A 72089-nucleotide genomic window follows, 5' to 3' on the forward strand; every position below is an offset into this window, starting at 1 on the left:
TCATTGATCACCTGAGCATAGGTCTTCAAATGAGCTCTATGTTACAATTTGTCGGATTCAAGCCGAGTCTTTCTCCACTTGCACTCCAATCGTCTACCTCGCTGCTTCAGCCCCCATAGTTCTTCCGTATACCAAGGGGCCACTAAGGCTCTACTGCAAGTGTGTGGGGCATCCTGAAGAGCCCCCCGAGCCAGGAGGTTTGTTGGAGCCTCCCGGCGGGGTTCTCCTCAGGAGTCATCGCACCATGAAACTGCGCCATGGCATCTCACGACCACAAAAACGCATTTTTTTGCACTCCGTTAACCTTGTTCAAGGGCAGGTGTTCCTAGGCGGGCGGGCCTGGTGGTTCCAACCATCACTGGAAAGTGAGCTAAGCTCATTGTGGAGTTTTTGTGGAGATCTAACACTATGAGGCAGAACAGAAAAATATTGCATGAAAATAAAGGGACAAGATCTTAGCCTTCCCAGCACTGACACACAGACTGGAAACCAGCACTGCCTCTACCTTGTTTCCCCACTATCCAATTATTAGATTTAATTGTCCATCATCCAATCAACTCTATGCCAGCATAAATATTACACCAATGAATTTCTGATTATCTGACCACTTTGTCTATCCTCTAGTCTATTAGACACATGATGTTCTATTTTACACTAACTAGGTACGTAGAAAAGCAACAGCATAACATATTCATACATACACACCAGCACATTATAATAAAGTATTTTGTCTTGGAAGCAAGGCCATTATTCAGTAATTCCATTGTGTCTAGTTAGTTAGCTTACTGAAAACCCTCTTTACATTGTTCCTGGTTATAGTTAAGTGCCTAACAGAGTGAAAAATAAGGTTCAATTCCATTACAATGTTCTTCTGGGACATTATTTTTATTGTAAGATTCATGATATGACAGCCCCTCTGTGAAGAAACATCCTGTTTTAAAAGGATCTTGGGAATAGTACTAATGATAGCATAGTGGAATTCACAGCTGCTTGTAATGAAATATTGGGCAGTATTTGTGGAATATTGTGGTTATATTTAAATGGCAAATCATATTCACCCTTTTCCCTAGGAAACCAGATGACAACCTTGATCTTTAATGAGGTAGTCAAAGACTATGTGTTTCATAAATATTCAGTTTAGGCCTCTTGAGATCAGTAAATGGATATTGAACTCTTTGCCTTGAGGGCATCAGTTTGAAATAAGTCTAGGTTAGTAGTAATTGAAAGTCATTCCTACCTGATGGATTCTGGGTATTGTTTGCAATCCAAGTTGCCAGTCTCAAAGCAATATGCATACATTTTGATCACAGATTAAAACAGACAAAGAGAAATGGGAGACCTTCTCTGAGACCAAACTCGTTTTCCTCCTAGAGTACTCCAGCTAATTCTGGACCAATTTGGTATTTTATCAAGTCAGAGTGCCAACGTCCATCTCTCTCCTCTGCAGCTTTGAACTGGAAAGAATATGGGCCTCTTATTTGTACTTGTGAGACATATAGATGGAACTTAAACAACATGATCAATGGAACTAGGAAAGCAAATAATTCACTCTATGAAGGACAAATATATTTCCCTTTGAAAGACAGTAGGCTTATTTACACAACCATTTCAGGGTGGATAGAAGGGCAGGGGTGCTCCTACCTCATGACTCCCACATGACCAGAACCTCTGTTTGGGTTTGCAAACCCTGCACTCTGCACTCAGGCTCCAGTAATGGACTTCATTGATATCAGAAGCTGCAAGCCCCACCACACAGTGGGAGGTCCTCCAAATGTGCCCCTGCCTTCCCTTCCAGACAGAAGCCCAGAAAAACCTTGGGGTGGCAGTGTCTGCTCCCTGCCAACTGCTCTGGTCACAGAAATCTATGGTAGCCATGCGGGGTCAGGCGGATCAGCATTCTGTTTAGTGAAAGACTGTGTGTGCTCATACAACTGGAGGGGAGAGGAGTCTTTTCCTCCTACGTCAGTTAACAGCAGGGTAAATAATCTGGGTTACCCAGGTTTGAAAAAGTAATGCTGGAAGGATTCCCGTCACTCCACATGAGCCTGAATAGTGTTACAGAGAAATTACTTATGCTCTATAAGTAATTGAACAAGAAGCCAACTGTAACTGAGAAACAAGAGTTTGATATTTACTAGGTAAACATAGGCTAAGAAAATAATAAACAGACTAACAGTCTCTCATGCAGATGCACACAGAGAGAACTTTGAATTCAGGACAAGTGAGGAGCAGACAAAAAAAACCTGTGACTCCACCCTCATAGATTCAAACATAGACAAGCATGCCCCACACAATAAACTGAGATAATGTCCATGGCAAAATCCCAACAAATATCTGGGCTTACAGCTTCCTATGCTGAAAATGATGGTTGTAAGAACAGCCCTAATATGTTTTAAAAGGTAAAAACAAGGAAGATGCCTGTTTTATTTCAGTAATGCTACTTCTGGGATATTATCTAACATCTATCTATAGTTCATTTTCTGTACTGCTTTTCATTGAAATAATCGCAAAGCAATTTACAATACAATTAAAACAATGCACAATTAAAATACAAAAGTACAGATATTAAATATAAAAATAATATCTCTATTTAAATGTTTTAAAACCTGTATAAAAAGTAATACATAAAACACAAAGCAGCAGCAGCAGCAGTAAAAAAAAAAAAAACTTTCATTTAAAGGACAAGAAAGGACTAAAGCCACTCAAAAGCAGTGCCTCCGATCCCCATACTTGCAAGGCAGTCCAGAAGGATACCATGGTCGATAGTATTGGACACTGCTGAGAGATCCAGCAGAACCAGCAGGGACGCACTCTGCCTGTCAAGCTCCTGGCATAGTCATCCACTAGGGCGACCAAGGAGGTTTCAGTCCCATTTCCAGGATGGAAGCCAGATTGAAAGGGGTCTAGATAATCTGTATCATCCAAGACCCTCTGCAGCTGAGATGCCATCACATACACTATCATCTTGCCCCAAAGGGGGAGGTTAGAGAAACAAGTCTGTAATTGTTCAGGTTGGAGGGATCTAGGGAATGCCTTTTTAACAGTGGTCTCACCACCGCCTCCTTGAGAAACGATGGCATCCTGCCCTCCCTTAATGAAGCATTGATTTATAGCCTCCAACCACCTGCCTGTACCTTCCCTGGCATATTTTATTAGCCATGAAGTGCAAGGGTCAAGAGCACATGACATTGTGCTCTAGACCCTTGGATCTAGTCCATATTCTCATAGATCTTGTCCATATCCTCAGGCTGTACCAACTGAAAATAATCCCACATAATAGGACCAGATGGTATCTGAGGCAAATCTGCTAACTGCCATAACCCTGGAGTCCAAATCGCACAAATGCGAGCAAGTTTATCTTTATAATGTGATACCAAAAAATGATTAACATTCACAGCAAGTGGTTTCACCTGGCTTTTATAGTGGTGCATTTCTGTATTGCTTTCACATTTTGCCTTTCTTGCACAATTATCCTGAACACATTTATTTGTAAGTAAATCCAATTGATTTCAGTGGAACCTTTCTCAAAACCAGGAGTGTTTAGAACTGCAGCCTTCGACAACTCCATTCACCAGTACAGCATTCAGAGGGTTAGCACATGCAGCAACAACAAAAAGTATTTTGGTATTATGAAGATGAACAGATTTATAGTCCTATAAGCCCTTATGGACCAGAACTGACTTCATTAGATGGTCAAAATGCCAGTAATGCAAGATATACAGTATGTGACATTTCAGTTCAAAGCTGAAATATATATGAGACAAGTATAATATCGTTTTACCATTCTTTTATTTCAAATTAAGGTGTTTAATTAACAAGAACAAAAGCACTTTTCTTGGGTTCATGTGTGATGCAGACACAAAACAGCATTGGAAGAGGACACATATTTAATGTAATTCAGTTCAATTTGCCATCTGTTATTATTGTCTCTGACCATTTCTAGAATCCATTTCTGCTAGGGATTCTAGTCTTGTGTTGCTTAGTAATTTAGATTTTTTTTCCCCCTTTGCAGTTGCTATAACATTTTAAATAAATACATTCCTATTATTCCACTTCTAAGACTCTAGCTCCAACAAAACCCAACTACCATTGTAAGATCAAAACGAGTACTCCCCAGAAAATTTTGGCACCAATACTCAATGTAATTTGGTAAGGACAATCACTGCTCTCTTCAGTGGGATTCTCATTAGCACTAATGATTTGAGGATCAGGCTTTTTGGCAGAAGGGACAAAATTAAATACCTATTAAACTAATTGGATTCAAATAAGTTTGAATATAATCCCATACTTATTGTGGGCACATTTGATGTTTAAGATTTCATAACATTGGGGAAAGAGACAGATTACAAACTCAGAACAGTGATGATCTTTGTTATCAGCTCTGTAGATTTGCTATTTTCTTGCACCCTGAAGCTCTCAAAAACAGCACATGATAACTCCTTTGCAGAAACAAAAAAATATGTCCATTAACAGTCCATAATCTCCCACCAAGGGCTGCCCAGATCAAACATGAAGAAGGTTCTACAGTCTTGGCCGACATGACAAAGATGGCATCTCAGACTGATAGCTATTCCACACATTACAGTTTTGCTATATGGAAATATTTCATGCAGCATTTGCCATAATATGTAAAGTAGGTCATATCTTCCCACTTCTCTACCCCTATCTTTGCTGGATTCCCTTTTACTTGCTGGATTCCCCTTTACTTACAAAGGGTAATCCTTGCCGGATTCCCCTTCACAAGTATACCCCTTGAGCCAGCTTGCAAGCCAGCCCGCCTGGCTCGAGGCTGGACCAGACAGGGCCCCAGATCATTCGAGCCCAAGCTACACAGGGCATCTCGAATCTGGTCTAGATTTGAGCCGAACCAGGCAAAATGGTTCAGTGCAGATTCTTAGTTAGAGTTTGGCCCTGGCATGGCACTACATGGGATCCTAGGGATGACAGAGGGGACTCCAAGGAAAAGAAAGGGTTCTCTAGTGGGGAGCACTGATTCCCCAGAACTCCAGCGCTCTTCCAAGGCAGCAACAGCAGTAGGGGTTGAGAAGCTCCAGCTGCTTAGTGTCTGCTGGAACTAGAGGAATTTCATCTGGATTGGGGTCCTGGCTAGGACATGCTTATCCCTCTCCAAGAGAATATCCTATGGGTCAGAATGAGTCCTGACACTTTTTACATGAAAATAAATGCCCAGGTGAGAGAAGCAACACCCTCCCCCAACTTACCTTGCTGTTTTTCTGTTGCTTGAATCATTTTTATTGTTACTGTTATTTTTATTGATTTATTCCTTGTCTTTTTGGAAAAAGTATTCATGGCATTCATATATAATTAATAAAATATATAAGACAAAATGAAGAAAAGTACAATCTAAAGAAAACAATGGATGTACCTTAAACCCCAAACCTAGAACAGCAGATTAAAATTGCCAGCAGCAATAATCCTTTGTAATATGTTTAATCCTTCTTAGAAACACGGTTCTGAACTACCCAGCTGAAATAAAATTGTCTTCATTTCCCTCCTTAAGGCAGCAGTGAAGAGGCTAGGCATCCCTCTCTTGTGAAACTATTTCAGATCTTGGCTGCCAGAGCTGTAGAAGCCCTCTCCCACTCCATCCAATGGCAGGGGGACGGATCTGAGGGCTACCAATGAAGCCGAGTTCCGGGGCAAACTCATAGGAGAGGAGAGCTGGTCTTGTGGTAGCAAGCATGACTTTTTATTTTATTTATTTGTTTTTACATTTTATATCCAGCTTTGCCTCCAAGGAGCCCAGAGCGATGTACTACACACTTAGGTTTCTCTTCACAACAACCCTGTGAAGTAGATTAGGCTGAGAGAGAAGTGACTGGCCCAGCGTCACCCAGCAAGTATCATGGCTGAATGGAAATTTGAACTCAGATCTCCCCGGTCCTAGTCCAGCACTCTAACCACTGCACCATGCTGCTGCTGACTTGTCCCCTTAGCTATGCAGGGTCTGTCCTGGTTGCTTATGAATGGGAGACTTGATGTAAGATATTCCCGTTAGGGATGGAACTGCTCTGGGAAGAGCAGAAGGTTCCAAGTTCCCTCCCTGGCATCTCCAATATAAGGCTGAGAGAGATTCCTGCTTGCAACCTTGGAGAAGCTGCTGCCAGTCTGTGTAGACAATACTGAGCTAGATGGACCAATGGTCTGACCCAGTATATGGCAGCTTCCTATGTTCCTATACAGTATGTGGAGAGTTGATTTTTAAGATACTCTGTTCCCAACAATTTCAAAACAAGTACCTCCAGCCGAGCCCAGTAGCAAATTGGCAACAATGTTTACCACTCAGCCACAGCCTCTTCCCATGATAATCTTCTCATCTATGTTTGCAGTGCATATCTGACTGTGGTTGCCAGTTTCTCAAATATACAACCAGATATATTTGCTGTTCTTCACTCGGTCATGTTTCCATGCACTTCACATTAAAGACTTTGCCAGTGTTAAGCGGCTTGAATGACAGCTGGATCTACAAACCCAACCATGTGCAAACAGCTGTAGACTGAACCGGCTTCCAATACTGTCTGACTTTATCCTGTCTGGATTTATCTTGAGCAACCCATAACTGCAAGTCAAATATGCTCATTGAGTTATATGAATATGTGTATTTGCATAAAAGTGTGGGGGAGGGGGAGCACCATGCAGAAAATAAGTGCAGATCCAGTCTCACAAACCTATATGAAGCTTCTTCTCGCAGTCTCGGGCAAGAGGAGTCTGCCAGAATGAAACCCTCAGGATCCCCCAACAAGCAGCATTCCAGCAGAGCTGGTTCCCTGCCACTTCTTTTTCCCATAGCCCAGCTGCAGGATGTTTGGATGGGCCTGAGCCAAACCCAGCTTCATTGCTGTGATTCTCGAACTGAGCTTGAGGGATCTCATTCCAGCTGGCATCACTTAGTGGACCCCTTGCTGGTCCCATAATGGGGAAGTGGAAAGGAGGTGCTAAGCCTGGAAGCCACTTGGAGTTTGATTGTCATTTCAGCCGTAATGAGCACAGTTTGCCTCACTGTAATGATGATGAGCTATTTTTCATTGTTATGCTTGCTGGTGGCATAAGCATTTGTGATTTGCTGCTACCCAGGTTAAAAGTGCTTTCATTAAAAAGGGGAAATGGCCTAGATGATTAACCTTAGCTGAATAAATAAGGCAGTAGAATAAATAACTCTGGAAGTTTAAAAACAAGGCTGGGGGATTATCAGATCTTTCAGGTGAGCTATTGTAACAGAACCAGAACACTTTGCCTATGAATTTTAAATGCTGATACATTTACACAACAGGATGTGTGTACAAAAAATTGCTGGTGTAAGTTTGCTAAAATGAGTGGAATTGAATTACATACATTTCTCCAAATATTAATTATGTTCTTGTGCAAATATTATTCATTTCCATGAGACTAACTCAAAAGCTTATTTCTTTATCCAGTGTATGTACTATCTCGTGATTTTAAAAAGCTCAGTTAAACAGCTATCCACAATGGAATACAATGATGCAATAACATCTAGTTGTGATGTTGCTTTAAAAGGGAGGAGAGCTGGTCTTGTGGTAGCAAGCATGACTTGTCCCCATAGCTAAGCAGGGTCTGCCCTGGTTGCATCTGAATGGGAGATGTGTGAGCACTGCAAGATATTCCCCTCAGGGGATGAAGCTGCTCTGGGAACAGCAGAAGGTTTCAAGTTCTCTCCCTGGCTTCTCCAAGATTCCTGCCTGCAACCTTGAGAGAGATTCCTGCCTGCAACCTTGGAGAAGCCACTGCCAGTCTGTGAAGACAATACTGAGCTAGATAGACCAATGGTCTGACTCAGTATATGGCAGTTTCCTATGTTCCTATGATGGAATCTAACCCCCAGGGTTAGCTTGACATCATAGAGGTTGGAAGTGGGCATCCTTAAGGAGCACATGAAGAGCCAGTCTGGTTCAACTCTTTATTTTAACTCTGGCAGGGTTGAACAATCAATTCTTAATTGTTATTCTTTAAAGTACTTATACCCCACTCTTTCAGTACACTACTGTTCGGGGCAGCTCACAAAATTAATACAATCCTCCTCTAGTCATACAGCACAAGCTGCCTAAGGTGAAAGGTCAGAATGATACATTTCATCATAGCCACAGCTTCCTTCCCACTTCTTCCCTAGTTCACAGCGACACTCACTGCCCCATGCTATGGATGTAATCCCTTCTTAAGATCCCCTGGAGATTGAAGATGATACCTCTTTGCAAGTCCTCCATGGGAACGACTGACCATGGGATCTTTCTGGGTCTCTGACTACCAGTGTGGCTCCACCCCCATTTCTCAGCTGGTGAGCTATCTGAGCCCCACCAGCCCTGGCTATCTCCTGGTTCCTGAAGCCCTCCCTGCTTTTGGTCTGTTGCTACTGAACCTTTTGGGGAATCCAGTGGCTGTTGCATCCAGAGGCGATCTTTCCCTCCGGACCTTGGGGCACTGGTTTATGGCCTCCTGCTCGGGGGGGGGGAGGCTCCAAATGTCCTGAGGGGCCTCCCCAGAAGTCTGCCACCACCCTGTGCCCACCAACGGCACTGCTCTTTGCCATTTTCTTTATTCTTCTTTAGTTCTTTGCTGAGGGTGGGGTGTGTGAGATGAGCAGGCCTCCCTAGTGGTGGTGTTGGTGGCAGGCACAGCTGCTGGTGGGCTCCAAATATCCACCCGCCAATGCCAGAAGCCCCCATCTGTCCTCATGAAGTGTGCGGGGCAGGGGGGCCAAGGCAGAAGGCAAGCTGCCTGCCTGCCTCCCTCCCTCCCTCCAAGTTAGCACAGCTGCTCCCAGCAGCAAGGCAAAACGGGGAGGCTCCAAGTCCCATGCCCCTCTGCAGTGCCACAGGCCCCCGATCTCTCTTTGCATGACACGCAGGATCTGGGGGTGGGACAGCCGAGCCTGCCTGCCTGCTTGCCAGACTTCCTCCCTCCCAGGAAGTGCGGCTGCTCCCAGCAGAGCCTGTGTGCTGTGTGCAGACTCACCCCTCCATGTGATGAGAGGAGAGACTGAGACTAATAGGAGAGCACAGCAGCAATGGTTGGCTGCCTGGAGGCTGCTGGCTTCATTGATTATTAGAGCCCCTGGTGGCGCAGTGGTAAAACTGCCGCCCTGTAACCAGAAGGATACAAGTTCAATCCTGACCAGGGGCTCAAGGTTGACTCAGCCTTCCATCCTTCCGAGGTCAGTAAAATGAGTGCCCAAAATGTTGGGGGGCAATATGCTAAATCATTGTAAACCGCTTAGAGAGCTTCTAGCTATAGAGCGGTATATAAATGTAAGTGCTATTGCTATTGCTATTATTACTGCTGAGCTGATTGACTGAGCAGGGAGGGACAAGGAAGGTAAAGAAACAACCATTTTTAAAGTAAGCAACATCAGGAGATTGAGAGAACATGTGGAATGGGCGGGTTGCAAAAAGAGGGAGAGGTGATGAGAAAGGGGGCGGGCTGCATTGTTACCTCTGACTCTGACTGAGGGGGGAGGACGGTAAAAACAACAACATTCTTTGAAGTAAGCAACATCAGAGGTACAATTGGAATGAGGGGGATGCAAAGGAGGGAGAGGACGTGATGAGAAAGAGGTGGGGGCGGGCTGCATTGTTACTGCTGACTCATAAGAAGAGAGGTGAAGGTAAAATCAACAACTGGTATTTTAAAAAGTAAGCATTGCAGTAGAGATAACAAGTGCAATGCATGTGAACTGAGAAAACAAACGAAAAAAGAGTGGGCGATGAGAAGGGTAGTTAAAGAGGGGACTGGTGGAAGCACAGTATGAAATGGTGAAAGAAGGAAAGGGAAGGAGGGAAAGTAGGATGAAGAAGGAACTCGCAAGTAAAGAGGGAGCCAGCCAGGCACAACAATAAAGTGGGGGGGGGGGAGGGAGGGAGGACACAGAGGCAGCAGTTCAGTGCAGTGGGGGTGTTCAACATTGGGATCTTGCAGGCTGAGTACTCCATTTGATTTAGCCTTTGATTTATTCAGCTTCTTTAGCCTGCTGAATACATGATTTTTTAAAAATACTTGCATCACAATAAGACTGCAGATCAGTTGATGGGGATTTTTTGAAAGCTGCCTTTTTGCAGTGTTCCCTCTAATGTTTTCATCTGTGTGTATAAATTAGTTTTGTTCTGGGTGGCAGTATCAAGGCAGTGTGCATGCACGTGCATTCAGAGTGAGGCCTTCCTGATTCAACCTGGGCGGGATCTAAAATTAGCTGAGCAGAATTTTAAAAAACTTGTGTGCATGCGCACATGAGAAAGGCTTAGAGGGAACACTGCTCTCCTGCCCTTTAAATGCTTAAAGTAAAGTGTGCCATAGAGTCGGTGTTGACTCCTGGCACCCACTGAGCCCTGTGGTTGTCTTTGGTAGAATACAGGAGGGGTTTACCATTGCCATCTCCTGCACAGTATGAGTTGATACCTTTCAGCATCTTCCTATATCGCTGCTTTCTGATATAGAATCTACAGGGATTCGAACCGGCAACCTTCTGCTTGTTAGTCAAGCATTTCCGTGCTGCGCTACTTATTATTAAATCCTAGGAAGCTGGGGTGACTCCATATATGCCATTCTGTTGTCTGATTTGAAATCAAATTAGTGGATATATATTGTCATATTGTCTAAACATATTGCTAGTAGATGACTTCTCTTTCTGCTTGGCATAAATGGCATAAAATGGGATGAATTTATTGGAGTGGTGTGGATAAAAGCCGGCATAAATGTGAATATGTTGTTTGCACATGTATACATGTATTTTGTCATGACACTTGTATCCTGCCCTTCCTTTAGGTGGCTCAGTGTGTATGATTCTTTCTTCCTAATTTTATTCTTACTACAGTCCTGTCAGGTGGGTTAGGATGAGAGGGAGTACCTAGTTTAAGGTTATTTTTCGAGCTTCCTCGCTGAGTATGCAAGAATTTGAACCCAACTCTCATCCAGCACTCTTACCAGTAAATCACACTGGCTTTAAACTATGTGGGATAATGATTGCATGAGACAAAGGAGACTGAATTTTAGCTATGAAACAAGTAGTGGAGCAGCTAAACATTATTCATGACTCTTCATAGGGGCACCTATGGAACCTTACATACACTTACTCCATAGTAAACCTGTGTTCAGAGGAATGAACTGAAGAGACTTGGTGTTCAAGACTAAATCTGTTCTCCATCAGTTGGTTGAGATATACTTGCAAATATGAAGTGGAGGAGAGGAAAAAATGATAAAATACATTTTTTGTTTCTTTTGTATTTGTGATAACTGTGTGTCTTGTATCTATAGTGACACACAACGTGTGCGCACATGGCCTTGATACTCCTCCCCAGTACAAAACTCATTCTGCCCATGGATGAAAGAAATTGGAAGGAATACTGGTGCTGATAGCTGGCTGACATCTAAAGTACAGGAGCAGCACAGGGTGGAAGAGGGTGAGAATCAGAGCAGAGGGGCTGCTGTTTTACAAGAAGAAACAGACAAAGAGCCCTGCTGCACATTAAAGCAGAAGAAGTGAATATCAGCATAAAGAGTCGTGTACATCTTTACATTCTTGCAAATTCAGTTGCTTAAATATTAGATCCTTTAAAGGCTGCAGGGGTGGGGAGGGGCACCATGCTTAATTTGCAGGGGGTGTGTGGCTTCCAGCTGGGGCTTAAGTTGTGGGCAGGGGGTGGCTTCCAGCTCCAAAATTACCTAGGTGCACCACTGGTTGCATCCCAACCATCACAGGGCTCACACTAATCAATACAAAATAATTAACAAGTTGTTCTTGTACGGACTAATCTGCCAACTTCCCTTTTTCTGTTCCTGCAACTGGACTAAATTTGGTTCAAATTGGTTAGGCAGTTCAGTTGCATCTGGCTGCTAAGAGGCGGCTGGATGGGGGCGGCAAGAGAGGTAGTGAAAGGCTTCTTGCCCGCCCAGTGTTGTGATCCGCCTAGCATGGACGACATGTGCTTTGACTATGGGCTATGCCAGGGAAGGCGAGCAGCTGTGCCCTTAACCACACTGGGTGGGTAAGAAGCCACTTCCTCTCTCACCACCACCTTTCCACTTGTTTGGTGCTGAACCAGTCTGCCCAAACCAAGCTTGATACAGTTCAACCACCGACTGAACCACCACCCATTTTGATCCACAATCCAGCCACCGAACCGGCCTGGTTTGAGGCAAACCGTTTTGGCACCAAACCATTTGTGCACACCCTACCTAGCTGTACACTGCATTTAAAAGGGGTCTGTATTCAGGTTCACTACTAAAAAGAATGCATATACAGCCATTCACATCAAAACTGTGTATGTGTGTACACACACCTGAAAACATGTACAATGTCATGTCTGAATAGGGCTCCAGTGGGCCAGGTGAGTAGGGTTCTAGTGGGCCAGCTAGGTTCATTATCAGCAAGTATGCCTTGCCCCCTTTGCCAGCTAAAGTAACATCAGACAGTACTAGTCCTCAATGTAGGTCCCTGAGTGATAAGTGCATAAGGAAGTTCATATATGCAGGGTCATTCTTTGGGATTCCCTTGACCCAAGCTGCTTAGAGCTTTAAAGATAAACCCCAGCACTATTGAGTTGTGTCTGAGGACTAATTGGAAGCTATGTAGTTCTTTCAGCACAGACATTGGACCGGGTTTCACGATCAGTGAGACCTGGTTTTTCCAAGCGTGCAGGGAGGGAGCCCTGGACAACCAGATCGGCTGCCCACATGATTGCCAGCTCCGTGATGGGCACACACGATTGCCAGCTCCGTGGTGGGCACACAGCCCCTGGAAGCTCCAGTATGCCCTGCGTGACTGCACAGGGCATACTCGGGAGACCCGCAGAGCCGGGAGGTGGCTTTTCACCTCCCCTCCGGAGGTCTACTCATGATCAGATAGCCCGGGTTTGTGGAGCACTCGCTCCGCAAACCCGGGCTAAGGGGAGGGGTACTTGAACGAGTTACCCGCTCTAGAACCACCTGGCTCGCAGCCAGGCCCAGTGGTTCTCCTGGGCTAGCAGAGGCTAGCCCAATTTTTGCTGATCGTGAGAATAGCCCCATTGTATGCTCCCTCCAGCTGACAGCAGCCCAGAGTGAGACCACCACAATCTAAACCAATGGAAAGTTTCAGACATTCTTCAAAGGCAACAACACATAGAGCATATTACGATTATCCAAACTGGAAGTTACAAAAGTAGTATAACAGTAGTCAGTTCTCCAGGACTGGCTGCAGCTGCTATATCAACAAAAAAGATAAAATATGCTCCTGGGCACAAAGTATATTGACATTGCCTTTGAAGAATGTCATCTGGACTTCCAGAGGAGGACTGTAGCTCATCTGCTTTGCATACAGAAGGTCCCAGGTTCAGTTCCTGGCATCATCTTCAGGTAGGACTGGGAAAGACTCCTGCTTGAAACCTTGGAGAAGCTTCTGCCTGTCAGTTTAGACCAGGGGTTCCCAACCTGTGGTACTCCAGATGTTGCTGAACTACAACATCCATCATTGTAGGTATACCTAGGGATATTAAATTGCAATCAGCGAGGGCCAGAGCCTTCTCAGTGGTGGCCCCGACTCTATGGAACGGTCTCCCGGATAATATCAGAGCTCTGCATGATCTGTTGGCCTTTCGTAAGGCATGTAAGACTGAAATGTTCTGCCAGGTGTTTGGTCGCTGAGATAGCTGGTTGTAGAGTGATCTTGTAATCCATGGTTATTATGTCATGTGAAATGAGTATTGTATGGGGTTGTGGTTTATGAGGCTATGTAAGATATATTTTTATGAAATTGTGTTGCTGTGTATGTTATTGTTTGTAAGCTGCCCTGAGTCCTATGGGAGTAGGGCGACATATACATCTAACTAACTAAATAACTAAATAAATAAATAAATTGCCAGCCACAATAAATTGTAGCTGGGAATAATGGGAATTGTAGTCCAACAACATCTGGAGTACCACAGGTTGGGAACCCCGGTTTAGACAATACTGAGATAGCTAGACTAATGGTCTGACTCAATATAAGGCAGCTTCCTATGTTCCTTTGAGTAACAAAGGATGTACAAGCATACCTAAATCGTACACCTGCTCTATCAGAAGAAGAGTTGACCACAGGCAGCTCAAAAGCTACTAGACTATCTGTCATTGACATCTCTGTCTTGTCTGGATGGAACTCATTTGTTCATGTAGTTTAGCACCGGCTCCAGATGTCAGCTCAGGGAAGAGAGCTGGTCTTGTTGGAAAAGTTGAAGCCTTCTCAAGGTGAAGTTCATAAATACCTACAACATATATCTGGACAACCTCTTCTGACAGCTTTAGTTTAGATGGTGACTGAGCAGAGGGGCCAGGACAGTATGGATGTGCAAACAGGTTCAGTGTTTGATGTGTTCGATGTCCAACCTATTCAATGTTGTTTCGAACCTTTGGTTCGAAGGTTCAGGGTCAAACCAAACCATCCCCTGTTTGGTCTGACCCCAAACCAAACACCCTTGACTGTTCAGGAGTTCACAGACCTTTAAAAAAAAATAATTACCTTACTCCCCTTTGGGGGAGTTGTTGGAGGTGGGGGGTCCATGGAGGTTCCCCCTCCCACTGCTGGCTTCCTTTGCAGCCTAAACCAGCCCATTCGGCCGGCTTTTCTGTAATTTTCCGATTTTATTGTGAATAAAGCTTTGGAACTATAACTTCAGCCTCCCTCCACTTTGAAACATTTCCAATACACCTTGCTTAAATTCGATAGTGTGTCAGAACTGCATCCCAATTGAACTAATTTCCCACACACAGCACAAAACCATAGCCGGAGCATATAGCCAAGCGCTCCTGTGCAGTTTTGATAACAATCCCCAAGTACATTTTTCTGAGAACTGTCTGATAGGTGACAGCAGAACTACTACAATGTAGAATCTCCAGTCTCCCAGCCCAGCTGGATGTTCCAGAAGGGTATTTATTTATTTATTAAATTTATACCCTGCTCAAACTTAAGTCTCTGGGCGGCTAATTTGATAGTTGATGATCTTGAAGGCAGCTGAGAAAGCTCTTTCTGTGGACTGAACACTTTGTTTTTTGCACAGTGCACAGATTTCTCTCTTTTGCTTTAAGTATGAAAAGTACCTAACAAGGCTGACATTTAAATAATAGACTGTCATTACTTTGTCTTTAGTAAGAGGTGGAGGGAATCGGGGGAGGTTCATTGCCATGGGGCAGCTTTAACTTTCAAAACAGTCACTCAGGCAGGATTTTGCTTAAGGATTTCCTTATGTTCACCTCTTCACTGAGCAATCCCTCAGGGCTTCAATTTGGAATCACACACATTACCCAGTCTGTTCATACAGAGATTCTGGAGGAACAATCTGGCCTACAATTGGGAATATGGAGGGGTGAAGGGGAAATTTGGCAGACAACAGCTTCACAGGCTGCGTGTACTTCCTTCCCTAGTATGAACTTATCCCCCCCACTTATGAAACCTGAATATTCCCCCTGCATGGGGAAAGTGTCTTCACTCTAAAGCAAATATTTCTGTGGGCTGAATTGTGTTGTTACTGTTATTGTTGTTGTTAGTGGAGAGTAGCCATGGAATAATCTAGCTTCTTGGGTCAGCACTGAGATGGGAGAAGGGATGGAAAGGGATATCTATCTATCTATCTATCTATCTATCTATCTATCTATCTATCTATCTATCTATCTTTATACTGCCCTTCCAAGAGGCTCAAGGCGGTTTACATTAAAACACCATTAAAATCAATTAACAATTAAAACAGAAATTATAAAACAGCATAAAACAATAAGTAACAATTAAAACTTCATAAGACAACAATTAAATAGCCAGGATAATTTAAAAACAAATTTTAAAAAGCTGAGGAAGCTTCGTTGAAGAGATGTGTTTTCAGAAGTTTTTAAAAAATTGCCAGAGATGGGGAGGTTCGTATCTTAGTAGGGAGCGCATTCCACAATCTTGGGGCTGCAAATGAGAAGGCCTGTCTCTGTGTAGCCACCAAATGAATTGGCAGCAACTGGAGACAGACCTTCTCAAGTGACCTCAAAGGGCGGTGGGGCTCATAGCGAAGAAGGCACTCTCTTAAACACCCAGAATCTAAGCCGTTTAGGGCTTTGTAAGTTATAACTAGTACTTTGTATTTTGTCCAGTAACCTATTGGCAGCCAGTGTAACAGAGGAGTAATGTGGTCTCTCCAAGATGACCCAGAGACCAACCTGGCTGCATATTCTGAACTACGCAGAATGTTTCTAGACTACATGCAAAGGCAGCCCCACACAGAGAGCATTACAGAAATCAATTCTGGAGGTTACCAACAAATGTACCACTGTTTTGAGGTCATTGATCTCAAAAAACGGGTGTCGCCGGCATATCAGCCGAAGCTGATAGAAAGCACTCCTGGCTACTGCCTCAACCTGAGAAACCAGGGAGAGGTGTGAATCCAGAAGTACTCCCAGACTGCGAACCTGTTCCTTTTGGGGAAGTGTGACCCCATCTAGAACAGGTAGATCAAAATCGTCTCTAGAGTTCTGACCCTGCACAATAAGTATCTCCGTCTTATCTGGATTCAGCTTCAGTTTATTCTCCCTCATCCAGCCCATTACTGCTTTCAGGCAGGCATTTAGGGAGGATATGCCAGCTCCTGAAGAAGTTGACATGGAGAAGTAGATCTGTGTGTCATCAGCATACTGGTAACACCCAGCTCCAAATCCCCTGATGATTTGTCCCAGCGGTTTCATGTAGATGTTAAAAAGCATTGGAGAAAGTATGGAGCCTTGAGGGACACCATACTTAAGCTCAGATTTTGAAGAGAAACAATCTCCAAACAACACCATCTGAAATCTGTCCAAGAGGTAGGAGTGGAACCACTGTAAAACAGTGCCTCCCACCCCCAACACTTTCAGACCTTCCAGAAGGATACTATGGTCAATAGTATCGAAAGCCGCCATGAGATCCAAAAGGACCAACAGAGTCACACTTCCCCTGTCAATTCCCAATTGGAGATCCCATCAGGCTGACCAAGGCAGTCTCCATCCCATAGCCCACCCGAAAACCAGTTTGAAATGGGTCTAGATAATCTGTTTCTTCTAAGACTGCCTGGAGCTCTGGGACAACACAAAGGGACCACGTAACACTGGTTTTACTAGAACTGCACTGGCTGCCAATATGTTTCCAGATGAAATACAAAGTGCTGGTCATTCATTCATTCATTTATCAATCCTATTTTTATACTGCCTGATATGTACAGCTCTAAGAGGTGAGCATCTCCAGGTGGTATTTATAAAGCCCTTAACTGCTTGGATCCAGGCTATTTAAGAGAGCTCCTCCTTTGTCATGAACCCTGTCGCCAGTTACTATCTGGAGAGGTCCGGTTACAGTTGCCAATGGTTCATTTCGTGGTGATCTGGGACAAGGCTTTCTCTCTGGCTGCTTCTGTGGGGCTTTGGAATATGTTCCCTGCTAATATTGTTTTAAATTTTGTACACCAGCTATAGATGTACATATCAGGTGGAATAAAAATATGATAGATAGATAGATAGATAGATAATTAAAAGAAACATAAAACAGACACCAGCAATAGTCACTGGAGATACTCTGCTGGGGGTGGATAGGGCTGGTTAGTCCCCCCCCCCGCTAAATAATCACCACATTAAAAAGGAGCTTCTTTGCCCAGTTATCAGGGGTTTCCACATGCAACTTAACACATTCCCACCCCACATTTTTCTTTCCTCACTCCCCACTCTGGCTCTAAAGCAGAAGTCACGCTCAGTTGCCTGGTTCAGTGTGGGCTGGTGGCACAGCAACCTCACTACCCTGGACAGACTAAAGAGAATTTGGGTGCATCTACTGTGGGTGCGTGTGTCTCTCTGTGTGTGGAGGCCTTGGACTTCAGCCCAGAAGTCCAGGGGGAAGAGCACCTCTGCTTGCAGCAAAATACAGGCAGTCTTGCACAAGAGTGAAAATACTTTGAGGAGCTCATCAGAAACCCTCTGGAAGGGTCTCTGGAACCCCTCCTTCTACTTCTCTCTTGACTGTCAGTGTTGTGTTTCCAGCCTAAGGAGCACTTCTGGAGTCTGAGTGCACTTCTCAAATTATTTGTGCTCTTGCAGAAAAGCAGAAGACTGCCTGTGCTCCACTGCACCCCTGCAGCTGTCTCTAAAGAACATCCATTGTAACATGAAGCAAGAGAAACATTGCTGAATGAAGCATATAATTAAGTACAAAGTAGGAAGAGGTAGTATACATCTGATTAGGAGATGCTGGGAACAAACAATAGGGCAGCCATCTCTATTATCCCTCATCAAAAAAGGAATTCATTTTGATCTACCTTTTCTAGATGGGGCCACACTTCCCCAAAAGGAACAGTTTTGCAGTCTGGGAGTACTTCTGGATTCACACCTCTCCTTGGTTTCTCAGGTTGAGGTGGTGACCAGGGGTGCTTTCTATCAGCTTCAGCTGATATGTCAGCTGCCTCTGTTTCTCAAGATTAATGACCTCAAAACAGTGGTACATTTGTTGGTAACCTCCAGACTGGACTTCTGTAATGCGCTCTACGTGGGGCTGCCTTTATATGTAGTCCGGAAACTCCAGTTGGTTTAGAATGTGGCAGCCAGGTTGGTCTCCGGGTCATCTCGGAGAGACCACATTACTCCCTAGTTGGTTGAGCTACACTGGCTGCCAGTAGGTTTCCAGGCAGAATACAAAGTGCTAGTTATAGCACTTAAAAAGACCTAAACGGCTTAGGTCCTGGGTATTTAAAAGAACATCTTCTTCATTATGTGCCCCACCGCCCATTGAGGTCACTTGAGGAGGTCCATCTCCAGTTACCTCCGGCTCGTCTGGTGACCACACGGACACAGGCCTTCTGGATTGCTGACCCGAGATTGTGGAATGTGCTCCCTGCTGAGCTACAATCCTCCCCATCTCTGACTATTTTTTAAAAAGTCTGAAGACCCAAATCTTCACCCAAGCTTTTTCAGCTTTTTAAATTTGTAGGTTTTAATTTTATGCTGTTTTTAAATTGTTAAACTGTTTTAACCTTTTATATTTGTTTTAATGGTTTTTTATGTCATTGTTAACCACCCAGAGATGAAAGTTTGGGTGGTATATAAGTTGAATAAATAATAAATAAATAAATAAATAAATAAATTCAGCAGCTCAGTAGTGGGGTGACTCATGGGATGTGAAATGGGCTTTTTGCTTTGGTCTTAGTAGTATGAGGTGATAGTTTGCTGCCTTTTAAAACTAAGTGCTGCTTAGGCTAGAAACACAACACTGACAGTGTTGACATGTACATTGGGTTTCTGCGTGGCCTGGGCTATGACCCTGGGTCATGACCCGGCCACTTAGGGGCACATTGTGCATTCATGGCAGACTCCAAAATGGCCACCATGATGGGGCAAAGGCCTGGAAAGTGCTGAAGAGTGCCCCAAATGGGCAGGTTTTGGTACAAGAAAGGAAGGTGGGGGAAAGGGGAACCTCCATGGCCTTGGAGAAGTCCCCTGGAAGGGTTAAGAACTATTTTTTTTAAATCCAAACTCACAAACTCTCTGAACGGTTGGGGGGGTTCGGTTCGACTCCGAACTGTCAAACCAAACCAGTTTGACATCAAACATGTTCGATGTCGAACCTGTTTGCACATCCCTACCATTGTGTCATGAAATAGTCAAAACATAATGAAATAAAGTTGAGCCACCATGATCATGCCCCTGAACAAAATATCCTTTGTGTTATTTGTTCATATTAATCTTTGGTAACTTGAAAGCACTTTCTGGTTAAGGTGGACTACTACAGTAGCCTGAAAACTGGCAAGAACAATATCAAGTATGAAATTAAGAAGTAAGAAATTAAGAATCAATATTTGTTTTTTGCTCAACTAAAATGTTGAGCAAAAACATGTTGAAGTATAAAGAGTGGATCACTCTTCTAAGGAAGTTATCTCCAGTAACTGATCCAGGCTTCTGACAAAAAGATGGGCACAGAAGAAAGCCATTATTGCCTTCAATTGACCCAAATTTAAATCAGTTCTTTCACAAGCCATGGGGGTTAACAGATGGATGTGCTTGGGGAACTCTTAATAAAGTACACCCATACTGTACATCCTAGATTGGATATCAGCTTCGGTCAGTCTGGTGTCCATATGCATATTATCAGGGTTTTTTCCTATCCCTATGCATATTTACAGCATCCTTTAGAGATGAGTCATAGCAACCACTTGATCTGGATATTTTCATGGATGAATACTGACAGGATTACATTGCTCTTTAGCTCATCCATAATAATATAGTTATAATATAGTTATTTTGAAAGGAAGAGTCATCTGCAAATGGATGTCCCCCAGCACCTATCAGCTTTCCCCCAAGTGGTAGTTTACAAACGATTATGCAGTGCCAGTAGTCATATCCTGCTTCTATCCCTCCTGCCAACTATGCAATGGGCTTGTCCCAGAATGCAAATAAGGCTTTCTCTGCCTTCTGTTGTCAAACCAAAAGGACCGTTTTGCCACTGCCCTCCTTTAGAATCAAGATAAAGAGCATTTCTTAGGAAATAGTTGTGAGAGTGAATGACAAAAGGCAGGCTTAATATGGGGATAGATGGTATGAGAGGGTAAGGACTGTCAATGTGCTAAATTGGGTGTTGTGCACTATTTAAGAGAACTGTTGCAGCACTACAGTGAAATGCAATAGCTTCCCAGAATCCTTTGAACCTCATCCATGTATAACTGCCTTGCAAATAGCAATCTATAGTAACTGCTTAGATGAGAGGCCCTTATTCTGTTTCCATTGAGTGTGGAGGATAATGCTCAGAAATAGGGGATTCTCACACACACACACACACACACACACACACACACACACACACACACCCCTTCTCACTCCACTCCTCTTCGCGTTTACTCCTGTGATTTTCATTTTAGAAGCTGGCTGGGATATTTAATAGACTCTCCGAACATTGATGCTTTCCTGATTCTGTCCTGCTTGCCAGATATTTCACCTTGGTTTTACAAGCACAGTATAACCAAGGAACAGTCATAAGCTACTAAACATCACCCAGCTAAAAGAAGGATAATAAATCTCATCTCGTTTCACAGGGAGAGGAAAAAAATACTAAAGCTAAAGAGAGGGACTTAACACAGAGGACCACTTACCCAGTCAGACCCCCACATCGGAGCATTCTTTCAAAAGCTGAAGGCAATTCCTGCACGATGAGCCAAAATTGGGTCAGTTTCATTAGACAACAGAGAGAGGTAACCGTGGCAACTTTATTATTGTTATTACAGCTTTGGAGATTGAAACTGACTTTCTTGCCCCCAGGTTGCAAAGGTGAGAGAAGAAAATGGAAGATCAAAAAATTGTCATTTCAGGAAGGAACTCATAACGCTCCAAATAAAAAAAAGAAAGAAAAAGAATCGGCACTCGCTGTTGCATTTCAACAGCTCTTAGGGACAAAGTGTTTTCATATAAAACATACATTTAAACATTAAAATAGAAATGCTGCTTGGAACACCAGTGAATGGGACAGTGAAGTGAAACAGAGCAGGCTGTTTAGGAGGAGAAAGCTACTGATACATTTTAGGGAAGCCTGCAAGGGTATCAGAGAATTCAAGTAAGTAAGAGCACTGTGTCAAGATTATGTTACCTTTGGGAGGGCTAAAGTGAGCAACTCAATTTAAGTCCATATGCTACAAAGTGCAAATAAGTTTTTATTGCATTTTGAAAATGATCTGGCAGAGCTCGATCAAGTAGCTATAAATGAACACTATTGACCAGGAATGTTTTCTTTTTTCTGTGTAAGATCCACTATAAATACACCCCAAAGAGGCCTGTGCAAGATGCTCTCTGTGGATTATGACTGATGTCAAAATATCTCAGCATGTTGTGGAGAAATCACATATTTCTCCACAACACGTTGAATTTTTAAAAAATTGTTTTATATTGTTTTGAGCAGTGTGTTTTAAATGGTGTGGGGTTTTGTTTTGGTTTTTGTGTGTGTCTTTTTAAACTTCTTGTACACCACCCAGAGCCTTTGGATGGGATGGTTTAGAAATGTAATAAATAAATAAATAAATAAATAAATAAATAAATAAATAAATAAATAAGTGATTGTAGCCCATTGGCTCCTGTGCGGTTAGGGGCGGGACTTCCATCCTGCAATGGCCGTCAGTGTTTTTCCTTCAGTCCATACTCAATAGGCATTGAGTACGGACATGTGGGCCTGCTTGGCTTACCGAGCAAGATCTGTAGATGGAACTCGGGCACAGCAATGATTCGGGTGGCGGCCTTCACCCAAGCAGCCTGGCCGTTGTGGGGCCAAGAGCAGCAAGCACAAGGTGTTGGCGGCCCATTTCTTCAGGCATCTTGGGAGTGGCATGCAGGGCATGGTGGCAGGGTCCCCCCGTTTTGATTTGGAGCCTGTGGGGGTGGCAGGACCCGGTCCTGGACCAGCAACAGGGCTTGGCCCATTTTGCCTCCTGCTGAGGCTGGCTGGGCACCTCATTGCCTCTAGGTGACCATCTTTTGCCCTCAGTAAAGGAATGTATTTGGAGGGCGAAATTCGTTGACGTGCTCCAGCTGCTTTTTCGTGAGCTGGTAGTTAAAGAGGGAGAACAGAATAAGGATCGGGGGAAATGAAAATAAAACCTATAGAGCATAAGTGGGTGAATTGGCTTTCAGCCTTCACTGTCTATATGGGGGTGGTATTGCAGATACAGCCCACAAAGGGCCCTACACTAGTGAAATATTTTGACATAATCCACAGGGGGTATATGAGCTTTGTGGGTAACATTTGGGAGTGCTACAGCCACTCGTTGATTGTGTTTTGGGCCCATAAGAAGGGACTGGGGGAGTGGGCATCAATCTCATGGATTGGTTTGCCAGTTCTGCTGGAGTTGCTGGAGGATAACCCACCTCCGGACATTCTTTTCCTCTATTTTGGGGAGAATAATCTATTCATACAGTCAGCACTCTCCCTTATTCATGAGACTTGGGCAGATCTTGAATTGGTCCAGCACTGGCTCCCAGGCTTAATTGTTATTTGGTCTGACTTGTTACAATGCAGCAAACTGGGTAAGACTGACAGGGCTAGAAGGGAGATCAACCCATTCTTGACCTGTTTTGTATAGACCTCGGGAGATGGTGGTTTAGCACTTCGGGTGATTTGTAAACAAAACAAATCACCCCCATCCTCAATTGTCCAGATTCAGGTACAAAACAATTCACCCCGATTCAGATCCAAAAATTTTGGAGATTTGAACCTCCATTTTGTGGCCAAAGTATGTTGGGTGGTAATGCCCAATGGGTGGAAGCTACCACCCAAATTTCAAAGAAATTGTGCAAAGGGGTGATTGTTAAAGAATTTTTGAAGTTTATGCAACTATAAGCTTTTTTTCCATAGGGAATAATGGGGATTTCAGCAGCCTTAGTTATAAATCTGGGGGGGGGGCACCAGGGTGTCCCAGAGCAGATTATGAAGGGTGGTAGTTCCCAATGGGTGCAAGGAAGCTACCACCCAGATTTCAAAGGAATTGGGCAAAGGGGTGATTTTTAAAGAATTTTTGAAGTTGGCTTGTCTTTGGGGCAGATTTGGGGCAGAAAAGAGGTTTCAGGGGCATAAGAGTGGGTCAGGTGGTAGTGCCCTGATGGGTGCCTGCTACCACCCAGATTTCAAAGAAATTGGTGAAAGGGGTGATTTTTACAGAATTTCGGAAGTTTGTGCGTCTTTAAGCTTTTCCCCCATAGCACATAATGGGGAATTCAGCAGCCCCATAACTCCACTCGGGGGGCACCAGGGTGGCCCAGAGCGAATAGTGGCATAGTGCACATAGGGTGCCAGCCACCCCCAAACCCACAAGCCCATGGGGCACTGGGTTTTGCTGTTTCTGCAGTCGTCTTCTGAGAGTAGATACTCTGGTAGCAAATGAGAGTGGATTCAATGACAAACATTTTTTTATCTCCAGAATTGTATAGAGGTGATGGCATCCATCTTTCACTTCAGATTTTCTTGTAAGTCCTATGGAAGGGATTGGCTATGGCTTTGTGTGGTTTGGGGGTGGTGTGGGGTGTTATGCAGGGCTAACCCCTACTGTGGCAGATACAGTGCAGTGGGAAGTAATATCTAAGCCTTGGTGAGTACATTCAGATAAGTGTTGGTCTATGGAGCCGCAAATCAGATCCCTAGAGGCTTGCCAGATCAGTTCGCTCTACTCTGTCAGGCGACCCCTCCGGAAAGGCTTGTCAACTTGAGGCAGGGGTATGCCACCAAGCACAGAGACCTGACCTTAAGTCGGCTAAGATGGGCAGCCTCTGCTTTAGAGCTATGGGGCTGCCTGGAGCGAAGGTGTTTTCACCCCTGTGAATTAGGCTAGGCTGCCATGGAGGTGGCATGTCTTTAGGTACCGCACTGTGGGGGTGGAGAGCCAATCCCTGTTTCCATTTCAGTTTTACTGAAGTGAACATTAATAAAATTGTGGCCCTTTTCACCATAATTTTCTGTGTCTTGTGTCTTTTTGGGCTGTGGGTGAAAATCTAAAAAGTGAGACAAAGCTCACCTCAACCGCTAGAAATAGACTTTGCCCCTTCTTTTATTGTGATGCCATCACTGCCTGAGGCCCCCTCCTTATAATATTTCTGACTATGTACTTGCTGCTCCAAATGTGGTCACCAAAAAAATTAGCTCTGCAAGCTGCTGAAAAGCTCTGTTTGCAGTTCCTGTGGGGGGTGGAAATACAATATATTTCTGCTGCTCTGATCCTAAGTATTCTAGATATATTTAGAGGACTGTTACATACTTCAGTAACCTTTAAATTTTTTAAAAAGCTGCACATAGGATTCGTACTCTATTTATTTGAAGTTTATTGCAGCTTCGGAACAGATCCCTCCCCCCCCCCACCCAAAGAGACTTCAGCAAGGCTGTATGAGCAAATTATATTTTGAAACGTGATTCAGAGGTATCTGAACATGAATCAAGACTGAATAGGAAGTGAACTGTGAGCTTTAAGCTAGTATATTGTCTTTGAATAGATAAGTAAATCAGGAACTTCAAAAGCCTGCATCAGAACTTTGTGAGATATGAGCCAGTAACCTCTGAGAAAGTTGGCAAGGTTGTTTAAAATATGAGTTGGTGATCTGTACGCAGTAGAACTGAAGGGTTGTCATAGTTACTGTCCACAGATATTCTGTTGTGGCAACATAAATGGAGATTTGATATAAAGAGACCTTGCCCTTAATGGAAGACCCCTTTTAGTTTACTAGGAAATGATGTGATGCCCAGAAGTCTTTATTCTTTTCATAAAGCTGTTTTTGGGATCACACAGATTCATGTTACAGAAACCTGTGGAATGAATTAAAGACTACTCAAGGCAAAATACTGAGGCTGTGCACATGAGCAGACCAACCCAGGTAGGGCAGCCCAAGCCTGGGTTGGGCTGCTCATGTGCAGTGCCAGGATCAAGGCCGATCCCGGTGCTGCCTCCCCCACAAGCCCAAGAATTTACCCTAGGCTTTAGCCTGTGTTAAGAAGTGTGAGTGTGCCCTTTATCCTAGGTTCAGGGTCATGAGTATGCTTGGACAGCACCTAGAGCACCTAGAGTGCTCAACTCCCAGCGGAATCCCCAAATGCACCGCACTCATCGCACGGTGCATTGTGGGATTCCCGGTGGCCACGGAAATGAGTCCCAGCCTCCAGAGATCTGTGCTGCATGGAACAGCATGGATTTTGTGGGTGTATGATGGTGCACTGAAGAGGAGAGTGGAGATTGTCTGGGAGGAAGGTAGGTCCATGGCAGCCATCCGTCCCCCACCCTATTATGGTGGTGTTCCGAAGCTATAATTGAGAAGATGGGTTCAAAGAACCCAGGGCCCCCAGCTCCTGAGGGGCCCCCAGCTCCACCCCTCCCTATTTTCATCATTATCTCTCTGCCTCTGAGGAGCCACCAGGGAGAGGGGTGAACATGGGCCCCGTCTCCCCCAGCTACGCCCCTGGACCTTAGAATGTATTCTATAGCCTTCCAATGGAGGACAACTCTTGTCCCAATTATCTCAGAGGGCAAGGATGGAGTTATCATTGTTGTTAGTGGCCAACATACTCTCTACACCATGAAGGTGGGAGAAGGGCTCTGCCTGCACAGAGTGGCAGGAGTGTAGCTACTCTGAAGCCTTGTTCTGCATCCCAGCACAAACAGAAAGTGAAGTAACAATGATTTTTGCTTTTCTTCCCTTCCTCCAGAAGACCTTTTTGCCAGCAGGGATAATTTGCTGAGAGCTGCACAATCCTCAGGGACATTGCTGGCAGTGAAAAGGCCATTTGGAAAGAGGGGAGAGATGCAAAAATTGTTTCCCGCTCTTCATGCTGGGCTACAGAGCAAGGCTGGGGAGCAGCCAGCTATACTCCTGCCACTCTGTGCAGGCAGAGCCTTTCTCCCACCCTCACGATGCTGTGCAAGATGTCTGTTGGTTCATATACTGCACGAAGTGTCATGCACATTGCAACAGAACGTGCATGAAGGAATGCAAGTGCCCTTTGCACAAATTGAAAAATTGTACAAATGGAGTGGTGCAATGGATGGTCATTATTTCAAAAGTCCATCTACTGTACAATTCATTTGCACATATTTTGAGTTTGTGCAAAGAGTGCTTATGTGCAACTGTGAACACACTCCATTACAGCATCACAATGACATAGCTTCACCATAGCTTCAGCCACTCCCTGCATCAGCATGGTGTAGTGGTTAGAGTGCTGGACTAGGACCGGGGAGACCCAAGTTCACATCCCCATTCAGCCATGAAACTAGCTGGGTGACTCTGGGCCAGTCACTTCTCTCTCAGCCTAACCGACTTCACAGGGTTGTTGTGAGGAGAAACCTAAGTATGTAGGTTTCTTCTCCGCTCTGGGCTCCTTGGAGGAAGAGTGGGATATAAAATGTAAAAATAAAAATAAAATAAATAAATTTGGCATAAGGGAGGAGCAATGTTCTCCTTTTCTTGGCATCAAGCATCCTGGCCTGTTGTTCAAGGATTATCAAGGTGTAATCCATGTGAGAAGAAGGCAATGTCAGGCTCACCTTTTTAGTTATCAGTAACAAAATGGGGGCGGGGGGAGAGTGCTTTATTTGCTTATCAAAGGCTTGAGACAATGGAGGGTGGGAAAAGGAAATGATTGGCTTGCAGAATCCAAGTAATTAATGCAGCCACAACAGCAACATTGAACCTCGTGAGATGCTAGGGTAAGCCTCATCTTTCCAGTCATGACCCCTCCAATTGTGAATGAGATGCTTGGGCCTGAGCTCAATTAGGTATGGGAGGGCATGGGGAGAAATGATAAAAATGATCCCAGCACATATATAGTTTACAATAAATCTCTCACCCTAACACACAGTGCCTCCATTATGTCCAAATGCAGACTGCAGAGAAGAGGCCATCATTTACGTCTGAATTCAGACAAGTAGGTGTGTTGCTGGTGGTGGGGGGAGCAGAATGTGTGGGGGGGGGCGCGTTCCTGGTTCTGTGTTATGTCTGAATTCAGCCTCAGAGCCCAATGATTTAATTGAGTCAGACCTGTCTCTAGTAGGATGTGCATGAAATGGATTTAGTGTTCTATTACAAACTCAGAATGCAGTGCTAAATCCCCAAAACGTTCCATCAGAATGACCAGTTGAGCTGGTTGTTGCAGAGGAACGACCCCCTTCTGACTTAGAACATCCCAAGCATCATTTTAGACTCCCAAATGGCACTCTTCTGGCCTCTGCAAACTCACAGCACCCATTTGCATGGAGGTGCTGACCATGCAAATAGCTGCCACACATGCGCAGAGGCCATAAGAGCACTATTTTGGAATCCAAAAAGGCACTCAGAATTCTCGGAACATTCTGACTTGAAATGGGCTATTCCATTCTGAGCTCAGAACAGGCCCTTCATTTTGGAGCTCGGAACACTCGAAACAACTCATTTCTATTGGGAATGGGTTGTAAGTGAAGGACTATGTGCTGTCTCTTGCCTCAATGACACAGGAGGACAGACTAGTGAGTCAGAGGGCTAGAGGGTCAAGACATTGGTCATCCCTTCTCTACTGCTCTGACACTATCCCTTTGATATGTAGATTGCTAAGCTTAGGGACTTCCTTCCTTCCAGCCACTTCCTTCCTCTCCCTTCTTCTTCCTGTTCCTTCTACCTTGCAAAATGCAAGCTCCTCTCCCCTGCACCATGTGTGCAGAGATGCAGAATCCATCTGCATCCAGCTAGCTAGCTAGATGAGAGATCCTAACTCCTCACTTTCCTATCTAGAATGGAGTTCTATAATAAATACCACTTATATTGATTTGAAACTATGAACTGGCTCCAAGTTACTTTACTCTCAGCATACACGCATGCCTAACTAAATTCCGCTGTGTTGTGCACTCTGCTATAATGAAAAAGGGTTTCTCTTACCAGAGAGAATTCCCAACAGAGTGTTCCGAGTGCAGAACATTCTGCAGATCCCAGGTTCCTAGCGCCTCTTTCCTGAAAAGAACTGATGTTCTCTTCCTGCTCGTCTTCTCCTTGCATGTCTTTTCCTTGTGCTTGTCTTTTCTCTCTCTCATTCTAATCCTCTTGCTTCAGAATATAATTTTCTTTTGCCTGTTTCCTTCTCTCCCTCAGTCCAGCTCTTACCTCAGAATTCATACTATAGAAACCCCCCAAAAATCATTGTCATTAAATCATTGTCATTGAATCCACTCTCATTTGCTACCAGAGAATCTACTCTCAGAAGAAGACCGCAGAAACAGCAAAACCCAATGCCCTGTGGGTTTGGGGTTGGCTGGCACCATATGTGCACTATGCCACCATTCACTCTGGGCCACCCTGGTGCCCCCCAAGTGGAGTTATGGGGCTGCTGAAATCCCCATTATTCCCTATGGAGGGAAAGCTGAATGTGACTTTGGCCTTCTTGAGTCACTATTGGGAATGGAGGCCTGACATTGGCAGTACCATGCAAATGAAAGGGTCATGGCCTAACTTATATACAATTGGCTTTAAATGATCTCTTTCACCTTTAGTCCCAAAATAGCCAAGGTTATCTTTTTTATAGGACTAGCCTCCTTTTATATACTGTAGAAGTATGAAGCTTTGGGGTGACATAGAAATTTCAGTTAGGTAGAATGGGAAGATAATTAACACCTGCTAAATTGGCAAAGAGGAACCTTTTAATGTGGTGATTCTCTTTATTAATTATTATTATTATTATTGTTTACACAGTCAGACAGGTGTTATTGACTGGTTTGTTTTATACAGACATCGAGTCCTTCCCAAGGACCTGGGATGGCTGGATTTTATTGTCAATGTTGTTGCTGTTATTATAGATATCGTCGCAGAATATAGGCTGTTCTCAGTAAAGTTGCTTTTTGTAATTGGCTGATAGTAATTTCTTTGGCCCCTATGGTGTTGAGGTGCTCTTCAAATTGTTTTGGAATTGCACCTAGGGCACCAATTACCACTGGGATTATTTTGGTCTTTTTCTGCCACAGGCTTTCAATTTCAATTTGTAGATCTTTGTATTTTGTTATCTTCTTCTTCTTCTTCTTCTTCTTCTTCTTCTTCTTCTTCTTCTTCTTCTTCTTCTTCTTCTTATTATTATTATTATTATTATTATTAATTCAATTTCTATACCGCCCTTCCAAAAATGGCTCAGGGTGGTTTACACAGAGAAATAACAAATAAATAAATAAGCAGGCGAAGAGTAACTGGCCCTAATTAGCAGGGGAAGTAACTGGCCCTAATTAGCAGGGGAAGAGTAACTGGCCATATCCACCCCCAGCACAGTACCTCCAGTGAATGTTGCTGGTGTCTATCTCATGTTTCTTTTTAGATTGTGAGCCCTTTGGGGACAGGGAGCCATCTTGTTTATTTATTATTTCTCTGTGTAAACCGCCCTGAGCCATTTTTGGAAGGGCGGTATAGAAATCGAATAAACAAACAAACAAACAAACCTATGAAATTCTCTGCCACAGGATGTGGTGACAGCCACCAGCCTGGGTGGCTTTAAGAGGGGTTTAGACAAATTTATGGAAGACAGGTGTATCAAAATGGCTATTAGGGGCTATAGGCCATTTCCTGCCTTAGAGACAAGATGCCTCTTAATACCAGTTGAAGTGGGAGCAACAGCAGGAGAGAGGGTACACTTTCATCGCGTGTCTGTGGGCTTCTCAGAGGCAACTGGTGTGAAACAGGATGCTGGACTAGATGGGCCTTGGACCTGATCCAGCAAGACTGTTCTTATATTCTTATGTGTGTATCTCCCTTAACATTGAAAGGTTACCCACAAGGAGACCTCTGTCCAATTAAAAAGTAAAAACACTTATATTGCTGTTCTTATTTCATGATTGCACTAGGCAAACTATGCTTATTCTAATCCCTTTTATCTTTTACACCACTCTCAGCATTAATATGCATAAGCTGATGAGGAAACAGAAAGATCTTTCTAATGGCTGCTTTGAAAACAAAGCCTGTTGTTTATCAAAAATGAAAGGCAGTGCTGGAAACGAAATTGAAAGTAGTTTGCACACATATGGCAGGAAAGGACACATAATTGCTCCAGTCCTTGGGGGGGCGGGTGTGGTGGGGATTTCTTCCTTCCTTTGGGAATTATATAGTAAAGCAAGCTATATTGATGGTGTATTGAAAGGAGAAGGGACTATTTTTTCTCCAAAAATCATATGCAGGAGGTAAATCTCCTCTCAAAAGATTGACAACTTCATTGGCCTAGACCACTTGATTCATATTCTGTTCCTATTACAATTAAACAATCTACTGTTTCTAGAGTTTGGATTTAGAGATGGCCAAGCCTCTGTATATGGGGTTATGAAAGGAGATGAAATCCACTTACTTCACCATTTGGACTTTAGCCTATTAAATATTCATTTTTAGAAAGCCAGATCAGAGCAGCTTGGTGTCTACCAGTGTTGGTCTAGTAGTTAGTATGCAGGACAGACCTGAGTTCAAATCCCTGCTTATAATCACAAAGTTATTGGGTGCCCTTGAGACAGTTCCTGACTTACATACATAGACTCAGTGAGTCTAGAAAGCCTGGTGACACTGCTAGCAAATGCACAGAGCCTTTGTGATTCCTAAGAATAGCATCTGTGCTGTGGAATGCTTCTCCCTGTTGAGAGGTTTGCTGGTCATGTGGTCTTGTAGCAAGCATGACTTGTCCCCTTAGCTAAGCAGGTGACACTTACAGTGTGAGCACTGTAAGATACTCCCATCAGGGGATGGAGCCGCTCTGGGAAGAACAGAAGGTTTCAAGTTCAAAATAACGATCAAAATAACGAGGTTAACGGAGCGCTCGCTCCCTTAACCTCATTTATGGGGAGGGGTTGAACCATTGGGCTCACCCATGAGCCAGGTTGTTATCACTATGGAGGGAAACTGGGCTAAGGGAGCCCAGCCTGGTTTCCCTCCATCGTGAGAATAGCCTCCACATCTTCCAGTCAACAACAGTTTCACCCTAACTGACCTGTACTGTCCCAGACTCTCCTTCCCAATCTGCATATGGAATCCCTACTGTCTAATCATCACAGTGCTTTTGCTGCCTGTACTACATTCAGTACAACCCCCACCCTCAGAACAACTTTATACCTTACCACAAACATAAATACAAACAGATATTTTCTAACTGAAATTCTAGAATAAAAGAAACCCCCATTTCATCACACTCCCATTGGGAATGATGGGAGAAGCATCCTACGTTAATGACACAGTCCTTAGGAATCACAGAGACTCTGTGCTTTTGCTAGCAGCATCAGTGGGCTTTCCAAACTCACAGCCCATTAAACCATAGGCAGGACACTGTGCAGAAGGTAAGTTGACATCTCTCAGTCTAATGTACCTCTCAAGGTTGTTCTGAGGATAAATGGGGTGGGGGGAACCATGTGACTGCTATGAGTTCCTGGGAGGAAAGCAAGGTAAAATATGAACAGGTACTGACTGAAATCCAGACTAAGTTACTCATGGTCACTTAATGGGGCTGCTTAATGGGACAAGTTAATAATGACTAACTTGTCTCACCAATTTCAGTTGGACTACTCCTGGGTAATTTAGCCTGGATATCACCTACTGGATGTAGCTCTGGAATAGGGCTCTAATTGTTAAGCCAATGTCAAGACAACCTATTTGTCTAGCTTAAATGTAAGGGCTAGAAATACACACACACACCATTAGTTATTGAGTAGGCTTGATTTTTCTGGTAAATAGATTTGATAATGAGATAAGCCTTTTGTAGCCAGGGCTGATTATTTTCCTCCCTATTTCTTAAACATCTTCAAAGAGGACTTATATTAATACGTATCTATATATTTAATACTCTTAGCCGGCATGCGTGTCCTGGATTTGGCAGTGGAACTCTCACAACACATTGCGAGAGTTCCAGCCTTGGGGGTGAGAGTTGTGAGCAAGACAAAATGGTGGTGGCTGCGGGCCGCCACCCGGCCTGAGAAAATGGCGGTGAGGAGGAGGCAGCCTCGGCTGGCCACTGGGAAGCAAAGGCAATGGTGGTGGGATGGCCTGGCCTGGGCAGGCCGTCCCGGTTAAGGAGGAGGAGGCAGCCTTGGCTGGCCGCTGGGAGGCGGAGGTGGCGGTGAGTGAGGAGGAGGAGGAGGAGGCCTTGGCTGGCCGCTGGGACCTGGAGGCAGCAGGATGGCCTGGCCTGGGAAAGGAGGCAGTGGCAGCCTCAGCTGGAAGTTGGGGGGCAGCGGCGGCAGCAAGGAGGCAGCAGTGGCCTCGGCTGGCTGCGGGAAGGCGGAGGCAGCAGGATGGCCTGGCCTGGCCAGGCCGTTCCATCCTGGGTGAGGAGGAGGTGGCGGCAGCTCAGCCTGGCTGCCGGGAGCAGGAGGCAGGGGCGGGATGGCTAGACATAGGTGAGGGGACAGGAGGAGAGCTGGCGAGAGGGGAAGGGGGCAGGGAAGCAAGTGGGGCAGCCTGTGGCATGAGTGGGGCAGAAGGGAGGGGAGGGGGAAAGAGAGGGGGAGGGGCAGGAGGGAGGGGGCAAGAGAGAGTGGGACAGGATGGGGGGGAACAGCCGGCCCCAAAGAGCACACAGATGCTCTGTGAGGGTCGGCTAGTTTGTATATATTTCATTAATTTGTTTTAACAAAAGGTTTCAAACATTTAAAATTCTTGACAAAGTTTGTTGGTGTTAGCTATCTTTCTGTTCTCCCCTCTTTACTAAAACAATATTCTCATATAAGGAGTTCCATAACTGTGTGGAAACTATGAAAAAGCATCTTAGTGGTTAGTGTCATTCTTAATGAAAAAGTTTCATTTTCTCTCATAATATTTTTATGGCTTAAAATTGATTCCGCCAAACTGTAGTCATTGTTTAATAATTGGAATCTTTATGATGTGCCAGATTGTTTGTTGTTAGGAAATTGACAGAGCTTCATGGAAGCCATTGGAGAATTCCTTTAAATCATCATAAATAATATGAACAGGCACAGTGCCCGTTTACACCATGGAATATCTGGCTCATTATTTCAATTGAATCATGACCTGCTATACAATGGCTTGTTCTCTAGAAAGTGTTATTGACCTTTGCCTTCATTTTATTTAAGGCTCACAGCTGCTAAGTTCCTTTAAAGGAAAGTGAACCAATTTTCTTCATAACCTAGAGTCACAATAAATGTGATTTAAATATATATATATATTTCATTTAGCATGACCAGATTTTATCTATCTGAATGGGCTATGAAAGGAAAGTACTAATTACAAGCACATCTATTTTGTCAGCAATTGAATACTTCAGCTGAACCTTCTTCCACCTACCCTTTGAAACAACAGTTAGATCTGACGGTTCATCAAATCTAATTCCACCCACCCCCCAACACACACACACACACAGGATCTTCTATGTCAAAGTTGGAAAATAAACACCAAATTCAACCCTAACTCAGTATCTTAATCATCTGATCCTAAACACACATACTTTGAATAAAGTTTCATCAAAAGCTGCAAGTTTTGCTTCCAGATAAGCATGTTTAGAAGTAGGGCATAATTCTGAATCATGGCAAGTGTATTGGTATTCAGATTCAAACTTTAGCTTGTAGTGGTAGATTTTACTGTTAAGATTTGGAGTTCTAATGTGAATACAGGAAAACCTCAGTATTTGTGGGGGTTCCATTCTTTTCACTTACTGCAGATACAGAAACCACAAATTGTCCCAGCACCCAAGCAGACACGAGACACAAAGTAATGGTGTAAACAAGGGCCACAATTTTATTTAACTTGTTATTTATTTATTTATTTATTTATTTGGTTTATATACTATTAATTAACTTTTAAAGAGCAGGAATTGGCTCACCACCACATCCAGTGCGGTATCCCTAGGCACACGCCAGCAGGGTGTGCCTGGCCTATGGCATAGGGTGACAAACCTCAGCTCCAAGCAGCCCCATTGCTCTAGAGCAGGGGCTACCCATCCTAGATGGCCTAATGCCAGGCCTCAGCCATAGCAGCAGCACCCCCCCCCCGGTAGCCATTCAGCAATTCCAGGGAGCTTAGCCTGACCGAGTAGATCATCCAGAGCAGATCTCCCTGAGCCGTGCAATCTCTAAAGAGTTGCCCTGTCCAACCTGTAGCAAAACAATTACCTAAAGGTGCTCACCGGCCTCAAATGTTATTCCCAACCACACTGAACCTGCCATATTGTGACCATAAAGGATTAAACCCTAACTATCTAACTGGGGTCAGTACAGTGCAGAGAAGGCAAAAAAGGATGCGCACCACAAGCCAATCTAGCGAGCGCCCCAAAAATTCCTGCCCGGCCCCAATAGGCGACCAGCACAAGCCTAGACTGTGCTTCAGGGAGGGAGGGTGGGTGCCTTCTAGGAGCAAAACTGAGGCCGCTGGCATTGGAGTAAGCCAAACAGCCCAAGCTCTGCCCGCACACGGGCCAGGCAGTCAATCAGGGCCCCCGAAGCCTTGTGCTTCTCACTAGAGGACTGCAGCAAACCAGCCATGCTGCCCAGTTGGGCGGTGAGCAGCAAGATACTGAGTAATTGGGGCATGAGGATCATGGTGATTAGGTTTCAGGAGGCCTGCAAATTGCCTCCAAGATGGGTATAAGTGTAAAATAAAGGATAAAATAAAGTGCCCTACTATGCTCTGCAGGCTTCCAGTGATCCAGCGATGCCCCCAGAATTCTGAAATAGTCCTTGGGAAGGGGCATTTTCCAGCAAATGTTTGCTCGGGTTTTCAAGTAAAGGAGCCACAAATGGCTCCGTTTCACAAAATGGCTGCTGGAAATGACATCCACAGCCATTTTTGGCTGCCTCCAACTCACGGATATGCAGAATTAACCATTTTGTGGGCCAGTTTTTTAATGTGTATGCTGAGGTCAGGGTCAATCATCCAACTGTGCATACGTGAAACCACAGATGGTGGATCTGCGTATAACAAAGTCCACCTGTATTGTTTTTCCAACTTACCAAAAATATACATCAGAAATACTTAACCAAATTTATAAACATTTGAAACAAGATGATTCCAAAATAAGTTCCATAGAGTACCTAGCTTTTCTGAGTTTTATCAAGCATGGAAGGACATACTGTGACAGAGAGCATGACTGTACATGAACATCCCAGTTCACATAATGGCAGTGACTTGGAAAAAGGCTTCTACAGTCATGGGTGCTGAGTTTTTGATTACTGATCGACCATGCAGAGATGCAACTTCAGACCAGTTTTGAGTTTTTCAATGGTCCCACACACTCCTGAGTCACAGTTCCGTTGGGACCATTGCATTTCTAAACTCACCCCCTATATTTAAAATTGGTAGTATTGCAATGCAACAACATCTGAGAACCTGATGGGGCCAGGAGGCTTCAGTTGTGAACTTGGCATCTGGGAAGTGCTCCTAAATCCCCTCCCTTTCTCCATTTTACTGCTGGGAATGCCAGTCATTGGCCTAATTCACGTGTCACATGAAACCGTAAGTGAAGGGCCCCTGGCTTCCATTTCTGGACATCCAAATGTGGGCAACTGCAGTTACGAGAGAAAATGGACTTGTGGTTTCCCTCCCCAGACAGAAATTTGTACCTTCAGTTTGTACTGAGGTCTGCTGCATGAGCCTCTAGTTCTGCAGTGCCAGCAAATGCTGGCACCGAAGTCTGATTGCTTTGTAACCAGAGTTGAGGGAGGAAGTTCCTCTCTTGCTCTGGCTGCTATTGGCTACTGGATCTGTCCTTCAGTAAAGAAGGAAGCCTAGACATCCAGTCCCTCCTCCTCTCTGCAGTCTCACTGACTGCAGAGAGATAGAGCTATCTATGATGTCTGAATTCAGATGGGAGAGTGGGGGGAAGGAGAGTGGAACCACCGGTCCATTGGACTCACAGTTCTGCATTACATGCAAATACCACCATTGTTTGCTTCCCATTCTCATAATGAGAGCAGATCACTGGTATTGTATTCCTATTGATGATAGAGGGAGGGAGTGAAACTTCTCCAGCATCATGAGCGCTGTAAACTTTGGCACCCTACACAGAAATGTGAAGATCAACCCTGCTGCCTCCATTCTGTAGAAAATACTAAGGAAGAAATCTTTTACTTACATTGTTCTGTTAGCAACCATATTCTGTTTATCTTGCCCCTTCAAAGATAGATGGAAAATCGGACATACAGGAGCATAGGTATACCCTTTAGCATTCTTGAAGCCATGATCAGCATTACAGGACTTGGTGATTTGCATCTGAAGGTGTATTGTTGTCATGTTTCTTTTTTCTTCAAGCAACAATTAAAGATATGCCACCTAAAACCACTAAAAGATATGCCACGTATCCCAGCAGCTACCTCAACAGCTCATCCATAGAGATCAATGGAAAAGTTTGTATGTTTGTTTGCTTGTGTATGTATGTATTCAATTGATATACCACCCTTACTAAAGTGGCTCAGGGCAGTTTACATTAAAATAAAAATCACAGAAGAAAACAATTAAAATCAGAAACCATTTAAGCTGGATTAAAGTCTATATATCTAATTCTCTAAGGCACAACCGTGGCTAATCCCATGTGTGGCAGCTCTCGCAAGGGTTTGGAGAGCTGCCGGATAGCTGTGGGTATGGGTGGGAGGAAGAAAATGGCGGCCACAGCAGCAGCTGATTAAAGAAAAGGTGGCCAGCCAGCCACAGCGGGTGTGTGGGGGGAAGAAGCAGCATACTGGTTGGCAGGAAAGCTGGGGGAAGAAGAAGCGGGCTGGCCATCCAGCCCACCAGCCAAAAAGTGATGGGGGGGGGATAAGCGGGCATGGAGGGGAAGAAATTGGCTGGCCAGCCAGAAAGCTGCAGGGATGGGTGTGGAGGAGGAAGAAAAAAGTGGCGGTGGGTGGGTGGGCCGGCCAGAGGCACAGATGCTCTGCGCCTGGCCCAGCTAGTTAAAATTAAAACGAGATATCATTAAATACCATACTAAAAGATGTGTCTTCAAGGCTCTAAGGAAGATAATCCTCTTATATCCACAGGAAGTTTGTTGCACAACCCAGGGGTGGCAACTGAGAAGGCCTGATCCCAGGTCGTCACCAGGTGAACTGGTGGCACTGGAAGATGGACTTCTCCTGATTATCTTAATGAGCAGTGGGGATGTTGTAGGGAAAGGCGCTCTCTCAGAAAACCTGGACCTAAGCCATTCAGGTTGATGGTAGGAAATACATTATGACATGGCTTTGTACTGATGGAGAATGACACTATTGTCTACCCTGACTGGCAGTAGCTCTCCAGTGTACCTTTCCAAGCCCTGTGGCGAATCAGTCAGATAGAGATGCTGAGAATTAAACCTAGAACCTTTTGAATGCAAAGCATGTGCTATGCTCTTGAGCCATGGCTTCTCCTTCAAATTGACAAAACAACATGCAGATGAGTGGATTGTTTGTTTCATACACATTCATAACAGGGTGTTTTATAAGCTTTAACCAGATTGCTGGTGATTAAAGCATAAAGCTTAGGGGACAGATGCTATCTGTGTATATCCACCAATTCATCTTTGTTCATAATAACTGTGAGCCATATTAAATAAAAACTACTCATTCCTCCAATGTGGAAACTGGCACATGGCAGAGGTTCTTCCTCACCCACACACTCCAATCAAATTTTAGCTTTGCATAAGCTTCCGCAATGGAGAAACCAGATGGAGCTTTCATTGAATCTGGCCTGGAGATATTATCTTTATTAGATTTGTTGCAATTGCACTGTTATTATTTCATAAATTCTGTAGGTAACGAAAGGAGCTTGCTTGTCTGCAGTTTCCAATTATTTAAGAATCCGCACACTCCACAGCAATAATCTATCTTCATCAAATGGAGACCCTACGTTGACCTCTTTTTGAAGCTGCATGAACAGAAAGATTTTATTTTTTAAAACATCCGTAGAGAAAAGACTTGTGATTGTGTTGATGTCTGCTGAACATTCAAATCTCTAGGTCACTCCTTGCAAGCCAAATTTCAGCACAATTGATTTTCTTCCAGTCAATATTTTTTCAGGGATGAATCTTAATGCCTATTTTTCTTCAACATATCTTATGAAGAAAGGATACCATTTTCAGGATGATGTATTGCAAAAATATACATCTGGATCACAGTGTAATGAACATCACAGAAGGCGGCACCAAAAACCTATGTGTGTTAAAACAACTGATATACAGGTATACTGGGCAGCAGCAGTATAGGAAGATGCTTAAAGGCATCATCTCATACTTCGTGGGAGGAGGCAATGGTAAACCCCTCATGTATTCTACCAAAAGAAAACCACAGGGCACTGTGGGCACCAGGAATCAAAATCGACTCGACGGCATACCTTACCTTTACTTACATGTAAGGGGCCTCTCTAAACAATAGCCAGCATCAAAAGTTCGGCTACAAGAAATTTCTTCTGTTTCTTCTTTGAAGATGTTTGATATTGTTCACACAGAGATTGTGATGCTGGGTAAACAAAAATCAGAGATATCAGAGGTGAACATGGTCCTGCAGAACATGTAATGAAAACTCAGGATTTTTCACTAATCCCAGATATGAGCCACCAAAACCCAATATGTAATCCAAGATAATTAATCTTAGGTTTGAACTCAGTTTGTCAATGTTGGCTTAATAGTGGGTTTTTGCAGCATCAATGTGGGATCAGTAAAAAGTCCTGAGTTCACACAACACGCTCTGTGGGAGCACACATGCAGTCGGGATCTCCAGTTTTTGCTTACCCAACATCACGATCGTTGTGTGAACAAGCCCTTAAACATGTTTTTATTCTGGCAGACATTTGATTTGTGTGATTGTGCTGTTTTGTTTTACTTCTGGCTTACTTTCTTTGAACTTGTGATTCTTTGTTCTGCAGCAGGAATTTTACTGTGTGGGATTTTTAAAATTATGAAATTATTTTTATTAATATTTACTGTTTTATGTTAGTCACTGAACAGCTATTCAGTGTGGGGAAACAAATACTCTCTCACACACATATATACACATACACACACACACACACACACTAGTAAAAGGGCTTGCAGTCTGCAAGCATATCAACATCTTATCTCTGTGATTCTAGTCTTTTCCTATCTCTATGAAGTTTCAGTCCCCATGTTTGTCAATGGGAACATTTTCCCACATTTTCTGGGACAGTAATGATTTTTTCAGAAGTTTTGGAATTTTTTTGGTAGTCTGGGCAAGGGCTTGAACCTACCTGTGGATATGGCATGTCTCTGTCTTTCATGGTTTGGTATGCAAGTTATATGTGAGTAAGTGAGTGAGTCAGTCAGTCAGTCAATCACTGAAGCTCAAGCAGCTCTATCTTATAGATATGTACAGAATACATACATTCTTGCTCAGAATTAGCTTTATATTTTAGGACATCACTCATCTTTCTATGTGTCACTCATCCAATGATTGATTAAAGTTTTAAAAATACTAGGACTGGAGGTGTCTAAACATTTGTCCATAAAAAATAATGAAAGGAGCACTATACTGAGAGTTGATACAGCATAGAATCTAAGTGGATGTTCATATAAGGTATGACCTGGAGAGGTCCTTATTCAAATTTCACCTCACCCATGAATTTACGATTTGAAGCTTAAGTAAGATGAGGACAATAATACTGACCTAACTTACAATGATCTTGTAAGTATCACTGAGATAATAATCTAGAAAACAATGGAAAGTATTCAAAGTAATCCCACTGAAACGAAAAGGACAAATTAGGCATTGCCTAATTTGCCTAATTTGCCTAATCTTAATTTCAAAGGGACTACTCTGAGTAATTTTCCTCATCATGTCAGTCATAAGAACAGCCCTGCTAGATCAGGCCCAAGGCCCACCCAGTCCAGCAACTTGCTTCACACAGTGGCCCACCAGATGCCTCCAAAAAGCCCACAGGCAAGAGATAAGGGAGATATAAGAGATAAGGCCCTCTCTCTTGCTGTTGCTCCCCTGCAACTGGGTGGCCTATAGACATCAGACTAGTAGCTAGGGATGTGCATAAAACCGGTTCTCCCGGTTCGGTTCGGATCCGAACCGGGTCCGAACCGGACCAGGGTGGTTCGGTTTTGGTTTTGCCGAACCACCCCCCCAGTTCGGTTTGGATCCGAACCGGTTCGGATCCGAACCGAACCGGTTCGGATCTCAAAAAATAGCTGGTTTGAAAGGGGACCTTGTGTTCTACCTGCCACCCAAATTTCAAGTCGATTGGACCTTCCTCTGATTTTTGGCGATTTTTTAAAGTTTTAGTGACTTTGGGGCAGTTCGGGGGCATAGCATGGGATCTGGGCAAAAGGAGTGGGGTGGGGTGGTAGTGCCTAATGGGTGCAGGCTACCACCCCAATTTCAGGGGGATTGGGCAAAGGGCTGATTTTTGGTAAATTTCTGAAAATTTCATGTCTTTGGGGCAGATTGGGGCATATTGGGGCAGAAAGTGGGGGCTGGGGCAGAATAGTGGGGTGTGGTGGTAGTGCCTCATGGGTGGAGGCTACCACCCCAATTTCAGGGGGTTTGGACAAAGGGGTGATTTTTTGAGAATTTTTGAAGTTTGGGTGTCTTTGGGGCAGATTGGGGGCAGAAAGTGGATCTGCCCCAAAGGAGTGGGGTGGGCTGGTAGATAGTGCCTAATGGGTGGAGGCTACCACCCATCCCCAATTTAAGAGTGATTGGGCAGAGGGGTGAATTATGGTGAATAGAAAAGGTGTGAATTCTCATTCTATCATAGCAAATGAGATATTTTTCAATTAAACAACTCTCATGACCCCACTTTCACTTTTTCACACTTTCCTTTACTATGAATAATATGAGGAAGTAATCAATTTAGCACACTTCACCTTATGAAGACAAACCTCATACAAATAAATTCACCATAATTCACCCCTCTGCCCAATCACTCTTAAATTGGGGATGGGTGGTAGCCTCCACCCATTAGGCACTATCTACCAGCCCACCCCACTCCTTTGGGGCAGATCCACTTTCTGCCCCCAATCTGCCCCAAAGACACCCAAACTTCAAAAATTCTCAAAAAATCAGCCCTCTGCCCAATCCCCCTGAAATTGGGGTGGTAGCCTCCACCCATTAGGCACTACCACCCCACCCCACTATTTTGGGGCAGATCCACTTTCTGCCCCCAAACTGCCCCAAAGTCACTAAAACTTCAAAAATTCTCAAAAAATCACCCCTTTGTCCAAACCCCCTGAAATTGGGGTGGTAGCCTCCACCCATTAGGCACTACCATCACACCCCACTATTCTGCCCCAGGCCCCACTTTCTGCCCCAATATGCCCCAATATGCCCCAAAGATATGAAATTTTCAGAAATTTACCAAAAATCAGCCCTTTGCCCAATCCCCCTGAAATTGGGGTGGTAGCCTGCACCCATTAGGCACTACCACCCCACCCCACTCCTTTTGCCCAGATCCCATGCTATGCCCCCAAACTGCCCCAAAGTCACTAAAACTTTAAAAATTCACCAAAAATCAGCCCTTTGCCCAATCCCCCTGAAATTGGGGTGGTAGACTCTAACCATTGGGCACTACCACCCCACCCCAAATTTTGCCCCTGGGCCCCTTTTTACCCCCCCCGAATCGATTCGGATTCAGATTTGGATTAAATCCGAATCCAAACCAAATCAAGGGTGATTCGGGTGACCCAGATTCGGGCACAAAACAGAACAGGGGTGATTCGGTTCAGGTCCGAGCCAAATCACCTGAAATCCCAAATCGCACACCCCTACTAAGCACACACACAGAGAAGAAGCAGGAGGCGGAGTGTGGATTCTATGATAGCATATTAGAGTGGATTGATGGTGTCTCATTGAAAATCTCATTTGCTATCATAGAATCCACACTCAATACCTCAGAAACAAGAGAACCCTGTACCCATGGGGGTGCCCCTACCAGAGATCCCTGTACCCCATGGGTTAGAAACCCATGGGGGTGGTTGGGACCCTATGTGCACTACACCACCACTTGCTCTGGGCCACCCCAGCACCCCCATGTACACTTATAGGGCTGCTGAAAGCTCCATTATAACTTATTATGAGGAAAAACCTTAAAGACGCGTAAACTTCAAAAATCACTTAAAAATCACCTCTTTGCCCAATTCCTTTCAAATAATTCTGATAGCTTCCTTGCCCACCCTAGGAACTACCACCCACCACACTGCACTCTACGACACCCCTTTCCCCCCGACGTGAAGCTATACATTTGCTGCAATCCTAATTATTCTCTATGAGGAATTCAAAAACACTTAACAATTCACCAATAATCAGAGGAGTGTCCAATTGCCTTGAGATTTTTTGGGTGGTAGGCACCCATGCCTGTCTACCACCCACCCTGCTTTTGTGCTCCTAGGTCCTCCACAACAGGGGATATGGACTGGTTCGGGTCCCATTATACTCAATGAGAAAAATAATTAAAAATATTTCAAATATTCATAAAAAATCATAGGGGTGTCTGATTGCTTCAGGGTTTGCATGGTTGTTGGCACCCATGAGTGCTCCACAATAAGAAATAATGGCCTGGTTCGGGTCCCATTATATCCTATGAGAGAAAAATAAAAATATTTTTCAAAAATTCATAAAAAATCGTACGAGTGTCCAATTGCTTTGGGGTTTGGGTGACAGGTACCCCTGGGTGCCAGCTACCATCTGACCAATTTTCAGCTTTCCGAACCGATCCGAACCGGTCCGAACCGGTTCGAAACGAACCACCCCCAGTTCGGTTCGGATTCGAACCGAACCAGGGGTGGTTCGGTTCGATCCGAACCTCCGAACCGGAACCGGTTCGGACCCGAACCGGTTCGGATCCGAACCGGTTCGCACATCCCTACTAGTAGCCATTGATACATCTGTCCTACATGAATAGGTCCCTTTTAAAGCTAACCAAGCTAGTGGACACCACCACATCTTGTGGCAGAGAATTCCATAGATTAATTATGTGCTGTGTGGAAAAGTACTTCATTTTGTTGGTCCTAAATTTCCCAGCCTTCAGTTTCATGGGATGACCCCTGGTTCTAGTGTTGTGAGAGAGGGAGAAAAAATTATCTCTGTCCACTTCTCTATCTCATGCATAATTTTATACACTTCTATCATGTTTCCCTGTAGTTGCCTCTTTTCCAATCTAAAAAGCTTCATATGCTGTAGCCTTGCCTCTTAGGGAAGGTGCTCCAGCCCCCTGATCATCTTGGTTGCCCTCTTCTGCACATTTCCCAGTTCTACAATGTCCTTCTTAAGATATGGTGACCAGAACTTTATGCAGTACTCCAAATGTGGCTGCACCATAGATTTGTATAAGGGCATTATAATATTAGCAATTTTATTTTCAATCCTCTTCTAATCAACAATAGCATGGAATTAACCTTTTTCACAGCTGCCATGCACTGTCAACACTTTCAATGAGCTGTCCACCATAACCCCAAAATCTCTCTCCTAGTTAGTCACTGACAGCTCAGATCCCATCACCATGTATGTGAAGTCGGGGTGGGATTTTTTTGCTCCAATATGCATTACTTTAAACTTGCTTACATTGAACTACAGTTGTCATTTTGTCACCCACTCATCCAATTTGGAGAGATCATTTTGAAGCTCCTCACAGTCTGATTTGGATTTCGCTACCTTAAATAGTTTAGAGTCATCTGCAAATTTGGCCACTTTGCTACTTACCACAACTTCTAGATCATTTATGAACAACTTAAAGAGCATTGGTCCCAGTACAGAGCTTTGGGGGACCCTACTTCTGATTTCCCTCCATTGTGAAGACTGTCAATTTATTCCCACCCTCTGCTTCCTGTCCTTCAACCAGTTATTGATCCACACATGAACCTGTCCCCTTATCCCATGAGTTTACTCAATAACTTTTGGAGGGGATCTTTGTCAAAAGCCTTTTGGAAGTCCAAGCATAGTATGAGGTGCCTCACATGACCCATGTGAAGCAGGAGACGGGGTTTGGAGGGGAGAATGGGCTTAGCCTGCTCTCCCCAAAGATGATCAAACCCCTAGCCCTGGGCAGCCAGATCAGCTGCCTGCCCACCCAACTACTAGCTCCGTCATGGAGCTGGTGGGGGCTGTGAGGATCAAGGGGTCACCTGGCCCCCAGATGTTCCAGGATGCCCCACACAAGCATGCAGGGCATTCTGTGGGGACTGCTGACACCGGGAGGCTGCTTGTAGCCTCCTGGTTGTGAGTCTACTCATGTGTTGCCATGTACGGTGGTGGCATATGATCAAATAAACAAGGTTAACGGAGCACTCGCTATGTTAACCTTGTTTAAGGGGGGGGGGGGTATTAGGCAGGCTAGCCACTTTGGAACTACCGTGCTCACCTGCGAGCCCGGTGGTTCCAACGATCACCAGAAAGTGGGCTAAGCTCCCTTACCCCGCTTTCTATTGATCATGGGAATAGACTGTATGTCAACCAGATAACCTTTATCCACCTACCTGCTGACACTCTTAAAGAACTCCAAAAGGTTATTGAGGCAAGACATGTCCTTGCAGAAGTCATGCTGGTTCTCCTTCAACAAGGTCTTTTCTTCAATATGCTTAACAATTGTATGCTTTCCATCAATTTACCTGCCACATAAGTTAGGCTAACCAGCCTGTAATTTCCTAGATCCCCTTGGCTCCCTTTTTGAAAAGTGGAGTTTCATTAGCTACTTTCCAGTGCTCTGGTACAGAGCCTGATTGTATGGACACTTTACACATTTTTGCTAGGAGATCAGCAGTTTCACATTTTAGTTCCTTCAGAACTCTTGGGTGGATGCCATCTGGCCCTGGCAATTTGTTAATTTTGAGTTTTTCAAGACAGTTTTGAACATCCTTTCTTGTCACCTCAAATTGGCCCAGTTCTTCAGCCTCTGAGCCTGAGAAGCTCCATTCCAAAGTGGTTATATGGTCAGTATCTTCCGCCATGAAGACAGATGCAAAGAACTCATTCAGCTTCTCTGCAATCTCCTTATCCTCCTTAATAATCTCTTTCACACCCACATCATCTAAGGGTCCAACCGCCTCCCTGGCAGGTTTTCTGCTTCTGATATATTTAAAGACATTTTTGTTATTCCCTTGACACTTCTAGCTATATGTTCCTCAGACTCTCTTTTTGCATCCTTTATTGTCTCCTTGAATTTCTTTTGCCAGAGTTTGTGTTCCTTTCAGTTCTCTTCATTTGGGCAGGACTTCCATTTTCTGAAGGAAGACTTCTTCCCTCAATGTAAGCAAGATGCTTTGGATCCTGAAAAGGTCCTATATGAATAATGCAATGTAAGTCAAAAATCTTGACTAGAAGTAATTCTAGTAAATGCACTGAGGTACAGTGTGGCATAATGATTAGCATATTAGACTAGGGCTGGGAAGATGGATTCCAATCCTTACACAGCCATGAAGCTCCCGGGTGACTGTGGGGCAGTCAATCTTTCATAGCGTAGCCCATCTCACCAGGTTGCAAGGATTAAAGGACAGTAACCTCTGAGCTCTATGGAGTAAGGGTGGAATATAAATACAAGTAACATTAATTATGTTAAAAGAATGTGGTTTCTTCATGACTGAGGAATGAATTTCATTGTGAATTGTTGGTGCAAATCTTCCTATAAGTACATATGTCAAAATATGATCACTATAAAAAGAAAGTGGCTGAGGATGTTCTCAAGGAAAAAAATGCAATAAGAACATGTAAAGGAATGCCTCATATAATCTTTGCTGGCTATGACAATTCTTGTCTTACAATGAAGGGCCACCCACATTAATTACAATTTCCTTGTGAGCCTCCAGACAGACACACCCACACTAGTCTGCTTCTTCAGCACATTTTGTCAGAAGTAATGGTTTTGCAAGGCACCAAGCCAGTGTCATTTTATGGGTTCTAGCAGAAATAATCTGGATTGCCACTGGTGTAAATGGGCACCAGATTTAGCTCATTTAATGTACATTGCAGGAGATAATCGAATCTTATTCCAGCATGTTCTCACAGCAAATACTTAAAAGTATTTCAGCAGAGTCCATCTTTTCCTAATAAAACTGGTTCATAGAGTTGGGAAACTAGAGCCAAAGCTGTTACAGCAGCTAATTTGCAGATAAATCTCACTTTTAAGAACAAATGCAGCCCTTCGATGCACACACATGACGCTTTCATTATCTTAATGGGAACCATACTTGTGCATCCAAGGGCTACATTTTTTCCTCAGCAAAATTATGTAAGATAAATACACATTAAGTGCATTCGTGCAGCCTGAATAACTAATTGTGAAAAAGAAAGCTCCACTGAGGCATGTCTTGAACTGCTAGGATACAGACATTTATTATTGATAATAATAGAATAGTAATTAAAAATATTCACTAGCCTAAGGGGGGAACCACACACATATGTGCAACGAATTCCTTCCCGTTGTTAGCACACAATCATTTTTAAATTTCATTTCTTAATCTTCATGTCTGCTTCACTTCTTTGGCCATTGATTTCATAGTTGTTTTATTCATCGACAGGCACACCTAGCAATACAATGAAACATTGTTTAATTCAACAGAAGGTTAACATGAGCCTGTTCACTTTTACATAATTGAAAATGAAAGGCACTACAGCCTTCCCTTCTGCAAAAGATTTTTGGCAAGGAATTGAAATTGATACCAGCTTTGTCACTCATGGTCTGCAACACACAGTTGTGCCCATGTAACCTGGAGTTTAAGCAGCCCTCTGTTGGATGGGGTGTGCATTGAATTACTTTTGGCCCTGCTGTGGGTTGCCATAGAGAAGTGTCTTTGAGGAAAAGAATTCTGAGGGTGAGACTCTGAGAGGAGAAGAAGAAGAGGTTGAGAAGGAGGGAGATTAAGAAGAGTTTGTTTGTTTGTTTTATTCTGTGAAATTGTTTTAATTGTTTTGCTCTCTGGATTGCTTTTAATTGTTTTTATTATGAGAAAGTGTTTTAATCATTTGTTTTTATTTTTTATATTTTTATGTTGTAACTTGGATTGTGCACACCTCCTAGAGATATATAAATATGATAGATAGATAGATAGATGATTTTGTCTGACCAGAAAGATGAGATTTCTTTAAATGTAGCCATGTTTTATCTGATTGTTAGATTTTGTCCAGGTTATGTCAAGGTTTCCTCATGATTTTAATCAACAGGATAGTATCATATTAGCTTGATTAGTTTGGTTTTATTGTTTAGTAAAGCAATGAATATATTATTGTTTTAGGTCTTCATCTGTGTGACTATTATGTGTTTCTTCTGGTTAGAGCAGGAGGAGGAGGAGGAGGAGGAGGAACTAATGGACCAATGGTCTGATTTGGTATAAAATAGCTTCCTATGTTCCAGTTGACTCATTGCCATGCATCTGGCTGTGTGAGGGGAAGCATTGCCTGAATCATCACTCCTGAGGTCGAGGACTTGAGTGAATGGGTTGGCAATTCCCAAAATAACTTTCATTTCCAGTTTTCATTTCCTGGGTTTCACTCTGTACTCAGGTCTTGCATTATCAGTACTGTCAGCATTTACACTAACTGGCCATTATGTCCAAAGGACTAGTCTAATGAATGGCACAAGATCGTAATAATAGCCAGATAGGAGGAGGAGGAGGAGGAGAAACTGTATAGTGCCTCAGGGTAGAGAAGGCAAGAAACAGTCCACTCACAGACCAACCTAGGGAGATGGAAAAAAATTACTACTCAGTCCTAGATGTCAGCAGCTACTGGATTGTTGTCTGTGTGGCTGGACTGGTGCCCAGATACTCCTGACAATGGCTGGTAGGGCTCACATTTTTAAATAATTCAGGTGCACAGTAGCTTCCTTTTTTGTGGGGGTTGGGGTGGGGGTGGGGAACCAGAAACAACAAGCTGCATAAAGGCCCTACACAATTTATACTGAGTGGCAGCAGATTCTCTAGTAGCCAGGTTAGAAGCAAAGATCAGTCCACTAAAAGCAGCCTAGAACTACAGCAGAAACAAGGACTGTCACTACATACAGCATCTCCCAGTGGAAAGCTATGGCATGGACTATGGTGGAGGGCTGACAGAGGATTTGGTGGCAGCACTTTGGTAGTTTGGCTGGTGGTGGTTGGGCTGGTGGTGGTTGGACTCTCCTGCCAAAATCAGGGCAGCTGCACTTACTGGCTACCCACAGGACCAATGTTCAGTCCTTTCCTCTCCCTGCTAAGAAATAGTAGCACAATCCTACCAACTGCCTGAAAAAGTTGGCGTCATCAGGAGAGTGACCAAACATGTTTGGCACATTTGCACATAATGCCAAATTAGAGTTGAATGGGGTAGAGGTTGGAATTTGTGTATGGCTGAATGCATGAAACTGCTGTTTTGCAGCAAAGTGACCTATCTTTGGCAAGAAATTGGAATTGATTCCAGCTTTGTCACTCATGTTCTACAACACACAGCTGTGCCCATGTAACTCAAAGTTTAAGCAGCCCTATTTTGGATGGGGAGTTCATTGAACACCCTTGCCAAACTCCAATATGAACCCTCAGTTGGTAGTGATTTGTGCTGCTCCAACTTGAGGTTTGAAGCTGGAAGTGTTACATCTGAATGCAGATGCTGCCATAACTGAGGTTTTGTGCTGTTTCTGGAACTGAAACAATAGACCGGGCAGTCCAGACCCCTACAGGAATGTGCCCACTCCATGCCTGCTACACTTCTTGATGGCTGCCTCTCCAACCACTTGCCCTCCCCACCCAGTCTCCATGCTACTCAAGCCATTGTCCGGCAACAGGGACAGCACCTCACCCCAACCCAAGCTTATGTGTCTGTCAAAAAGTCACACCGCTTCTAATTGTGTCTCTTGTTTCCCCCTCTAGCAGGGGATGTGATGGCAAGACAGGCACAATGTTTCTTGTTCTCCAAAAATAAATGGATGAAGAAGTATGTTCATAAACTTAAGCAATCGCAGTGGCAGCATTAACGCAGTATCTTGATGAGACCACTGCAAAGATAACATATGGCAGGACAGTGATTCCTGGGTCAGGTTTAAAAGGCTGGCCCACCCAAGAATACTCGAATGGCTTAGCTCTATTTTTTGTACAATAAATTTGGGGAAGAAGGGCACAGCACCTACCCCTTGGGTTGAAGTGTGTAGTCTCTGTCATTACTCATGAGAAAAACCATCCAGCAGGAACAGCATTACCTCCAGTTACAGAAGAGATTCCTCCTATGTGATAAGGATGGATGCTGCTCCGGAGCAGACCACTCTCTCTTGAGAGGAAAAGGCCATGGAGACACCCATTCACAGCTCATGAAAAGAATTGTCCATGGATACACGGGATGGGGCTGAATTGCTTATAATGTGCAATGATAGCCCTTCTCCCAAAGATCACTTTCTCATGAGAGTGAAAGGCCATGGAGACATGCATGTGGGTTGAATGGCAGATGCCACCCAGCCTGGTTGCTCAATAGAATCAAGATATGGGGACAGGTACCCCAGCAACCCCTCTCCTTGTCTTGGTGACTGCCGTGAAGAAGCAGTCCAAGCACACCTTCTGCCAATCCGGTTGTCCATTGGAACACATCCATGGTTGTTTTCACCTGGCATGGCAACCCTGCTCTCCTGGGATCTCTGATAATTGGGGCTCCCCTCTCTCATTATTCTCCACAGCAGCCAATCTGCATACTCTGCAACGCCGGACGGAACCTGGGAAATTTGACTGAGAGTAAAGATCTATCCCTGATCCCGGTGTTCCCCTAGTCTGCCTACCCAGGACCAACCAGACACTTCATGGCAAGTACTCTTTTGGGGGTATGAAAGGATTGCCTGAAGAGGGAGTCATGGTGTACAAGTTCTATTTTTTACCAGAGAGAACAGGGAGCCCACACAAGCAGGACCCATTTATTTGGATGGCCTAACAAATGAGAGCGCAGTCCGACAGAGGACCAAAGGTCTTGGAGCCTCTGGTCCTCCCCAGCAGACTGGCCCTCTCATGAGAGAGCTAATCCCCGGGCAGCAAGCTGACACAGGGGCAGGAGTGTGGTTGGGTGTCTCATTCTTGGTCACGGTGGACAAGACTCCTCAGAATCCTTTGCCCTCCCTTATATACATATTCCCTCCTAGGACGTTGTCACGGTCCCTTCCTGGAGCTACAGAAAAATAGTGTCCCTCAGTATCCCCCCCTCGCATTGCCAGAAATTGTCCTTGTGCATCCCCCACCCCACCCCAATTCCATAAATTGTGCTTGTGTGAGACTGTGTTGGTCTGGGGCTCTTATGAGGGTGGCAGTGCAATTCCTATCAGAAGAAGGACTTGCATGCCATTTAAAGGGATTTAATGCCCTTTCCCTGCCAAGGGCAGATGGTCCATTCATTCCACAAAGGCACAATTGTGCTCAGCATGCCCTTTTGAAGATCATGGCCATTGCCCTCCAGTTGTTCTGATGCCTTGCCCACAATCTGGCAATGCGAGTGCTACGAGCTTGCTGGGATTCAGCCTTGGCAGACCAGGAAGGGGGAGTGGCTACCATACCCTGAAACTGAAGGTTTCTGGGCTGCAGTCAGATGATCGTCTGCAATGTGAATCATGGCTAAAAAAATAACCTCAGGTTCGTCTACCCACGGTTTGCTGTTATGTGTGAATTGAGCTATTGTCTGTTTTCAGGTCTTAAAAAGAAAAGCTCTGCCATCCGTTTGAGAGGAACTACTGAATGAATTATGCAGCTAACTTTTACAAATTGATTTGAGCAGCGCAGCACAGAACATCTAGAGATCACATCCGAGCTCCCTTTTAGAAGTGCTCTGTCCACCTTCCTGATTGGACTTACAGCCTGGGAGAGTGTGCATCTGCAATACAAACCAACACAGCATCCTGCCATTTCTTGGGGAGCAGAGCTGTGGGAAGGAGCAGGATACTTGCATTTTCATGTATTCAAAGGGAAAACCAGAAGATTTCAGTACTGAGCTGGTCCCAGCCCTATGTCAAGCAAAGGGTTCATAAGATGGGTTTGGGGAGATTTCTGCTCAACCCCTTGACTTTTGGGGTCCAAAAGGGTTCAGTCTTCTACCCCCATTTTATTTAACATCAACATGAAACTGTTTGACGGTGGTCATCTGGAGATTTGGGCTGTGATGTCACCAATATGTAGATAACACCTAGCTCCATCTTGCTTTGACATCCATCCCAGGGAGGCAGTGGATGTCAGTGATGGGTGGAATGTCAATTAATAAGCTGAGGCTTAATCAAGACAAGGCAGAAGATTTCCTGTCAGGGACTGAGGGCAGGGTTCAACTATTCTAGTTGGGATAGAACTTTTGTTGAAGGAGTAGGTGCAGAATTTGGAGGATTCTCCTGGATCCAGCATTGCCCTTAGATGCTTAGTTGCTGTTGAGACCAGGGTGCCTTTGCACAGCTTCAACTTTCCTGGAGAAGGCAGGTCTGGCTATGGTTATCCATGTCTTGGTCACATCACAACTCAGTTACTGCAGTGCACACCACATGGTGCTATACTTGAAAAGGATTTGGAAAGCAGTCCAGTTGCTAACTAAACACTAACTAGTCCAGCATCCTGTTTCACACAGTGGCCCACCAGATGCCGCTGGAAGCCACAGGCAGGAGTTGAGGGCATGCCCTCTCTCCTGCTGTTACTCCCCTGCAACTGGTACTCAGAGGCATCCTACCTTTGAGGCTGGAGGTGGCCTACAGCCGTCTGACTAGTAGCCATTGATAGACCTCTCCTCCATAAAGTTATCCAAGCCCTTCTTAAAGCCATCCAAGTTGTTGGCTGTCACCACGTCTTGTGACAGAGAATTCCACAAGTGGATTATGCATTGTATGAAAAAATACTTTCGATTATTGGTCCTAGATTTCCCGGCAATCAATTTCATGGGATGACCCCTGGTTCTAGTGTTATGTGAGAGGAAGAAGAATTTCTCTCTATCCATGTTCTCCACCCCATGCATGATTTTATAGACCTCTGTGATGTCTCCCCGCAGTTGTCTTTTTTCTAAACTAAGAGCTTAGCTTTTTTTTTTTTTTTAATGAAAGCTGGGAATCTGGGGAAAATAATAAGAGGGATCCTAATCTTGAATCAATTCAAATAGAATCAGGAATCTAGCCAATGGACCACAGGGGTGATTTGTTTTGTCTCCAAATCACCCAAATCAACTGGATTCGGGTACAAATCGATTTGTACCCAAATCAATTTGCATTTCCCTAGCGCCTTCTCAGTTGCTGTCCTCAGACCTCTGGAATGCCCTCCCTGAGGAGGTTTGCATGACTTCCTTCCTCTTGGCCTTCTGCAAGCAACTGAAAAACATTCTTCTTTAGATAAGACTTTGACTAGGAAGGTGTTTTCTACTCTCTCTGCAATTACTTTGCAATTGCAAAATTGCTGCTGTGATATGTTGTCATGTTATAATGCTGGACTGTTTACTTTTTAACTCGTGTTTTATTGTATTTGTATTCATGCACATTCTGAAAAATGTGCTTCTGGAAGTAGTTTCTACTCACATGGGGAGAGGCAATTTCTGCTGATTCTCCCTTCCCTCTGCTGATCTTCATGCCCACAGAAATACATCCCTGACAATTGGGGGGCATATTTAAGGGAGACTTAAGGGACAGCAAAAGGAAGGATTGGTGAAAATTGCTGTTCTCCACTTCTGGGGGCAGAAATTACTTGTGCAAAGATGAAATTAATCAGGATGTGAACCATTTTGAAACCAGTTTACAAAAGGTGGTTTTATAAATGGAAAAATAAACAAATACATTTACAAAAGAAGGAAAACATATTTTCTTTAAATGAAGAAAGAGGACAACTGAAAGCTGATATTTGAGGTCACAAACAAAAGCTTCTGCCTAAACATACAGAATTAAAGTTGATCCTAATAGAATAATGCTTGGAGTTATGAAGAACATGTGTAGAGTACATTTGCAAATTCTTCTCTCGCCCCCTTGCCCCCCCTCCGCCCCCATCTTAACATGGGGTAAATGACAATGTGGAATAGAATATGATGGTATGGAAAATGATGGTATGTGAATCAGAAAAGAAACGAGGTGTGATTCAGCCAAATCTAACCACTTTCCCAAATGTCCAGTAACAACACTAAGCACTTTCTTAAGTGTCTCCCATTTAAATCAATGAAGAGTAAATTGCTTAAACATGGCTGGATTATGCCCACTATTATTTAAGACACACATTTGACAGAACTGGAGCAAGAGCTCTGATCTTGAATTATCATTTGATAATGAGAGGGTCATTCCTGATTCCTAACAGCAGGCTTGTACTTGAGATGTTAGTGAAGTTCTCTGAACTCAGACTCAGAGAAGAAAGGGGATTTCCCCTAACTCCCAGGTTTCTACACCAGTCCCATAAGTGCATTCAGTCTAGGGATGTGCACGGAACCAGTCAGGCCAGTTCAGTTCTAATTTGAACTGAATTTGAACCAGCCAGGCCCGGTCTGGTTCTGCTGCCGGACTGGTTCGAACTGGTTTGCAGACTGGTTCAGGACTCTGCTTGTTAAGGGGAATCAGCTACAAGCAAAGGGGTGGGGGCTTCCTTAAGGTTAAAAGAAAGTGATAGGGGAATAGGGGGACCCTACCCCATGCAAGTGGCAGCAGCGGCATAGATGGCAATGGGGATTTTAGTGGGGGCAGCTCCCCTCAACTCCCGCTGGCCTCCCCCAGGACAGCCCAGGCTGGCTGCAGTCCACTTTGGACCTTCTGTGGCCTGGTTTGTGCCTCCGTGCATGTCACACTGAAGTGCAAAAGAGCAAGGACACAGTGACTTTGGGATCCTAAGTTCTCTCACGGCCTCCTCCAATATTATAGTCATTGTTTGCAAAGTTGATCGCCTCTGTAGTTTTCTCTCCCATCTGTGTTCATTTTAAAACACACAGTTCCAAAGCTCTTAGTACAACTTGGACAAAGTCAACCAACTTGTTAAAATCACCATATATATCAAACTCCTAAAAATACAACAGATTTAGCATTATAGGGGGGGAAATGTTTTCAAATATTTTGCCCATTTCCCCTTCAGCCTAATATTCTTTACGTAGGTTTGTTTGTTTTTTAAGTGCCTTGTCATGCAATCTTTCAGGAAGCATGAAGTTTCATATGTAATGAGCAGTTGTTAACAGTGTGAAGAGTTGATTAGAACCTAGTTTTTGGTTTTTTGGTTTTGTTTTTACACTGCAGTTAGAAAGTAAATATAAACCCTTGTCCATTTAGACATTTGGAACATTGTGGGTCAGTACAGATGCATGTGGGTCCCATACATGCATTAACTTTAGAGCCATGTGGCGAATGCACCCACTCTGATCTCACTCAAGGACATGCCAATGCATTCTTGGCACGTCCTTTACTTGTGTGTAAGGGATGATCATGCTAATTATCCCTCTTCATATGCTGTAAAACTCAGTTTAAACAACATTATTACACACTAAGGCTGTTCTGAGTTGGGCTGCTTATCTGGAGCACCAGGATTGAGCCTGATCCCAGCACCCCCCTTACAGGTAGCCCAGCATTTTACCTTGGCCTTTAGTTAGGGTTAAGGGTGCGAGTGCACCCTTAATCCTGTTGCTTGGGTCATGTGTGTGCTCGGGCGAGCACACACAGAGTCAGGCACCTAGAGAGTCCGATTCCCAGGCGATCACACTTGTCACATGATACATTGTAAGGATATAAGCATTATCTCAGCTTCTGGAGTTTTGCAGTACCCAGAGCAGCATGGATGCTATGGCCACATGATCCACATGATCAAGTTATTAGAATCTTCTGTTGCTTATGAGAACATCTATTAATCATTGCAAACCCTTTTAGAAGTAGAATCTTAATGTAAAATGTGATTGAAATTGCCTATTTGTGACAACATGGTCGAACAGATAATATCCAAAGTACATTGTGAGATTATTTGAATACAACAAAATAAATGACAAACTCCAGAGATTGCAGACCACAATGCCACTTTCAACAGAGCAATTTCAGTGGATTTAATGAAACCATTGACAGGTAAACAGATGGCAGCTAATGACAGTAATGATTGCCTCTCTTAATCAAGACCTAGCAAGGAGCAGAGTATGGAAACTGAAGCTGGAGATGTTCTGTGTGGTTACAAAACTGGAGGACTATTCATTCAAGAAATAGCAAGCCAGAAATGCATTTATCTCTGGCAACCAGAGGAATCAATAGAGTTAAGTTCACACTGTTGTAAAAAAAAATAAAAAAATACTAGAATGCTAGAATAAAGTACTAAAATACTAGAATACCAATTGTTGCTGTTGTTAACAAAGACAAATTGGTGTCAACTGGAGACCAGAGATATAACAATAATTATCTGAGAGGTAAAGGAGATGTTTTGTTGCTTTCAAGACCAAATGCTCTATTTGCCCTGGTCCAGCAAGAGCAATTAGAACAGGGAAACAGGTTTCAATGCACAGGAGGCCATTTTGGATGCAAACTATACATGCTAAAGAGAACTGCATGGGAGCAGAAGGGAATCATCCAACAGCACAGACAATCTGGCAGAGGATATCCTTGCACACCACACAGTGGCTTACGTTCTATGCAGTGAGCTGCTGATCCAAGGGAGAGGCACGCTCGCTGCTTCCACAGCACTTTGAACCCTGTTGGCACTGCTTCTGAAAGTGGGGAGGCTCCATTCCTACTAAAAAGAGCACCATTGCACTTCCAATGGCACTCATCATTCCCAGTGGAGAAAATGTGATGATGCACCCCACCTAGGAGACGACGCCTTGAGCCCATTCTCACAATTGAGTGAGAGGGCTACTGGGTGGGGGTGGGGGGTGGGGAAGGCTGCTTAAATGTTTTAGAGGATCCTCGGTCTGCAGACGACCCTTAGTCAGATCCTCGGTCTGACCAAGCAGTGGGCTCTCTATGTGGGTTTGCTGCCATGCCATGGGCAGGAGCTGCTCGCCTCCCAGTGGTACACATTTTCAGCCAAGAGCAAACTTGGCTGCTTTAAGCCACTCTTGGCTGCACATGTGAACAGCCTCATCGGGTCTCCCGGCCTCCGGAAGCAGTGCTGTAGAAGCAGCAAGTTCACTGCTCCCTAGAATCGGTGGCCTATTGCCTAGAACAGGGGTTCTCAACATTGGGTCCTCAGACGTTTTTGGACTTCAACTCCCATAATCCTCAGCCCCAGTGGCCTTTGGTTGGGGATTCTGGGAGTTGAAGTCCAATAACATTTGGGGATCCAACGTTGAGAATCTCTGGCCTAGAAGGTAAGTCACTGAGTGTAGTCCCTGCTGTGCACACTGGATTTAGCTTCAGAATCCTCAACATGGTGAGAAACCCACTTAGGAAGAAAAGGATTCATGCTACTGGAGCTGGGAAGTATCCACAGCTCATTATCAATTCGCCACAAGTACAAAGGACTGGGACATGGGGTGTGTAGAGAGAAGAACCAGTGCATATTCTCCTTCCTGCTCAGTCAACATGTACACGGCATTCAGTATCCTCTGCTTACCACCCATTCAACGTTGTGTACTTATGTATTGAGCATTCATTCATTCAGACCCCTGCCTGTAGTGTGGAGTGTACAGCCTAGGCACAATATTTATCACCTCAGAGAACTAATCCAAAATATATAAGATGATCTAGATCAAGAGTGAAATCAAGATGGTTTGATACATTTCTGCCATTCACATATAGAAGATATTGGCTCCCTATTTTGCCTTTGTGTACAGAATACCTGAATGTGGATGAAAAACAGTGTAAATGTGTTCTATAGTCAGTGTGAGATCCACTGTCAGCAGCCTCATGCTGACTGGGATTATGAGGGATAGATATGTTTATCACTGATCCCGCATTTCAGTGTTAACAATGAACCAGGGGGTGTACGCTGCCCACTGCAGAACAGCAGTTTTGTAACTATATTATTGTAACAAGGAGCATGGTGTTTGTAGTCAGATTTACAGTTCACAGTGGCTTAGTTTTCCAAATACTGTAAGCTTAGTTGTCAATCCTTTACTAACTAGAGGCAGCCATGGGGAATGTAGATCTCAACTCGATAAGCGCCATAGTGTTAACGGAAACAAAGCAAGCTGTAATCATCTGGAACTTTTCCAGCTCTGATTAAACTACACAAGGAACAAAGGGCTCATTTGAAATGCAGATGTAACATTTTTCTGGCACTGTGTCTACAGACAAGACTGCCCTGCCTTAGTGATACGTTCAATACCAGTGCTTAGTGTTTAAGTGTTTGCTTATGTCAGTCACCTGCTATGTTAAGACCAAGAGGTCAGATCCTGGAGCTGACACTGTGGACAGCCTAGAGATGGCTCCATTTACAGTACCTTTCTCTGGCTGACTACTAGCATTCAGATGTCTGAAAAGGCGGAGAATGAAGGAGACAGAGAGGAGGAGAGGAACAGACAGACGGAGCGAGGGGAGGGAATTGGTATTCTTTCTTCTCCTGGCTTCCCAAGAAATCTTTCAAAAACCTTGAAAGTGTGCTTTCCACTGAGTCATCTTGCTGAATAATCCTTGATGAATGTCTTTATAAAACCACACAAAATAACAAAATAAAATCTTGATGAGGATTCCAGCTGTGAGCTGGATTATATCAGTTAAGTTAGTAACACTCAGCTGACCCCCTTCATTCTGTTATTCCTGATTCATGCTGCTATATTGCATTTCAATGGTTGGCTAGGGAGAAAAAATATGACTACTATTCCTTTTTAATTAAATACAGTAGTATAAGGTCTCCTGGGGGAAATGTTATTGCCAGAAATATACTGAATCTGCAAGAAGAGTAGATTACTTTGCATCCTTCTTCCTCATATAGGATACTGTGGCACTCTTCCTGTGTAACAATGCAATGCAAGGTGTGTGTCATGATGTTTCAAACCTTCAGACTCAAAGAACTCATGCAAAACCAGCAAGCATTACTTGTGTGTTAATGCTTCCCACCCCAAGGCCCCCAAATCCCCCAATAATGTAAGCCGGGTAAAAAGATAGAGTTGTGCCGTTGAGTCGGTGCCGACTCATGGCAACCACAGAGGCCTGTAGTTGTCTTTGGTAGAATACAGGAAAGGGTGTACTATTGCCATCTCCCTCGCAGTAAGAGATGATGCCTTTCAGCAACTTCCTAGATCGCTGCTGCCCGATATAGGTGTTTCCCATAGTCTGGGAAACATACCAGTGGGGATTTGAACGAGCAACCTTAGTCCCTAGGCAAGTTACTTCCCTGCTGTGCCATTAGGTGGCTACCTAAGCTGGGTACCTGCCAGGAATTTGAGGCAGACATGGAGATAAATGAGACAAAAGCACCATCCACCCAGATAATAACTTGGTATGGATGGTCTGATCCTGTGGCTCTATTCCTCCACTTAGCCACTATGCAGGGTCAATGCTGGCATATTCTTCGGGTCTGTCTTCAGGTTCATCTTAAGGTGCCACTGGTTCATCTGGTGATGACCTGGGATAAGGCCTTCTCTGATGTCACCCCTGGGTTGTGGAATGTGCTCCCCATCCTTTTTATATAATAAAACCCTAAGGTACCTGCGTCTGTGTCTCTTGCAGGTGTTCTGCGCATGCGTGGCGCACGCGGACGCAGCAACGGAAACTACACACACAACTGCGTGCCTCTTGCAGGTGTTCTGCGCATGTGTGGTGCGCGGGGACGCAGCAATGGAAACTATGCACACAACTGCGTGCGCGCGTAGTTACCGTCTCCATCGTAGGTCCGCGTAGCAACCCATTAAACCTGCAAACATTTCTACACAACTCTTCTAGCGCCCATTAATGTAACGGGCTTAATGTTTAGTGGATATATAAGAGGACTGTCTTCATTAGAGGCCTTCAGGAAAGCCTTAGAGACCCGTCTTTTTTAGCCTGGCTTTTAATGATATTTAGTTTTAAATTGCAATTTTAATTTGCTTTTAATTGGTTTTTGATTGTAATGTTAATCTGCTTTCAATTGGGTTTTGGTTTTAATTGTTATGTATTTTTTAATTTAGTGTAAACCACCGGAAGGACAGCACATAAATACATACACACAATACTGTAAACCCTTTCAGACATAACAAAACTGGTTATTTTGTAGCCAGAAGAGGGAGAATGGATGTATGCTGCCTAGCCACATCACCTACCACCAATGTGCTCGGTAGGCACTGTGATGGTTATTTAATAGATTGTGTGACATTTTTATAATAGTTGTAAAGTGGGTTAATTGTATATAAATTTGGCAGTTATTTTGTAGTGTAAACTGTGTTTGATTGACAGCTGCAGTGGAGAGACCTCTTCTGGTGGAAAAGGGAAATCTTACTTAGAATGTTAGAGGAAGACTGATGACAGTTGGGAGAGGGACAGTTAAGTTTAGCTGGTGGTTGGAGAAGGAGAAGAGAGATTGAGAGTAAAGAGCTGAAAGCTTCTTCTGGATCTTATATCTTGCTCTGATAGGACTTCTCTGGTACTGAGAGGAGGTAGCAAAGAGTGGCTGGTGATTGCCCTCTGAAGCATGCCAGATCTTTACATAGAAACACAGGAAACTCCCATATACTGAGTCAGACCATTGGTCCATCTAGCTCAGTATTGTCTACACAGACTGACAGCAACTTCTCCAAGGTTGCAGGCGGGAATCTCTCTCAGCCCTATCTTGGAGATGCTGCCAGGGAGGGAAGTTGGAACTTTCCTCTCTTCCTGGAGCAGCTCCATCCCCTAACAGGAATACCTTCCAGTGCTCACACATCTAGTCTCCAATTCAAATGTAACGAGGGCAAACCCTGCTTAGCTAAGAGGACAAGTCATGATTCCTACCACAAGACCAGCTGTCCTCTCCTCCTCTTTCTTCTAGGAGAGCTCTGAGGGAATGATCAGAGGAAAAGGGGAAAATTAAAAGAACCAGCTAGGCACCATTCCCACAAGAACACAGAGGGAGAAGATAGAAAAGAACAGTTTCTACTAACGGATATGTAACCAGAGTTCACGAAACTGTTATGCGTGAACATCTCTTGTAAGTGTAACCATCAAGCTTGAAGTACTGTGATAAAACAATCTTCTTGTTTCATCTCATCAAGAGCTGTTGATAATTCCTCCCACATGTTATCTGAAGGGACCAACCCTCTACCATGCTACTACAAAGAAAAGGGGAAGGAAATGTTGATCTCAGATACTGAGGTCATTCACACAATCAAAAATTGTGTTCTACCCAGGTCCTATCTTGCTTCCACACAACCGAAAGCAGAGCTCCCAAACCCACGTAGAACATCGTTTTTGATTGTGTGGATGACCTTACTGAGTGGTGACAGCAAACGAGTTCCTTGGCACAGGGAGAATGTCCCCACAGGTATACCCCTGTTCTCCTCCAGTTCAGTGTTCATTGGCAGAGGCAAGCACTGAAGCTGGGGAGATGTCCTGCCTGGTATTTGGAACGTTGTCCACCTAGTGATCCAGATCACAGGGAGAGCTTCTTCCCAACGTTAGCACTTGCATCAGCAGACAAGTGCTGCAACTGCAGAAAGACGGGCCAGAGCTACAGAGCACATTGGTGCTAGGCTGCATGGCTTGCCACCACACTTCCATTCCCTCTGGTACCCAATCTAATAATGTCTGATCTGAAGAGGGTTTGGGCCACAATCCTATGCATATACAGCAGCAGCAGTAACACCACAACACTACCTGAAGAAATAAGGTTGCACAAGCCACCTAATGGCACAGCAGGAAAGTAACTTGCCTAAGGAGCAAGAGGTTGCTGGTTCGAATCCCTGCTGGTATGTGTCCCAGACTATGGGAAGCACCTGTATTGGGCAGCAGTGATACAGGAAGATGCTGAAAGGCATCATCTCTTACTGCTCAGGAGATGGCAGTGGCAAACCCCTCCTGTAGTCTACCAAAGAAAACTACAGGGCTCTGTGGTCACCATGAGTTGGCACCGACTTGACAACACAATTTTACTTTACTTACCCCTGCCATACGCCATACATATGGCACACAAAAGAAAAAGGCAGCCAGGAAAAAGATGATCACATGTCCTTTTGCCTAGGCTGCTTAGCTAAGGGTACAAGGATTTCATGGACAGCCTGTACAGAAAAGGGGCCATGTCCTGCCAAGAGAACAGTGCCTCCATTGAAACAAAGGCCGAAATCTAAACTAGTGTCATGTGGGTGTGGCAGTGCTGAGTTTCAGACTGCTGTTGTCGGAACTGTTGATTGTTACAGATCTCCTCTGCCCTCTGAAGCTAACACTGTGTCATGAAAATATGTCATTTAAAACAACAAAAGCAAGCTGACTGGTAACTCTTTGGGAAAGAATTCTGCATCAGGAAACAAGAGACAGCAGTCTGAGACCTAGGCTGCAGAAATGGAAATGTGGACTCTTTAAGGATAAGCTTCTCGTTTGGAGACCCTACTGCGATATTCTTTCATTCATGAGTTGCTTTTCCACAAATAGTCTCCAAAGCAACGGACCATCAAAATGGCTGTAAATTACAGCACTAAGCAAAACAAACAAATAAAAAGTTTTAAAATTAACTTACCCAAAGAAAGGACACACACAGCAAACACAAATCAGCACAGCAGCAGTCAATAAAGCAATACAGGCAATAAAAGGAGTGGAAGTTCAGTTAAAAGTCATGGAAAATAATCTAAAACCTGGGCCTCAGACAGAGTAATGTAAGCACCTCATCATTTTCTCTAGGAAAGACCTGATTGCCATTAGGGATGTGTACAAAACCAGTTTTGCCAGTTCAGCTCGGTTTTGTGCCCAGTCGAACCAGACCTGGACCTCTACTGGTAAAGGGGAATTCGGTGAGGATCCCTCTTTACCAGTAAAGGGGCAGAGGGCTTGGCAAAGTGTAGATGAGTAGGAGGGGAGTAACTAAGTACTTACAAGTGCTGCAGGTGGCAGGTTGGGTGGCAGGGATGGCAACAGCTCCCCTACCTCACCAGCCTCCCCCCAAGTAGGCAGGGCCAGTGGTGGCCTGGTTTGGGCATTCTTCGGCCTGATTTGGGCCTCTGCACATGCATGGAGGCCATTTTAATGTGGGTGCCACCCCTTGCCTTATGCCACCCACCTTACACCCCCCCACACACACATGGTGCCACCGCCACCCCAGCCACCAGTGGTAGCACTTCTAAGTACTTACTTACTCCCTTCCTGCCCACTCTACCCTTAGGAAAGACCCCCTGCCTCTTTACTGGTAAAGGGGAATCCTCACCAAATTCCCCTTTACCAGTAGATGCCAAGCTGGCTCAGTCTGAATTTGGACTGGATGAGGCCGATCCGGTTCAACTATGAACCTGTTGAGATGAACCAGCTGGATGTTGAGCCTGGCTCGAACCAAACCGGCTTGCACACCTGGACCGCACACCCCTAGTTGCCATCTACTTGATCTCTGATGAAGGAGGCATCAAAGGTAGTGACAATCTGAAACTGATCAAGCGCAATTCATGTCGAAACAGGCAGGCAGTCTTTTAAGCACACTGATCCCAAACCAACAGGGCTAGTTTGGTTGTTACCAGAGCATGGATAGCTGTGGCCAGGCTATCTCCGTCTAAGAAGGTCTACAGCTGGCACACCCATCTAAGCTACTTAAATATATCTTGTGCAATAGTAATGTCTAGAGGGAGGCAGCCGGAGTGGGAACACATAGGAACATAGGAAGCTGCCTTATACTGAGTCAGACCATTGGTCCATCTATCTCAGCATTGTTTACATAGACTGACAGTAGCTTCTTCAAGGTAGGGATGTGCACATAACCAGTTTGCCCAGTTTGGTTCAAGTCTGAACTGGACTCAAACCAGACCAGGCATATTCAGTTTTGTGCATGCCTGAAGCCCCCTGGTTCAGCTCGGTTAGAGCCAGTTCGGGGTCTGAAAAGTAAAAACAAAACTGAACCAGCACTGAACCAGACCCGTAAAAACCAGGGGGAGGCCAGCAGGGGTGGGGGAAAGCTTCAGAGATACCTCTCGTGTCTACGGCTGCACCCTCTGGAGGCAGAAGTGTTGCCACAGGCCTGAGGATGAGTTTTGGTTTTGTTTTGTTCTTAACTTACTTTTCAAACCCTGGACCAGCTCTGAGGGTGAGTCCTCAAGCCTAACGAGTTCAAATGGTGAACTGGCTCAATCTCGGGTTGGTTCACACCTCCCTACTTCAAGGTTGCATGCGGGAGTTTCTCTCAGACCTATCTTGAAGGTGTCAGGGAGGTAACTTGGAAACTTCTGCATGCAAAGCATGCAGATATTGTTCCCAGAGCAGCCCCATGCCCTAAGGGGAATATCCTAAAGTGCTCACATGTAGCCTCCCATTCAAATGTATACCCTGCTTAGCAAAGAGGACAAGTCATGCTTGCTATTACAAGACTACTTCTCCTCCCTAGAATCTACAGGATTCCTCCTAAGTGCTGTTCTCCCACATTTTGCTGCTTGCAACGGCAATACTGTACCAGCATCAGAATTCTTCTGGAGATAACATTTCACATATATATGGGTATCCCTACAGCAGTTAGGGGTGTGCACAAAACTGGCTGGCCCAGTTCAGTTTGAGTGAGAACCGGACCTGAACTGGACCAGGCCAGTTCAGTCCCCCCCGCCCCCATAGAACCCCCCAGTCAGTTTGGAGGGGTTTGTGAGCCTTTTTACATTTCAACATTTTTTTAGGACTTACCCCTCTGGGGGGCTTCTCTAAGGCTGCAGAGGAGGCCCATGGAGGTTACCCCTCCCCTGATGGCCTTGGTTTTGGCAAAAACCATACAGTTAGGGCATTACTCAGCCTCTGTGTAGCCTGGGTCATGACCCAATCATGCAGCGGCCCATTGCACATACATAGCAGCCTCCCAAATGCCCACTGCAATAGGGGGAAGGCCTGGAATGGGCTCGGAATGGAACCGGGTGTTTTTTGCCAAAACAGAGGGAGAGGGGGAACCTCCGCAGACCACCCCCCACAGCCTCAAAGAACCCCCCTGGAGGGGGTAAGTACTCAAAATAAAAAAATTACACATAAAAAGGCTCATGAACACATCCTGAATGGCTGGAGGGGGAGCATTCGGACCGGGGTTGAGCCAAACTGGGGTGGTTTGGCTCGACCCCAAACCTTCAAACCAAATCAATTTGAAGTTGAACCAGTTTTCACATCCCTAACAGCAGTCTAGACATTGTAGACAGATGACAGAAATTGGAAACTGTAATTCAATGTGTAACTACTTCAAAGTAAATTCTATTGCAATCAGTTGAACTTCTTTCTAGTCAAGATCTTTAGGATCCATATATTTCAGTCTACATCTCAGCTATTCAGCTGAACTGTCTGTCTGTCTACATCAGTAACTTGTAAAAATAGAACAGAATCTACTCACGTAGCATGATCAACAGAAGAAGCTTTGCTTCAGGATGAAGATCCAAGGGCTTACCTTTTCTGCAGCAGTTTTATAGTCTTAGGAAGCCCATCTGAGCCTGTCAATAAGATTTTTAGGAGGAAAAATCGTAAAGCATTTGTACAGGAGAACATCTGAGGACCTTTTTTTAAATGGTTCTGTCTGATATGTTCTCATCCCATTTTGTTGTAAGTCAGCTTATTCTGATGCTATAGTAACTGGGCAATATTCAGACTATTTAGTCATGACTAAGCATAAGCACCTTTGAAATAAATGAAACAAGTCAGCTATGACTAACTTTGGTCCATTTATTTCTATCATTCCTCCCACCAAATGACAGGCTATAAGTGGAGGAGGAGGCATACATGCTCCCGATTCCCAGCCATATGTGTGTTGAAAACAATTGAGAAGTGATCACGTGTGAGGGTTCAATTGTGGTTGTTTGGTGTGGCAACCAATATTGATCACCCTACTTCAAATCTGGGATTGCCCATGTTGATTGTTCTCCCTAAGCAATGATGCCGCCCCAAGCAGTAGCGTACTGGAGGGGCGGGGTTTAAATATTTTAAATAAAATAAAACAAAATAAAACAAAATAAATGATTGAAACTTCACGCACAATCACTTCCTGGTTGTTGTTTTTCGCCATGGAGATGACCAGGAATCAGGAGTGTACAGTACATAGTTTCTTCTTCCTCCACCTTCCAGTGTTCAGTGACATAACCACAATCATTGGATTGTGAGAACCTGTTACCCATTGTGTGCTGTTGCTAGGTTGTACTTTACATTTTTAATTGTTTGCTTGTTTCTTTGTTTATAGAACCACCTTTCACTGCATGGCCCCAAGACCAGTATTAAAACTCAATGGCCGCCCTTCTACACAGGCGTTCAGAAACCACTGAGGCTCCTGCACATGTAAAGGCTATCCTGGGGCTGTTGAAGAAGCAAGCTGCTGTGAATCTCCTTAAACCAGCACACAGGCACTTGGTTGGTGCTGCTTCCCCTGCAAACAAGGGAAGTAGCATGAAGCAAGTGTCTGCACACTGCTTTAAGGAGTTTCACAGCAGCTTGCCCCAGGGCTGCCTTTTACATGCTCAGCATGCCTGGCATCTTCCTAACACCAAGGTTAGACTGCACAGAATGTGTCTATGCACACGAGCAGCCAAACCCAGACATGGGCAGCCCTGCCTGGGTTTGTCTGCTCATGTGCAGTGCAGATTTACCCCAGGCTTTAACCTGAGTTAAATGGCGCAAGCATGCCCTTTACCCCAGGTTCTGAGTTGTGTGAATGATCAGGCTGATTCCCCCAAACCCTGGGGAATCACCCAATGCACTGTGGTCATTGCAGAGTGCATTGCTGGATACCTGGAGGTCAGGAAAACCAGTCCTGGCCTCCAGAGATCCACGCTGCATGAAGCTGCATGGATCGTGTGGGCACACAATGGTACGCCAAAGTGGGCATCACCGATTGTCTGCGGGGGAAGGTAGGTCCACCCCTGCCTTTCACCTGCCCACTCTCCCCACCCCTATTATGGCTGTGTGAACAAATCTGTTGCCATCCAATGATTAAATATATTATTAAAAATCTTTAATTCACTTAACTGAGGTCATGCGCCCTCCAGGACATATTTTCAGGACCCACAGTGGGCTTCAGAAGGAAGGCAAGAATGGACATTGACCCTCCCCACAATGCAGGCCACATGTTCACTGCACCACAATCTGGATGTTGGCTACCATGGGTTGTGTGAGCAAACCTAGTGGAAACAACATGCTCAATAATGTAGTGCTGCATACAGTATGGTGCCTAAGATAACTTAGAGCGACATTAGCAATCAGGCAGAATGAAGTTAATCCAGGCAGTTTGTTTCATCTGGGCCACCGGGAGGCCTCCCATCCCAGCTGCTCCAGAGTTGGTTAGCTCAGATCCTCTACCCAGGTACAAAGTGAGGTGGGAGAAAAACGGAGCTCATCCTAGCTCACTTTGTGGTTGTCTGGAGCAGGGATTCTCAACGTTGGGTCCACGGATGTTATTGGACTTCAGCTCCCATAATCCTCAGACCTAGTGGCCTTTGGCTGGGGATTATGGGAGTTGAAGTCCAATAACATCTGGGGACCCAACCAACATTGAGAATCCCTGGTCTGGAGCACAACCAGGGTTAAAAAGTCTGCTGGGACTGGTGGTGGCCATAGAGTCCAGAGTACTGCAAGCCCAGGGAGAGGAGTGCTGCTGAACTGTCACAGGCTGCCTCTCTGCTGCTCATGTGGTGCATTGTGGGATACAGGAAGTCATCCTCCCTCTCTCCTCCTTTGGGAGTCTGCTGCCATGCCTGTCATGGAGCCCATGCCCGTGGATGCATGAGCGGCAGAGTCCTGAGGAGGCTTCAATCATCTGTGGGAATGTAGGAGGGATCCTGCCTTTCTCCAAGCCCAGCCCACAATCATCATGAGAATGACCATACAAGAAGATAACAAACTTGCCTCCTTGCCAAAAGTATCTAGCACTTAAGTACCATAATGTGCACTTGGCATGAACCAGCCAAAGTGAACAGTGTTTAATTAAATTGTTCTTATGGTTAAAAACACCTGCTTAAATTGGTCTTATGGAAAGCAATGGAATTTTAAAATGCTTGCATTTAGCCGGATCATGCCCATTATTGAGCAATAATTTATTCTTCTGTAAAAATGCTTAGCTTCAAGGTGTTAATGTGCCAACTGATTCACAGTCCTTATTGCAGTGACTCTCCTAGATAAGTGTTTAATGCTCCCAAATGAGCCCATGGCTGAATTGGCATTGCAGCCAACATTCTTCAGGTCCTATGCCAACCCTTGAATTACTCTGTCAGTACTTTGTGGAGATGACTACATCAGGACACAAGCCTTGTTCTCTGCATATGGTCACCATGTGATTCCCTTGCTTTGGATCAGGAAGACCCACCACAGAGAAGTTCCTATGAAGCACTTAGAAGTTCCTATGAAGCACACCAAAAATTAAAAAAAATGAGTGATGGAATGCTGGGTGAGTACTCAACTATGTAGTAGATGCACTAGCCAAGCCCCATGTGTGAGGAGGAAAAGAAGCTATCAGCTGTGGTAGGAGCAGCTGCAAACCAGCTGTTCTAAATCTCTGAAGCCTGCCACTGGGAAGATGGTTACATTGGAATTTAGTCTCCAAATGCATACACAGACCTCTCCATGCAACATCTATTATTAGAACTTTCACTGGCACAGTCACACAGAACAGTATTAATTGACTGCACATATTAATCATGGCATGAATAAAAGATACATGCTACTTCCATAAACAATGTTAATTGACTGAAGATACTGAAGATACCGACCATCTAGTTTTATGTTGGGTAAAGATCCAACATAATAAGAATCCTGTTGGATCTTTACTCACTGTTATTTTCCCCTTCTTTTCTTTTCCAAAAGGTTTTGCTGCTTATAGAAGAAGGCCACGTAAAGTTTCTGTCGCTCTCAGATGGTCCATATTTTGAAGAGTGATCTCATCTAGTAAAAGCTGTTCTTGGTAGATGACTTTGTGGTGGTGAAGCCACACAAGTCTCTACTGTCTGTGTGATGACTGCTGAAGTCATAATTGTTTTTCCTATGTGTGTTAAAGTTAATGTTGACATTGCAAACATGAATAAATTGCCAAATCAGTTCAAGAATGCCCAGAGTTGGGGTGTGTGTGTGTGTTTGCGTGTGAATCATTCCCAAAGGTTTTATTAAGCAACATCAACCCAATATCCCAACAACAACAACAACAACAACAACAACAACAAGAAGTCAAAATAATTGACATAGCAATACCAGGGGATAGCAGAATAGAAGAAAAAGAAATAGAAAAAATAGAATTTTTTTCTTCTTCCTAAAAATAGAAAAAATCTAGAAAAAATAGGGGGGGAAATAGGAAAAAAAGAAATAGAAAAGATAGAAAAAAATCACCAAATACAAAGATCTACAAATTGAAATTGAAAGGCTGTGGCAGAAAAAGACCAAAATAATCCCAGTGGTAATTGGCGCCCTGGGTGCAGTTCCAAAAGACCTTGAAGAGCACCTCAACACCATAGGGGCCACAGAAATCACCATCAGCCAATTACAAAAAGCAGCTTTACTGGGAACAGCCTATATTCTGCAACGATATCTATAACAACTGACAATAAAATTCAGCCATCCCAGGTCCTTGGGAAGGGCTCAATGTCTGGATAAAACAAACCAGTCAATAACACCTGTCTGACTTAGATTAAATGCAGAATGAGTGGAAAGAAAGGGCATAATCAATATAAGAGAACAGATCAATAGAAGCTGGCAAAGCTGTCTTATATCAAATGTAATGATTGGATCAACAGATCTAGTCATAGAAAAGAAATCTGTAGCTTTGTCAGCTTCTTTCAGAAATAATTTGTGACCATCCGCCATTCTTCTTTTTGTTTGTAGATTTTGGCATGGTAGGTCCTGGAGCTTTAAGCAATCCATACAACATGAGTCCAGATTAACGAAACCAAAGTTTCATAAATATTAGCCTGGTTCACAAAATAGTTCAAGTCTAGGCTAAATGTTGATAACCAGTATCAGTGTGATAGTGTGAATCCATGCTCAGATGACAGTTTGTGTTCTGAGATGATAGTGTGGATTCACATGATCATGCTGATGTCAGTTACCAACTTAACTTAGATTTGAATGGCGAACCAGGCCACTGATGAATTTCAGACAATGGAAACACATATAAGTTTTAAACACCACCTGAGATATTCAGGTGTTACGACTGACTACGCCAGACTTGTCTAACTAGTGCCTTATGAGAATGCAGAAAATATTAACATTAATTAACAATTCTAGTGGAAACCACACATTTAATACAGTATTTTTTAAAATTGCCCTGGCCAAAACAATACCCCTGGAGCATTTCTATGAAATTATAGGAAATGACTTGACTAGCAAGCCAGAGGTTGCCGGTTCGAATCTCTGCTTGTAAGTTTTCCCAGACTATGGGAAACACCTATATTGGACAGCAGCAATATAGGAAGATGCTGAAAGGCATCATCGCATACTGTGCAGGAGATAGCAATGATAAACCCCTCCTGTATTCTACCAAAGACAACCACAGGGCTCTGTGGTCACCAGGAGTTGACACCAACTCGGCAGCAAACTTTACCTTTACCTAGGAGCTGTATATTTTTAGTATGCTAGTTGAACATTTTCAGTTTATCTGCATCACAATTAGATGACTAATAATGTGGATTTTTTAAAAATATAGGTTTAAATAGGTAATGTTTGGGTGCTTAATATGCAGAAAAAATTGGGCTGGGTCCAAAAGTTCCTTTCTTCTGATGTGAGGAATTTTTCTCCAATGGAAGGACTCCTTTCTCTGGAGTAACCTCCTGGTTTTGTTGGAGGGAGAGATGGCTTTGGATAACCAAAGCTATCCCTTCCTTTAGATAACCTTTGGGTAACCTTTTAACCTTTGGATAAAGCCATTGTGTTTGGGAGTATGTATGCAAGGATGTCCTGGAATCTTTAGATCCACAGTGCACAAAGTGAGAGAGCCAGTTGCTCAGCCTTCTAAGTTAGAGGAAAGCTAATTCTTTCAAATTAGCTCAAAACACTTGGGGGTTTGTTTAAATTTAGGATATGATTAACACTATGGGAGGTCATTTGCCAAAGCAATAAATTCTGCTTGGAACCTGGAGAGAAGATGCATTCTAGTTCAGTAGTGGCTGGTGCTGGCGCTGCCAGGGGAGTGGTGGGAGGCACCTTTAAGTGTGAATTAGTAGCTGCTTACCTCCTGAACTGTTGCACCTGAAAGCTCTTCCCGGCAGTGGCACACTGCCCAGCATCCACTCCGGTGGAGGATCAGCTCCACCACTCAGCTGGCAGTGGCCACTTGCATGGTCAGCAAATGGCTTCCATGGAGTCCAGCTGAGTGATGGAGTTGACCTTTCATTTCAGCGGGTGCTGGATAGCACATCGCTACTGTGAAGCACTTTCCGGTGCTGCATTATGGGAGGAAAAGGTAAAGTGTGCCACCAAGTTGGAGTCGACTCCTGGTGACCACAGATCACTGTGATTGTCTTTGGTAGATTACAGGAGGGGTTTACCATTGCTATCTCCCATGCAGTATGATGCCTTTCAGCATCTCCCTAGATCACTGCTGCCCAATATAGGTGTTTCCCATAGTCTGGGAAACGTTTTCCCATAGTCTGGGAAACATACCAGCGGGGATACAAACCGACAACCTCTGGCTTGCTAGTCAAGTCATTCCCCCACTGTGCCATTAGGTGGCAGGTAGTATGGGAGGGAAGCACTTTCTAATTTGCATATAGAGTTGCCTCCTGCCACCCACCCACCTGGCGGTGCCCACACCAACCACCACTGTACTAGTTGCAATAGCAAGTCACCTTATATAATCAGGAATAACCATTATTTTCAAAATCCCTGTGACTGAAACCAAGCTGAATAACAAAATAGCAAAATCTGAGTCCATCCAAGTAGTTAATATAGTCTCATGTTTTCAACTATCATAAATGTCAAAGCAACAAAACTAGTTTAGAACATGCACGAATCTGGGTTTCAAAATATATGAGGTCATTACATTCTTTGTGAACAACATAGTCCCTGGGAGGTGTACAAATATTTATACCATGTGAGGGCAACATGGACTGACATTTCAACATAGCTATTTATTTGCAATTTCTTACAGAAACGTGTGGGTAATACCCATTGTTCCTGTGCAAATGTAGTAGTGGTACGAGGCCAATTAAGTAATTACTAATATTATATGCACATATGAAAGCACAATGGCGCTACTCTTTCATCTCAGAGTTTCTATGGGATTTGGAGGCTCTCTTGCAGTCTAGAAGGTAGCATTTTGGAAGGATATTCAATGGAAGGCTCTGTAATTCCTTTAAGAACTACATAGGGTCAGGGAATTAAGCTGCAGGTTTTAAACAACCTTGATTATTCTGTTTTGTTTCAAACAAGGCCAACTTAAAAAGCTTTTGACCACAGCCAAAAGGGATGTTTGGGCACATTTGTCTTGTTCTAGGGGGGAGTAGAAACCTGAACTAGAACTATGAGGACTGTGAGACACTGGGTAGGAGAGAAAAAGCATTTGGGCACAAGCGGTGTTTATAGTTATCCTTCCCATGCAAAAGGGACATGGAAAAAGTGCCACAACTTGCAATCCAGTCATTCATGAAGTTTCCTTCTAAGTTTCAAGATGTCCGGTTTAATAGATGAAAAGTCCAATCAATTATAAGTGAAGTGGAAATGGCCGGTTTTGGCTCTTTACAAGATACAGAACTTTCTACATTCACTTTGAAAATGTCAGTGGTGAAGTCCATTTTGAACATATATTATATAGGAATTGCTTGGACTCATGCTGTAGAATGGTTTATGTATTCATTAAGAGCATCTATGGTTTT

At 44.2% G+C, this 72089-nt stretch overlaps 1 long non-coding RNA gene across 1 annotated transcript; it reads left to right on the forward strand.

The window, feature by feature from the left end:
* Positions 1-7059: 7059 nt before the first annotated feature.
* Positions 7060-21876, forward strand: LOC128326019 (uncharacterized). The gene is made up of 3 exons (XR_008307802.1): positions 7060-7222; positions 21048-21176; positions 21271-21876. It is a non-coding gene; the product is annotated as an uncharacterized LOC128326019 (long non-coding RNA).
* The last annotated feature ends 50213 nt before the right edge of the window (positions 21877-72089 follow it).

The sequence above is a fragment of the Hemicordylus capensis genome, chromosome 5, assembly GCF_027244095.1.
Source record: "Hemicordylus capensis ecotype Gifberg chromosome 5, rHemCap1.1.pri, whole genome shotgun sequence".
Taxonomy (NCBI): domain Eukaryota; kingdom Metazoa; phylum Chordata; class Lepidosauria; order Squamata; family Cordylidae; genus Hemicordylus; species Hemicordylus capensis.